The sequence below is a fragment of the Mytilus californianus genome, unplaced genomic scaffold (genome assembly GCF_021869535.1).
Source record: "Mytilus californianus isolate M0D057914Y unplaced genomic scaffold, xbMytCali1.0.p SCAF_40, whole genome shotgun sequence".
In the NCBI taxonomy this organism is placed as follows: domain Eukaryota; kingdom Metazoa; phylum Mollusca; class Bivalvia; order Mytilida; family Mytilidae; genus Mytilus; species Mytilus californianus.
The window spans coordinates 902,542-974,630 of NW_026262691.1; the positions used below are offsets into that span (position 1 = coordinate 902,542).

At 34.3% G+C, this 72,089-nt stretch overlaps 1 protein-coding gene across 1 annotated transcript; it reads right to left on the minus strand.

Moving 5' to 3' along the window:
* Positions 1-36,874: 36,874 nt before the first annotated feature.
* Positions 36,875-53,660, minus strand: LOC127699759 (meteorin-like protein). The gene is made up of 4 exons (XM_052203066.1): positions 53,614-53,660; positions 51,762-52,174; positions 40,050-40,109; positions 36,875-37,406 (listed from the first exon to the last, which is right to left on the minus strand). Exons 1-4 carry the CDS (start codon positions 53,658-53,660, stop codon positions 37,093-37,095), a joined length of 834 nt encoding a protein of 277 aa, XP_052059026.1. The 3' UTR covers positions 36,875-37,092.
* Between the last annotated feature and the right edge of the window lie 18,429 nt (positions 53,661-72,089).

Genomic DNA, 72,089 nt, shown 5'->3' on the forward strand with positions numbered 1-72,089 from the left:
TAATAAATCCTTGCAGCAGTGCAAGTACCCATCCAGCTGGAAAATTGCAAATGTTATAGCCTTATTTAAAAAGGGGGATAGTTCATTACCTTCCAATTATAGACCTATATCACTCATTATAGTTGCATAGGCAAAGTCATACGTCTTTGGAATAATCTTGATGATTCAACTCGTGATGTGGAATCAATAGATAAATTTAAAACTGAACTAAAAAAACTTTACCCTCAGAATAACATATTTGTACCGAAGCAATATGAGTTTGGAATTCGAAAACTGAATATTATTCTAACCCAACTTCGATGTTTTGCATCATCCTTAAACTATGATCTATATAGGGTCAATATTATTTCTGACCCTTCTTGCCGCTGTGGTGTTAATCGTGAAGATTCCTATCATTTCCTTTTTAAATGTATATTATATTCAGACTTACGAAATAAAATGTTTGAAAGTCTGCGCTGGCTTCCAAAAGATTGTAAAATTAACATAGAACTACTAACCTCGGGAAGTTATCTTCTTTCTCTAGAGCAAAACCAAACCATTTTCAAAAATGTCTTCGAGTTTATTAAAAGTTCGGAATGATTTCTAATTGTCTAGATAGCAAACCATGATCGCACACACATCATCATCTAAGTAAAAGTCTTCCTTTTTTTTGTATTTTTGTTTGTTTGTTTAATTTGTATTTTATTTTTTGTTTTTGTCTTCTAAATATTAATTTATTTATTTTATATATTTATTTTTTTGTATTATTGTTTTCTTTCTGTCTTCACTTTTCTGTCTTTTGACATAAATCCATATATATATATATATATATATAATTATATTAAATAGATATACCATTCTATACATGCATGCTCATACATATATTTTGTATTATATTGCTATAAATGTTAAATGGAGAAGACTTCATAAGTCTGTTTGACTTGTATCTTATCCAATTTGTACTTGAACAAATAAAATATGTTTAAACTAAACCTACAGAATGAGACGAGATTAAACATGTTATGGTGCGCCCAAACCCTCAATTATAGCTTGTTCCGTTTGTTGTTTTTTTTTGTTGTTTTTTTTTTTTTTTGAGTGTAATAAGATGTGCTCATTGCATACCATGCACTGTATATACAGCTCATGGACATGAATTATTACGACATTTATGTTTTTACAATACAATATCCGAAACTAAGACAAATTTAGCTTACCTTTAACTCAAACTAGTGAAAGGTGTATTAAATATTGGCATCACTTTGCATTCACATTTCTAGTAAATATTTTTTCTCTGATATGGAATAAACGTATCATGCTAGACGGAGATGGAAATCTTACAAATTACTTTTATATGCGGATCCAGGTTTTTGAAGGGGCAAACTAGGCAACATTTGGAGTGGAACAAATAAAAAGTCTATGCATTAATCATGTATGTAGTTCCATAAGGGAGGGTGCGGTTCACCTTCCCCTAAATCCGCCTCTTGATGTTTTCCGTCAAAAACTGACTTCACCATACAACATAGGCACATGATAAGAGATCGTCCATTAGATTTTAAGAGTGTCATTTTTTTTATAACCGGCAGCATTTATTTGTCTTTGTAAACATAAATTTCTATTTGTACCCGTCAATAATATTATAATTATTTGTAGTTGATATTTTTCACATTTTCTAAGTACACACATTTTTTTATCATATCCAGACCATTTTTCACCAAACTATTAAAACCTCTTTAATCTGAAAAAAAGCAAGACATGGCCAAGGTAGCAATGAACATTTCGTGTAATAAGGCAAAAAAAAAAAAAAAAAGCCACCAAAAGTAACAAAGAAAAAATACTAATTGAGCAACACGAACCCCAACAAAATTATTTTTAATTGTTCGATCCTGCACCAAAAGAAAACTTATTAGATAATACGGTTGGTAGTAAAGTGTGTCCCTCGGACTTTTTCCCTAGGTAAGTTAGTCTATGTTCATTATTTTGCTAGAACATTAATTTTCTGTGGAACCTTTCCTCTGATAATGAGTCCATGGTTAGACGAATATGTCTGGAAATTATTTTCCTTGTTTTTCGTGTGAAATTCTTCATATATCAACGTGATTCGTTTTCTTAAAACACGGAACTTGTCAACCAAGGAGCAAATTCGAATTCCCTGCATGGTTATTATTGTTTGTGAAAAGTAGTAAAAGTCCACCAGAGTATATTAGTACAAAAGGATTCACTTAGTAAATGATAAATTTTACAGTACAAAACTAACTTAATGCAATTTGAATGTTTCTCTAAAAATGCATGAATTATTTGTCACTGCACTGTGTGTCTTTTTTTTATATAGGAATGTATAAATACCCTGCCACGTCTAGTCTGTGTTTTGGTAGATGTTTTTCTGCTTCTGATGAGCTAAGCCCTTTTCAGCTGATTTGGTTAGTTTGTTCTTATTTTTTGCCGTAACACCACTGTCCCAGGTTAGCCGGGAGGCGTGGGGAGGGGTGAGCTTTCACAAACATGTTTAACCCGCCACATTCTTTATATTCCTGCCCTTGTACCCTGGGAACTCATGACAAAAGTCACAATTGAGTGAAGCGTTCCCCAGGGGAACATTGTAATGAAGACTACATATACGGTATAAGAATAATGACTTAGCCTATAGTTATAGATGAGTCATGCAGCGATTTCTATTTTGCAGTATTCTTCCCCAAAATTGGCAAGTCTTAAGTTATTAAATACTTACTACTATGAGGGATATCATCTTGATCACTTAGTCATTTAATGTGGTCTCCAGAGGAACATTTCACTAAATAGTTACTTTTATCAAGTGTTCTCCTGGGAAATATTTTTATGTTTCCAAGAGGAACATTTCACTGAAAGGTAACTTTTGATACGAACCCTTTAGATACACTTAGCTGTGTGTTATTGTTCTTTAGGCAGGATGAGACACATTGCAAAAAAAAAGACAGGATGACAATTTATGTAAAAAAAGTCAGGATAAACTAATAAAAAAAGACAGGACCGAAAGAATAAAAAACAAATAGGTAGGACTCAATACATGACTTTTGATATGTGTCCCTAGACGAATATTAAGCTGTGTGTTCACCAGAGGAATATTTCAGTAAAGTCAACAGGGGGGATTTCACAAAATAGTACAATAGTCATGCAATATTACTTATGCAACTTGAAGGTTCACCCCACTACAAACAAACAGCTGAATTAAAGCCGTCAGAAAAAAATGTTGTTTAAAGACTAAAAAGGTCGGTGATGTGATAATAATATGTTTGGTTTAACTGTTTCTGAAAAGAGGTGGATCATTTGCAAAAATATACAGTAGGAATTTGTAAGCTTCTTGAGAAATTCAAACCAAATTCATGCAAGTTTTAAGCGTTTGACCTCTTGTATAAGTGTATTTATATATAAACATTTATTTATTATATCTACTTGATTGCTTAGTGTCCAGTTGCAAATATATCATATAGAATTACGGAGATTATATATGATTGCCAATGAGATATCTATTCGCCATAGTGTAAAATCAGTGGATGTAAGAAATTATAGGCAACATTACGGCCTTCAAAAATATACATATAGCTACGTTTTTTTAAAACAATATTTTGGGGTAATTTTCTTGTTGAATAATAAGAAAGTTGGTGCCAATAGAAGCAAAGTGTTCACAGGTTTATTTCTTCATACAGTTAAACGTTTTTGTGAAGCTTTTTTATTATCTGATCAGATAAAAAAAACTATAGTATTATTTTTTTTGTACAGAAATAAATATGTTTTTTTGAAAATGTTTTTACATGAAATATATGGCAGAATAATTAGGTGATTAATAATTTTTGTCATGTACTGTCTTCATGCACATGTTTAGCTTCTTAAACATCCTCAGCTTTTAAGCATAATTAACTGTTATTATTTCTGCATTATGAAGGTAAATCCAGAAAAGGTCTGAGGAAGCATAAAATTAATCAAGTGTTAATTAAAATAGACATATGTATGATTTATAATTTGATAGAACTCAATTTTCGTGTTATATTTTTTTTCGTTTTAAACATCTATTCTGGAAGTATTTCATTCCTTTGTAAACTAATGCAACAGGAAGGTGCAACCACAACCAACACAAAGTCATGGATACCGCTGACGGTCAACAAATACAAGTCTTTAGGGGATGACCATTTTAAATTCTGAGGATGGGGGAATGGGGGTAGTAGGATATTGAAAATGAATATAAATACAGGAAATAAGTGTGAATGAAATTAAATTGTACTAGCAAAAAATGAAAAACAAGTTGCTTTAAAAAAAAAAAAAAAGACAATACGTGAACCTTAGAACTTTTTATGCTATTTATTAATTAAACTAAATTAAAAATTATATCTCAGTGCTTTCATGGCCATGTGTGTGGAGGAGGATATTTTCTTTTTAAATTATTGTAAATCATGACAATATGAGAGTGGTGTTAATTATAAAGTGAGATGAAAATAAAAAGGGACACACATGATGCCCCTGCTTGCATATCATATAATGTTTTAAAGGGACATAACTGAAGAACGGTAAAAGTGACACTACCCAAATTTGTAGTTGATCTGACTTTTGTGGTAATAGGTATTGTGTATAAGTTTCATAATATATGGTTGAGGCAAACTTAAGTAAGATGAACGGAAACTTTTATGTTTGTAAAGGGGCATAACTCTAGAACGTTACACAACCAAAATTCTAATTTGTTCTGTGTTTGTGGTAATAAGCATTGTGTATAAGTCTCATACCATTTGGTTGAGGAAAACTAAAGTTAGAGAACGGAAATGAAAAATTCAGCGATTTTCATTTGAAAAGGGGCATAACTCTAGAACGGTTAAAGTGACGCCACCAATTTCAAACTTGATCTGTATTTTGTGGTAATAAGCATTGTGTATAAGTTTCATAACATTTGTTTGAGGCACATTCTGTATGTATGTGCCTGTCCCAAGTCAGGAGCCTGTAATTCAGTGGTTGTCGTTTTTTTATGTGTTACATATTTGTTTTTCGTTCATTTTTAGACATTAATTAGGCCGTTAGTTTTTTTCTCGTTTGAATTGTTTTACATTGTCATTTCGGGGCCTGTTATAGCTGACTGTGCGGTATGGGCTTTGCTCATTGTTGAAGGCCGTACGGTCACCTATAGTTGTTAATTTCTGTGTCATTTGGTCTCTTGTGGAGAGTTGTCTCATTGGCAATCATACCACTTCTTCTTTTTTATATTAAGTTAGAGAACGGACACCAACTCAGTTAAGGGTAAAACGTAATGCCTCCACTGCTACGTAGGGGGCATAAAAAGAAATGGATTCCCAGACGTATACTTTCTTAAAAAATGATAATGAATCAAAACATGGACACATGTACCTTCTTTCAAAAATTCATAAAATAAATCTAGACATCATTAATGAGGCATTGTGAACTGGTCAGATAGTAGCTAGGAAACATTAAATGTTCCTTACCGACCAATTATCAATAAGTGTAACTCTCCCACGAGATGCATTGAGAGATTTCTTGATATTATTATAAAACCATTTTTGAAGAGGCTTAACTTTTACATTAGAGATACAAAAGATTTCATTAATAAAATTGAGTCACACGAGGCCAAAAAAGCATTTATAAACGCATGCCAACAAGAATACCTTGTGAGGTAGTAGTTGGGAGACTTTTGAAAAGGGACCCATGCTTATAAACAATTTTAAGCAAAAAATCCCGAAACACTGATAAAATTCTGAATTATAGGCAACAAACATTTATTTAGTTAGCAAAAACGGTTTAAAGTCTTGAGATTTATTACGTATGTTGGTTGAAGGAACCGCATTTCATAATAATTTTTAATTTTAAAACACAATTTCATAAATTCAGATATATATTTATTAAAAGAATGTTGGTCTCAGTATATTATGTATTTTCAATCTTAATTCTTATATTGATATATAATTGCTTAAACAAATACCCGAACGTAAGATCAAATACACTCTTTTTCTAACTTTCCAATGTTTACAGAATCCATTATATGCTTATTATTCAGTGTAAAAATCTAGAGTTATTTGTTTTGTGTATTTGTATTTTTTTCTTTTTCTTTTGCATAACATATTTTTTAAAGACCTCATGAAAGATTAACATGCAATTGTTAAATCTATTTCCTTTTTAAAAAAAGAATATAATATACTTTTTATTATTAAGAATATGATTATTTCCTGGGAATATTAACAAACAGTCTTTGTTTTATTTGTTTTATTTTCAGTTTTTGAAACGGACATTTTTGTTTATCTGATTTGTCAAATGACATGTGCCTAAAATTTATTGTTACAAATCAACAAATCCCAAAGCCTACTAGAACTCATTATGTAGAAACCACAACACCATTAATATCTGGCACTGATGTTCGATACCATATATATAGGTCGTTAAATCTTGACCATTTAACTTTCACTTGTTTATCAAATGTTGCAACTATCATCTTTGCTCAAGTAAACACTTACGATGCATAAATATAGCTTTAACATACATGTTTGAAAGTGCTCTATAGATAAATATAGTTTATTATCATATATCAGATAAGAGAATAAGCGATTTGTGACAATTTCTTTATTGCAACGTTTTAAATATCTCAAATACCCCCGTATGGAGGTGCTCTTAATTGCAGGAGGCTAATACAGATAAGATGAATAAGTGTTCCGAATGAAGAATTATTTAGCTTCCGAATATTCCTCCATAGACTGTATTTCTAACTAATTAATATGCGTGAACCCTCAGGGGTTCACGCAAAAAGAATATCAATCTGGAAAAATATCTCCCCTCCTCCCTCAGAAGATCAAATGATCGCCCCTATGTATAGTTAACAAAATGGGATTGGTTAGGCACTCATCCATAACCAATAAAGAGGAGCACTCAGTCTGGGTAAAAGGCATGTTCTGAAATCGTTTTGATTTGTGTATGTCTCTGAGTCTGACTATTCAAGAAGCGTTCCAAGACAGGAATGGATATATGTAAAATATTTAAAACCAAATAACAGAACAAACTTGTAGATGCATTTAAAAAAGTTTTGCTAATCTGTCAACTTTAAAGATGTCCACAGAAAGCTTGTGCAAGAATACATGTATAAATATCATGCCGATAAGACAACTGTATGTACAATATTACAATGCTCACTGGTAATTTAATTCGTCAGGACTCCGTTCAACGCATTCTCATTCAAATGGTTCCTTTTTGTTATACCTAATCTATATATGTCTAGAAAATAACCCAGAATTGTTGGCTAAAATGTCTTATTCATTTCTTCCATCAATCTAAGATTTTTATCACTCGCACCAACAGACTAAACTTGTTTTCAAATCTGCATGCAGTGTTTATTGTTCACCCAAAGAATTTGACAAAAAGTCAAGTTCCTGATAAAAGTATATGGTATTTTCACTTTTTGTATGAGTAAAAATAGTAAACAAATAGATATGTAGCTCAAACCACACTCCAAAAAGTTTTCATTTTTGTCGAGCCTGCGACTTTTGTCGCAGAAAGCTCAACATAGGGATAGTGATCCGGTGGCATCGGCGGCGGCGTTAGCTAACTTCTTAAAAGCTTTATATTTTAGAAGGTGGAAGACCTGGATGCTTCATACTTTGTATATAGATGCCTTATGTTATGAAGTTTCCGTCTGTCACATGTCCATTGTCCTTGACCTCATTTTCATGGTTCAGTGACTTCTTGAAAAAAAGTTAAGATTTTTTGTAATGTTAATTTCTCTCTTATTATGAGTAATAGGATAACTATATTTGGTGCATACCTTGCAAGGTCCTCATGCCTGTCAGACAGTTTTTATACGCCCGTCAAATTTTTGACAGGACGTATTATGTTATACAAATGTCCGGCGTCCGTCCGTCTGTCTGTCCGTCTGTCCGTCTGTCTGTCCGTCTGTCCGTCTGTCTGTCCGGCGTAAACATGTCGCACCGTAACTTGAGAATGACTTATCCAAATTTCATGAAACTTAAAATAGTTGTTTCTTATGATATTCAAACGATCTGTATACTTTTTGGTGAAAATGAGATTAAAACTTTTTGAGTTACGGGACTTAGTAACTAAAACAGGTGTGTGTTTTTTTTTCACATGTCGCGCCGTATCTCAAAAACAATTTATGATTATTGCTTAAAACTTTACACACTTCTTAGTTATATTAATCTTAAGATCTGTATACTTTTTGGTGATGATTCAAAATTTTATTTTTGAGTTATTGAGTATTTTGTTAAAAAGGGGGAGGGGTTTTTCACATGTCGCGCCGTATCTCAAAAACAGTTTATGATTATTGCTAAAAACTTTACACACTTCTTAGTTATATTAACCTCAAGATCTGTATACTTTTTGGTGATGACTGTATACTTTTTGGTTTTGATTCAAAATTTTATTTTTGAGATATTGATTTTTTTTTTTTAAAAGGGGTGTTTTCACATGTCGCGCCGTATCTCAAAAACGATTTATGATTATTGCTTATAATTTTACACACTTCTTAGTTATATTAATCTTAAGATCTGTATACTTTTTGGGTTTGATTCAAAATTTTATTTTATAGATATTGAGTTTTTTGTAAAAAAAAGGGGGGGTTTTCGCATGTCACCCCGTATGTCAGAAACTATTTATGCTTATTGCATAAAAATTCACACACAAGACGACGGGCGTATCATGCGCTCATGGCGCAGCTGTTTATTACTTGACCTCGACCTAATTTCATGGATCAGTGAACAAGGTTAAGTTTTGGTGGTCAAGTCCATATCTCAGATACTATAAGCAATAGGTCTAGTATATTCGGTGTATGGAAGGACTGTAAGGTGTACATGTCCATCTGGCAGATGTCATCTGACCTTGACCTCATTTTCATGGTTCAGTGGTTATAGTTACTTAAGTTTTTGTGTTTTGGTCTGTTTTTCTTATACAGTATGCAATAGGTCTACTATATTTGGTGTATGTAATGATTGTAAGGTGTACATGTCTAGCTGGCAGGTGTCATCTGACCTTGACCTCATTTTCATGGTTCAGTGGTCAAAGTTAAGTTTATAAGTTTTGTTCTTTTTTCTAATGCTATATGCAAAAGGTCAACTATATTTGGTGTATGGAAATATTTTATGATGAACATGTCAGTCTCATCGGTTTTATTTGACCTTGACCTCATTTTCACGGTTCATTGCTCAGTGTTAAAGTTTTTGTGTTTTGGTCTGTTTTTCTTAAACTATAAGCAATAGGTCAACTATATTTGTTGTATTGAAGGATTGTAAGCTGTACATGTCTGCCTGGCATGATTCATCTGACCTTGACCTCATTTTCATGTTTCATTGGTCAATGTTAAGTTTTCTTGGTTAAGTATGTTTCTTAGAAACTACCTATAAGCAATAGGTCAACTATATTTATTGTATTGAATGATTGTAAGGTGTACATGTATTTCTTGTTGGGTTTATATGACCTTGACCTCATTTTCTTGGATCATGTTGAGTTTATGTGATAGTAAAGCCTTATATTTAGGACTATCAACATACTTATGTAATATCAATGATGAGTAAAGAAGGTGAGACATTTCAGCGTGTGCACTCTTGTTTCCCTATCAAAGATTTAGATAACTCTGACCAAAATAGTTTTGCCGTTCAGTTGATCCTTTAAATGAGGTTAGAGAGACAAAACTTCTTCAACTTCTGTCTAAAACTAGACTGCGATTAATGCAGGATATTATTGAGAATTTGTCCGATATCGAATGAGAGCAACCACGTAGACGAAGTCCACAAATGTGTATATAGATATCTTGAATAAGCAGTGTGACAGACTGTAGTGTATGTTCAAAAGTGGACACGCTGGTACATGTCATTGAGTAGAACAGTATGTAATATTTGCCACAAGGCACTCAAGAGGTCTGCACTTGTTTGCATGAAAACTGTAGAGGATTTTTTTATTCCAATCAAACGTGTCCCCATTTAAAAATTTCATAAATAATTTTGTCCTGATAATGCATATTTCTTTAAGGCAAAGAATGCGTAATTAGACGATATGTGGTTGTTTTATTTTAAAAATTAAACGTAACATTCAGCACTCCTATCTTTTTTCGTGATGGTCAGTTTTTATTAGTACAAAAAGCAACAGTACCATAAGAAACACCAAGGACTTCAGCAAAAAACAACCTGACTATCCAAGTCAATTAAGATCGGAATCGAACGCACCTTCAAGCAAGATATTTCAGATTTTTATGAAAACTGGTACGCATTTATATAATTCGTAGGAATCATCAGAATATTTTAAAAAATATAAGTATGATTTTTTAAACTTCCAAGGTTTATGAAGATTCAATTACTTGAATAGGATACTAGTATATAAATATATATACTGAACGTAAAAAGCGGCGGAGAATATGCCTTTTCTCACTTTAGATTGAGATTTTCCGAAAATCTGTCAATGGAATTCGATTCAAAAATAATATTCTGTTTTATCGATAGGAAAGTATTAGGGAGTCACCGGATTCGTATTTTGCTGTCTTCATCCTTTATGTATGAGGGATAGAATTTTACGATTTATTTTGTTCTTTTTACCTTGTCCACGCTACAAAAGTGAGAATGATTATTTTCTACTTGGAGAAAGGGAATCCAGTGACCCCCTTATATTTTCACACCATTTTAACGGAAATGTTTATAGGAACAACCCACAAGTTTTGATTATGTAGACAGATTTTTCAGACGACACCAAAAGCAGCTGCATATCTCTTTCAAAAAAAATATTCCTCCGCGTAATATTTCACACATATTCATGATAATATTTCACACATACATGTATTCATGATAATATTTCACACATACATGTATTCATGATAATATTTCACACATATTCATGATAATATTTCACACATATTCATGATAATATTTCACACATATTCATGATATTGTATATCTTAAAAATGTAACTTACATTTGAATAGGAAATTACATAGTTTGTACATTAGTATATGCCATACAAAATTTGCATAAATTCAATATAATTTGATCTTGATTTATCTGTTTATTGAATATAACTGCTGTGTGTTGAATAACGTTTACAGTGGTACAAGGTTTTCCATGGCATTTGTCGACGTTGTAGTAAAATTTAGCAACATAATAAGCGTTACGTTATTTTGGATTTTGAATAATTTTGGCAGCGAAAAGGTTTAATATTGTAGGTGGCACTTTAAATAATGATTAATAAAACATGAACCTCTAGTTTAATTTCAACATTTGCATTATCAAAATTACAAAAAGGCGAGACATATATATCTCTGTGTATTTTTCTAGATGCATCATATCATTAACCTGTGCATCCATGGGACGCGTCCTGGTCCTGCTGAGTCCTAGCATTATCAAGATTATCCTTTAGCTGTTAAATAGTATTTAAAAATATGCTTGTCAATATAATGTCAATATTTTTTTTTACCAGAAACTGACTTCACATATCATGCTTATCAATTGCATGCTTGCAATAATGGTAAATTCCTAGAGAAACACAAAGTGAGGATACAATTAAATCACGTAATCACATGGTAATAGCTCATGCCATCAAACTAGAAGTCTGAAGAAAATTGAAATTTGTTTTCCTTTACACACCTTTAACAGCAGTATACTAAGTTGTCATAGAAGCCGATTAATCATTGAATGATTGCAAACTAAAGTACTTAAATGAAAAATTATGTTGTGCAACTCTTTTTGTAGGTCATTAAAGGAAATAAGTTATTAGCTTGTCAATATGTTTATTCTATTTGTCTAACACCTTCATTTACTTGTCTAGGTCAAACTGACAAACAGTAATATAATATCAAGCCCTATCCATACACCTTTTCTCCTTCCTCCCAAATTTGTGTCATTCTGAAACAGCCCTTAATGTTTAACTATCTGAAGTGTACATGTACATAAAACAGTACTTCACATTATTTGGCTGCATTGGTGATCTCTCATCTTATCCTATATATAAACAGATATGTATATTCTTTAAATTAAATCAATTTAAAGATAATTTTGAAATTGCTCAAACATGTATAAATGTATTAAAATGAAATATTTTTTATACAGGACAAGGAAAAGTGAACGTTCCCAAATCAAAGGCCAGAAAAATGTAAGTTTTAATAAATGAGTCATAACAACAAAGCAGGTGTGTTCAAATAACAAATTTCTACTAAAAGTACTCGACACCAGACTTTTAAAAGTGATTCTAAAAACATGAAAAATGCATAACTTCAAAATAATTTCATTTTTATGTGCACCTTGGGGTACATGTTTTTCGGTCTGTGCATCCATTCCAGGCATAGGGTAATCGTAATCAGCTGTAATGGATTACATTTTGCATTGTAATCCCATGTAATCAGAAATTATGCAATTTCTGATCACAAGTAATCGTAGTGAGATTGAGTTCTTGTGATACATTTAGCATATGTTTTGAGAGCATTTTGTGTTCCTTGATGGAACACTCATATCAACTCCAATTTTAGTTTACACAATATTTTGATATAACTACATGGAAATTCAATAGCATGAAATGGATGAAAGATTTACTGGTTCAGCCTTTGCCTTTTTCGAGCCTGCGAGACATGGCGATCCTACATTCCGTCGGCGGCAGAGGCGTTCACAAAAAATTCACTCTGCAGGTTAAAGTTTTTGAAATTTAAATAACTTTCTAAAACTATCCTTGGTTTCTACCAAACTTGGACAGAAGCTTGTTTATGATCATAAGGTAGTAACCAGAAGTAAATTTTGTCAAATAAAATCCTGTTTATCCGTATTTTACTTATAAATGGACTTAGTTTTTCTGCTAGGTAACATTACATTCAATCTGTAGTTAAAGTTTAAAAATTTTAATAACTTTCTTAAAATATCCTGGATTTCTACCACACCTGAACAGAAGCTTGTTTATGATCATCATAAGATAGTATCCAGAAGAAAATTTTGTAAAAAAAAAATCCCGGTTTATCTGTATTTTACGTATAAATGGACTTTTTTCTCCCAGTTAACATTACATTCACTCTGTGGTTAAAGTTTAAAAATTTTAATATTCTTAAACTATCCTGGATTTGTATCAAACTTGGACAGAAGCTTGTTTATGATCAAAAGCTAGTATCTAAAAGGCAATTTTGTAAACATTTATTTCCTGTTTTTCCGTAGTAAATGGACTTAGTTTTTCTGCCAGTTAAACATTATATACAGTCTGCATTTAAAATTTTTAACCCTTCACTGCCACGTGCACACCAATTTGATACTTTGCCAAAGCAGATTTGGGGTATTCAAAAAACAACTGTACCGCTTATGACTTACGTCCACAATGAGAGAACATCTCGGAGAGGGGCACAGATGGAGGCATGCATGCATGTACTGCACTACAACTATATATATCTTGTTTTTTTTTGACGTTTTGATCCAAAGCACAACAGAAGAAGTGTGAGTCCTACGTATTTTAGGTTTTCTGTAGTAATTTTATGCGATATCTTTTTTGATTTTTTTTTTCAAATTTAACCTAATAAAAGTAATATTAGTTAATAGATATAAGAAGATGTGGTACATGTATGAGTGCCAATGAGACAACTCTCCATCCAAGGCATAATTTATAAAAGTAAACCATTATAGGTCAAAGTACGGTCTTCAACACGGAGCCTTGGCTCACACCGAACAGCAAGCTATAAAGGGCCCCAAAAAATTACTAGTGTAAAACCATTCAAATGGGAAAACCAACGATCTAATTTATATAAAAAACAAGAAACGAGAAACACTTATAAACCACATCAACAAACAACAACTACTGAACATCAGATTAATATGAATATTAAAAATTGAACATTTATGCCTAGTTATCGAGTAATTATTGTCTTATTGAAATTCAAATTATTTAAAATGAATAAGTTTCATTTACATGTATTACTGAACATTTGTAGAAGTTGATTTTGAACATGCATCATGCAACAAGGTCATGTTTTTCTCTGACTGTTTATGACGTCTTTACACTAAATCCATTGGATGTTGGATGTGTACTGATTGATAATTTAGTCTTAGATGCATGATTTTTTTATTAGTTGTTAGTGGCTTTGAACTAGCTGTCAGTAACTGCGAGTACTATCAGATCTGTACTTAGTGTCTTTTTGTTGTTGGGATATACAAGTACCCGGCCACGTCCACTCTCTGTAGTATTTCTTTTTGTATCCATCTGATGAGTTAAGCATTTTCAACTGATTTTTATAGTTCGTTTTTATGTTGTAATGTTACACCACTGTCCCAGGTAAGGTGAAGGGTTGGGATCCCGCTTACATGTTTAACCCCGCCCCATTCTGTATGTATGTGCCTGTCCCAAGTCAGGAGCCTGTAATTCAGTTGTTGTCTTTTGTGGATGTGTTACATATTTGTTTTTCGTTCATTTTTACAGCGGATGGCCGTGAGGGCATTCTGGTGTATTGTTGCGAGAGAGATTTCCAGTACGTAACTTTCGTGTTTGACTGGTAACCAATCTATATTCTATAAATATGCGGACATCATCGAGTGCAAATTAACATCCTTATCGCTCTTAATAAATTTATTTCTTCAATGAATACTCATAAAATATTTTTTTTAGAACATAAATTAATTATATGAAAATGTTTTGTTATATATATATATATATATGTAAGTAAAAAATCATTAATACACGTACAGAAAAATTGTGTTAATGCATGCGGAAGAATATCTCAAGAACGTTTGCAATCTCCCATGCAAAGTTATCGGTCCTTGCTCTCTCTCAAGGATTTGTGTTACAACTATCAGTGTTACAGTTGGTCATCAGATTTACAGTATGAACTTTTTGCAAGTTATATTGACCCGGCAGAAAGTAAAATAAATTATTCTGAATTCACGATATGAACCAAATTTAATTAAACCATATGAGAATAGTTCTATAATGCAGTTAACATGTATCACCATGATTAAAAAGGACTTTCAGGATTTCTCTCCTACTGTCAAAAAATAATTCACCAAATATGTAAAGAGCCATTTAAAAAATTCTTTGAATGAAAAATAAGGGTATTAATGTGTTTGGATGGTGTTCATTTTGAAAATATAAACATTAAGGTAGATCGGATTTCAATCTAATTTTAAAATTAGTTCTTTGCACTTGCTCCTCGTTGTTTATATGTTGCGCGTGGGAGCGAGTGCAGAGAACTAGTTTTAATTAGAATGATCAGATTTCTTCCACCAGCTCGGATTCGTAAAATACTAGAAAACATTATTGATCTACAACTTTAATGAAATATGCTTTTTAAATGAGGAATGCAATTCATTTGTAAGACTTTTCATTTCAATGAAGATAATATGTGTTTTATTTTATTATTCCAATAGTTTTTAAAAAAATTGAAAAACCTGCAGCTTGAAAAAAATCTCCATGACTTCACTTTTTATCATAGTCTTGAAAACAACATGAGTCTTCACTTAAAGTATGAACAAATTCTAACTTTTTTCTTTTAACTTAAACCCTGCTCTACTTGACTTGAATAAACTTTAAAAGACTGTATAATTGTCCTGCTTGCTTCTTTCAAATTTTTCTTGAAACTGACATTATTTTACGATGCTGTCTACAGTTATGACGTCATATTTTAGCATTAAGTCATGGTCATATGACGGCGGCAATAGGAAGTCTGACCATAAGCAAAAAAACGAAATATTCCTGCATTGAAACCCTGTTTCAAGCCTCAATGTAATACCCCTACCTATCTGTGATGTAACGTGTATTGTTACAGAACAGATGAAATAGGCAACCGTTGCCAAGCCTATATAAAAACCGTTGGCATTTGAAAGGAGTATTATTATAGGCTTTACGGCATAGTAAGATCTAACATTTATTAGATTCATAAACTATCCTGGATTTTTACCAAACTTGGGCAGAATCTTCTTACAATCATAAGATAGTATCTAAAGGAATATTTTCAATAATTTTTTCCCCATTTTTGTTCAGCCTGTAACTTTTGATTGCATACTGTATTCATTTTTTACAAGCATACCTTTTTCCGTACATTTCAAATGTTTTATTTCATTAACTGCAAATCTTTTTTGTGCATTCCTCTGTCACACTGAAAACATAGACAACAGCAAAAGTAGGCGAGACACTGGGTTCTGCGGAACCCTTATGAATTTTTAAATCTAGCTAACATGTATTAACCCAATCTTACTTCATAAGTTAGTATATTTACATTTGAGATCAAACAATTTTGATTTCTTTTTTTCTCATTAGGAGTCTAGTGCAATTAAAGAGGCAGAGTTGTATATAAGACAGGGTATTGACAAGGATGGTTTTATTGTCAAAGATATTAACCCTGAGATAGGTGAGTTTTTTTTTAGAATTTTATGTGTTTTCCTCCATTGGTGTCTTTGTAAAAATACAGCCTTCTATTTCAGTTTCTAGGTAAATTCTAACATTTTGGTATCAATGGTACAGTGAATTAGAAATTATTGTAAGGTTTCTATTAATTTGTTAGACCACCAATTCACCCACTTCAACTTGAAAATGCCTGTACCAAGTAAGGAATATGACAAAACTTTGTTATCCATTTGTTTGATGTGTTGAGCTTTTCAGTTCAAGGATAAGTATCAATTGGCAATCCTCCGTAAATCTGTAACCACAGTTAATGTCAGTCCTACATCAGCTTGATAGGCTTTAGGCTGTTACAGGGCACAGAATTATTCAAGTTAGCGAATCAGCTACTCAGGAGATAATTGGATTATAATTGGATTAATTTTATTATAAAAAGATCTAAAGAAGCTGTCTAATTGATCCATTACTTAAAATATTAAACAGCTTGTTATACGTACCAGATGTCTTGTGATTAGGTCTGTTATTATTGAAAACTTTGAGGAATAACTCTTTACTACTAAATTGAATATCTCAGACGAGATATTTTGTGTTGACATTTTGGGTATCCAATTGCCAGTGTCTACCTTAATACCAAAATAATGTCTACAACTGCAAGTTTACATGACAGGTAAAATTTTTAAATCAAACCTCTAGCTTTTGACGCTAAAAAATCCATTGCCTTTGCAATTTGGTATGCAAATGATATTAAGTCTTTTTCTTTCAATGAAATGCAGCACTTTGACCGCAAAAAGTCTCTCAAATTACCATTGGATGCATATTCAACCAAAACATAGAGAGGCCCTAAATTATACAATTTAAAAGACTCAGAGATTATCAATGATGACAAAAATATACTATAACTTTGCCACTGATTTTTGAAACCATCATATAAAAAGTTCTATAATAAGACTATATGTTCTGCTGACAATAAACTGAAATACAAAAGAATATTTGTCTAGTTATTCTTGAGTGGTGTTTTGTAACTGTATCATTAAAACTGACGTGCAATCAAATATTGTACCAGTGTTCTAAAAACAAAAAAAAACCTTTATAATGTAGGATTATTGTCTAGACTGAATTAATATAGATTGCAAAAGTTTCCATTTAGGCAAGATATATTCTATGAGGGATAATATTCATTTATTTTCATGAAACAAACTCTTCTTTTGTAAAGCAAAGCTTGAAAAACCGTAAAAACAAAATTTGTTCACTGATGACCTTACTAATTCAAAGCATTATTAGCACTTATTTATTATATAGTTCAATATTATATGAAATTGCACACAAACTTTTGGTAACCTTTTGTATGAAGTATTTTGTTGCTACAATAATACATATATATATATATTTCTGGATCCTTTTTAACTGAGTGGTTTCAGTAGTTTATCTACTGTAATCACTAGCCAGTCGAGACTGATGTTGTTAGTTTGAATCCCACTTGTGCAGATGGGCTCAACTTAAATCTTAATTGACTGGGATTGTCAGTTTTCAGAGCCTAACAAAGGTCTGTTGCTCTCTCCAGGTACACAGATTTCCTCCACCAATACAAATTTGCCACCATGGCATAGACACAAGTGCTGAAAGTGTCGTTTATATCAGGGCTTCGAACAAATTTGGGCCAGACATTTTTTTTCCAATCCTGTTTTTTGTCTCTTAAATAGAAAATTTGCGATTTTGTACTTATCAGCTAACCAGTCGCAGACGACGATGCAGACGACGACGCAGACGACGACAACATCATACCATTATACGATCCCAAAAAATTTTTTGCGGTCGGTCGGTCGGTCGTAAGAAAATTAACCTTCATATCAAAATGAAATGCTACATTCGTGATGACACATGCTTCCACAAAAAAGTGCACAGGTAAATAAAAGAAAAACTTGATATAACTTTTTTTTCAAGGTCTAATATTAGCATAAAAATGTAATTATATGAAATTAATGCTTATTTTTGTAATTTTATTGGGGTGTAAAAGTGTTGATCTTGCACACATTTTTAGAATGGAGCACTTTCGCACTTCAGGTATAGAACCACTAATCAGGGCCCGGTCGGAAAGAACATACAAGAAAGTAGTACATATTTTAAACATAATAGTTCCTACGCATAGCTGCATCTTTGTCAATAGGTGAATTAAATATTTGGGTAGTGTTGGTATCAAATGAAAGCTTGGGGACTTGGGATCACTGTAGAACCCTAAAAATGCTAAAAGTTTCTTTTGAATAATAAATAAAATCCTCCGCTGGGCGCAGCTTGATACGACCGCAGAGGTAGAACCTGAACAGTTGGGGCAAGTATGGACACAACATTCAAGCTTGATACAGCACTGAATTTGGATTGTGATTAAATATTTGACACAGCACAGGTTTCTGACACAGAATGAATGTGGTCTAAGAACTTACATTTTTTTAATTTACCTATTCAAACCATATCATTATTATTTGCTTTTATATATAAATCAGACATAACCAATTTAAAATGGAAACTTTTAAAGAAAAAAAAATCCCCCCCTCCAAATTTTTGAACCCCCTTATGATTCATCACCCCCAAACTCAATCCCAGCCTTCCCTTTGTGGTATTGTACCTGCATGCAGTACAATTTCAGAGAGATCCATACACTTGAACACAAGTTATTGTCTGGAAACTAGAAAAATGCTTGTTTTTTGGCCCCTTTTTGGCCCAAAATTCCTAAACGTTTAGAGCAATCACCCCCAAACTCAAACCCAGCTTTCCCTTTGTGATATGGAACCTTGTAGTACAATTTCATAAAGATCCATACACTTACACACAAGTTATTGTCCTGAAACTAGAAAAATGCTTATTTTTTGCCCCTTTTTTGGCCCCTAATTCCTAAAATTTCGAAGCAATTACCCCCAAAATCAATCCCAGCCTTCCCTTTGTTGTATGGTACCTTGTAGTACAATTTCAGAGAGATCCATACACTTGAACACAAGTTATTGTCTGGAAACTAGTAAAATGCTTATTTTTGGCCCCTTATTCCTAAACGTTTGGAGCAATTACCCCCAAACTCAATTCCATCTTTCCCTTTGTGATATGGGACCTTGTAGTACAATTTCAGAAAGATCCATACACTTACACACAAGTTATTGTCATGAAACTAGAAAAATTCTTGTTTTTTTGCCCCTTTTTGGCTACTAATTCCTAATATTTTGAGGCAATTACCCCCAAAATCAATCCCAGCATTCCCTGTGTGATATGGAACCTTGTGGTACAATGTCAGAGAGATCCATACACTTACAGACAAGTAATGTCTGGAAGTTACAAAAATGCTTATTTTTGGCCCTTAATTCCTTAACTGTTGGTACCATAACCCCCAAAATCAATCCCTACCTTCTTTGTGGTATTGAACCCTATGGTAAAATTTCATAGAGATCCATTCACTTAAACTAAAGTTAGAGTGCGAAAACCAATGTGTCTTCGGACGACGACAACAACAACGACGACGCCGGACGACGAAAACGACGACGCCAACGTCATACCAATAAACGACCACAAAATTTTTTTGCAGTAGTATAAAAAGTATATAAAATTATGATAGGAGGGCACATTTGCACTGTAGTTCAGATCAGAAGTACCTGGAGAAATAAAATATGTGTAAGAAAAAAAAATTGAACCATAATTTCCTGTAAATATGCACATCTACATAGTATGTCCTTATTATCTACAAAGTTTCATGAAATGATGTTGTGTGGTTTCAGAGGAGTTGCGATGACAAACTGTTGCAGAAGTGCATTGAAGCAAATAAGTTCAAAGGGGAGTAACTCCTTGAAAAAAAAATTGAATCATAATTTCCTGTCGATATGCACATCTACATAGTATGTCCTTATCAACTACAAAGTTTCATGAAATTCTGTTGTGTGGTTTCAGAGGAGTTGTGATGACAAACTGTTGCAGTAGTACATTGAAGCAAATAAGTTCAAAGGGGCGTAACTCCTAGAAAAAAAATTGAACCGTAATTTCCTGTCGATATGCACATCTACATAGTATGTCCTTATTATCTAAAAAGGTTTCATGAAATAATGTTGTGTGGTATCAGAGGTGTTGCGATGACAAACTGTTGCAGTAGTACATTAAAGTAAATAAGTTCAAAGGGGCGTAACTCCTAGAAAAAAAATTTAATCGCAATTTCCTATCGATATGCACAACTACATAGTATGTCCTTATTATCTAAAAAGGTTTCATGAAATAATGTTGTGTGGTATCAGAGGTGTTGCGATGACAAACTGTTGCAGTAGTACATTAAAGTAAATAAGTTCAAAGGGGCGTAACTCCTAGAAAAAAAATTGAATCGCAATTTCCTATCGATATGCACAACTACATAGTATGTCCTTATTATCTAAAAAGGTTTCGTGAAATTCTGTTGTGTGGTTTGAGAGGAGTTGCGATGACAAGAAACAGGACTGATGGACTGACGGACGGACTGACAGACGGACGGGTCAAAATTATTATACCCTCCGCAACCCGTTGCGAGGGGTATAATTACTACCTATCACCTGTCGAAAACAATTACAATAAAAATATGTATAAGAATTCTTAGAATGAATTTTATAATATCACTGAAGTAAAATTAAAGTTCAAATACGATTGAAAGTATGGTTTATTTTATCACCTTGCACTTTCTTTACTTGGCTGTGGTTTTGCAATTAAACAATTAAACCATATAAATAAGAAGATGTGGTATGAGTGCCAATGAGACAACTCTCCATCCAAGTCGCAATGCATTTAAAGTCAGCAATTTAGAAGACACTTTAATAATTATATGTATTTCCAAATTGCAATAGGTTCCCTATGTTAGACTAAGGCCCCTTCTGGCAGCCTTCAAGGATAAGAAATAATCAACAAAGTAACAACACTAATTGGTTCCCACCTCATAAGGAACATTCATGCCATATTTGATTTCATTCCATTCAGTGGTTCATATAAGAAAACATTTTTATGTAATTCATATAACTAGACCACGTCTCCGGTTGGTGCCCATCTTGGATGACAAATCAGTAACAAAGTTACAAAACTTGGTAAGTACCGGGTAAGCACCTCATAAGGAACATTAATACCATGTTTGATTTCAATCCATTCAAAGGTTCTTATAGAAGAAGACATTTGGTTACATATTTCCCCATAGTGATCTATGTTAAACTAAGGTCCTCCTGGTGGCCATCTTGAACAGTTAATCGGCAACAAAGTAGCAACACTTCATCAACACCTCATAAGGAACATTTATGCCATGTTTGGTTTCATTCCATTCAATATTAATGCTCCTCTAGAAGAGGCATGTGTATGTATTTCCTATAGGGTCTTATGTTAAACTAAGTCCCCTACTGGCGGCCATCTTGGATGATGGTTCGGCTACAAAGTAACAACACTTGGTCAGCACCTCATTAGAGAATATTGGTTACACACCATTATTCCGACAGCCCATTAGTCCGACAGCCCATTGGTCAGACAACCCATTAGTCCGACAACCTAATGTTCCGTCAACCCAATATTCCGACAACCCATTGCTCTGACAGCCCAATAATCCGACAACCCATTAGTCCGACACTTATCAGGTATCAGGGTAAAATTTGTCTGTCTATATTATAACATATTCGAATACTTTCTATATACTCAATTCGAAATCTGTATATAGAATAGAACAGAATAGAATATTTCATTTTCCAAATTATAGGGCCTATAAAGAGCATATAAATCAAGAACAACAAGTGAAAGTGCGAGCTACTGCTCACTGATGATACCACCGCCCAAATATTTCGGTAAACAGGAAGTTGTTGAGTGATGAATCTGAAAATGCATCACACGGTATAGCTGACTTATATAAACCCTGAAACCGAATTTCAGAAATCCTTGTAATGTAGTTCCCAAGAAAGATGCGACGAAAATATTCATGGGACGGACGGGCGGACTTGACGGGCTGACGGACGGACTGTCGACAGACAGAGGTAAAACAGTATACCCCCACTTTTTTAAAGCGGGGGTATACTGATTGGGTCAACATTAAGCCATTACCATACTAGTATAATATAATTATCATTATATCACCATAAACCTCAGTCAGAATCGGAGCCAAAACAAAATAGAAATAACAACTAACACATTGATATCAAATAACAGTATCAAGACCTTTTCTACATAAGTCAAAAGAACTACCAATAAAATCATCATTTTTTTTCCATAATAGTAAAGTTTTCTTGTGTTAACATCAAAACAAATTTCGAAGATTTATCATGTTTATCTTAATTTTTAAAGTTCTGACAAGTGCTAGAAATATGCTGAAAGAGTTCATCCCTCAAATTATTATAAAGTGAGCATTCAATTGAAAAATGACGCTCATCCTCAATTTTATCAGCTGTACAATTTAAACAGTAGTGCTCAGATCTTGCAATACGATTTTTTGAATATATGGCATTTTCAATTCTTAATGTAATGGGTGAGCATTGATTCTTAATTTACATATGAACTGCCTTTTCTTAAAATCAATGATATCTAAATAATTTTCTTCTTGAAAACAATCTTTGAATGCAAAATAAGTGTCAAGTTTGCCTTTGTCAGTGTTCATTTTTTGAAACTTTTAATAGATGATTCCAATATTTAAGAAAACTGTTACAAAATTTATTTTTAACCAAAATACATAATGTACTAAGTTTGTTATTAGAATTAGGTAATTGAATCTCTTTTTGTACAAATTCTATACTGGAAAAATATGTATTGACTTTAGAAAAAATGTAACTGTTTATTACACATATAGGCATCATATAATATTCCATCTTTCAAACCTACTAGTCTATCAATATTTTAACACTGATAAGTTAACTGCAAAATAAGGAAATCTACCAAGTTCTGACATCACAGCTATAGATACGTAATTACAATTTGTGTATGGAGTAATAATTTTCGCGCCTTTTCGTATATACAGAAATCCTTTAATATGTATTTTCAGAATTAAGAAAAAACCCAACGGATAAACAAAACTATTTCCGTTTGGATAAACTTTGAATTCCGTAAAAAATAAACGGAATCATGACGTAACAATTATTTGCATACCGAATACGCAAATACACACTATACAGAGTTTTAATTACGTGTATATATGCAGAATTCGAATTACGTTATACAGATTCTCATCAAACTATTTTCAACAAATTCAGGGGGGTCAGCTATAAAATACAAAATCTATTCTGTGTATTGGATATTGTGTGACTCCAATATGGCCAAAATCTGACCACTGTAAGGATTAGGTGGACGACTCTATGCCTCATTTAAAACAACTTACAACTTTTAATTTTTGTTCTTAAATTTTCTAAAAAGCGAGGCAAACTTATTCATTATTTAACACGGCCCTGCATGTATTGTGATGCATTAACTGTTTTCTTCAATATTCGCATTTTAAAATTAGCACACTTTTTAAAATCATTTTCTCCAAAATTAAGAAAAAAAAAAACAACAACAAAACAATCTACTAAGTATACAGTAGAGTTATGCACAGTCAGTTTGCCTCAACAATTACATTGCCTTAACCAATGAATGTTGGACAAACCAAGAGTAAGTCCAGGAGAAGGGAAATCATTTGACAAAGACACACGCGGGACAAGAATGTCACACATTGTCTTATATACATGATTTTCTAATAGTTGTTATTGGCTTTGAACTAGCTGTCAATAACTGTGAATACTCTCAGATTTGTACTTTGTGTTTTTGTTGTTGTGAGGGATGTATAAATATCCTGTCACGTCCGGTATGTATTTGTGTTAATAGTTTGTGTGCTTTGTATCGATCTGATGAGTTAAGCCCTTTTCAACTAATTTTTATAGTTTGTTATTATGTTCTACTGTTACACCATTGTTCCAGGTTTGGGGAGGGTTGATGCCTTCTAACATGTTTAACCCCGCCACATGTGGAGCTCTGTTGTATGCTGAATCTGATGAGTTCAGTTTGTGGGGAACCAGTACTGGTAAGTCAATAATATTTGGTGTGTTGTTGTACATGTATCAGAATTACAACATCTCATGGGGATTAGTTGTCAACCCCCTTAGTCATGGTTGTCATGGTCTATTGACATTAAATCTTGGGCATGTTACAGCTTAAAATTAAAATTTAAAACCTCAGTAAATTACAATAAGACCACCATCTGTATCATCTTAAAAACTACATACATGTGCACATAGGCCGTACCTTGACCTATAATGGTTTACTTTTATAAATTGTAATTTGGATGGAGAGTTGTCTTATTGGCACTCATGCCACATCTTCCTATATCTATTCTATTCAACATTTTTACCGGAAATTTACTTTCGTTTTAATTCATTCATAATTTCATTATCATAAATCCCGAGCAATACCAAAATAATTATGATCACTTACACTAAGTTGATAACCACAGAGAAGACCGTAATCTATTCACATCAGCACATTTACCTTTTTGAGCAAAAGACAATTTCAACTGGGACCCAGATCAACTATTTGATGTAACGCTCTATTTTTAGAACGTACGGACAAGGGTTAAACTTAATGTCCCCTCCACTACGATGGGGGCATAAAAATATATAAAGGGAGGTTATATCAATAGATATAAAGCAGTCAACAAAGTTTAATACTGTTCAAAGCATTTTTGAATTATTATCTGCAAACTGCGAAATCACCCCTTTTTTATGATTAAAATCTGAAACCTAAAACCTTAAATTTATAAAATTGAAATGGAGCTTGCATCAATAGCTATGAACAATTAACCAATTTTAGTTTCATGACAAATAACAACTTCTTAAAGCATTTTTGAGTTCATGTCCTAAAACATGGAAATCCCCCTTTTATGATGAATAAAACCCCATAACTCAATAATGTAAAGTCTAAAATTCCTAAAAATCTAAAGGGAGCTCACATCAATAGATATAATCAATTCACCAGAGTTCCATGCAGGGGGAATGTTCAAGGGAAGCAAATGCTCTTTAATATTATGCGTGTTTCAAAAATTGAGGAAAAAATACAAGTAGAGTTGTCATTTTTCACAGAATTAGTTTACTTACCTTCTAATTCTATAAAAAATTTCACAACTACATGTAACTACTGAACAGCAACATGAATATCGTTGGTACAATGAAACTATGACTTCTGATCTGCAACACCTACTTACAGACACAAAAATATCATCAAATAGTGAAATATAAGATTGATTGCACCTTGTATGGATAATTCCGACACGTGTTACAGGAGTCCGTTTGTTTACAAATAATAATGTCACGTGATCACTCACTGACATAACAAGCACATACACTTACTTATAGTTACTTATAGTTGATTTCCAGTTCAGGATCCCTCAAGGTTCCTCTTCACCAGACTCGTAATTTAATGTTTTTCTATTACTGTTTTGTCCGTGACTTCCGAATATTTCTGCTCTGTAGTCATTATAGTATATCTCTTCGTCTGACCAAAATTTGTCTAATCGGTTTTTAAAGGCATTTATTGATAGTGACTTTGTTATTTTATCTGGTAGTTTGTTCCAGGTTTTAGCAATTCTAACAGAGAAAGAGTTCTTACGGATATTGGATTGGAATCTTTGATGTATGACTTTATTACTGTTGGTCCTGCTACTATATCTTTGTTGAGAATCGTCTGCCGTTCTTAAAAATGAGCTTACTTCTTTGTCGTAGTATCCATTCATTGTTTTGAAGGTTTTAATCATATCCCCTCTTATTCTCCTATAAGATAATGTTGGTAAGCCTAGTTTTTTAAGTCTCTCTGGGTAGCTCTGGTAATTGTTTTGTTACCCTTCTTTTGACACCTTCTATTTTGTCGATATCTTTTTTCTTGTATGGGGACCAGACTGAGCTGGCATAATCTAAGTGGGTTCTAACCATGGTTTTGTATAATGGCATGAATGTCTCAATTCCCAAGTACTTAAATGTTCTTCTAAGAACTGCAAATATTGAGTTGGCCTTGTTCACTTTTTCACTTATGTGGTTTTCAAAGGTGAGTTCTGAGTCAATAAGGACTCCTATATCTTTTCCCTCTTTAACCTGTGCTATTGGATGATTTAGAAGACTATAATTTGATGGATGGTCAGTGCTATTAGATTTCGTACATATTTTCATATATTTACATTTTTCCGGGTGAAATTTGAGTAGCCATTTGTCACTCCAGGATTCCATCTTGTTAAGATCTTCTTGTAGAATTTGTCTGTCATTCTGGGTTTTTATTATTCTAAAGATCTTGGTATCATCCGCAAATAGGTATGCATCAGAATCCACTTGGTCTGGAAGATCGTTTATATATAGAACAAATAGTAACGGTCCTAGTACTGATCCTTGGGGTATCCCACATGTAACGTTAGCCCAGTCTGATTCACCATTCACTATGACCTTTTGTTTCCTATCTTCTAAGAAGCTTGTTATCCACCCTACTATATCTTCATTGACACCTAGATTTTTGATTTTGGCTATTAATCTTTTATGAGGTACCTTATCAAAGGCCTTCATAAAATCAGTATATATGCAGTCTATGTCTAAACCTTGATCTAATGCCTCTGTCCACTTATCAATCACTTCTAATAATTGAAGACCAGTTGACCTCACTGCAATAAATCCGTATTGATTTTTAGAGAATAGGTTGTTCTTTTTCATATGCTCTATAATAAATTCACGCAATATCTTCTCCATTATTTTGCATACTACAGATGTCAAACTGACTGGTCTATAATTTTTGGCTAGTGACTTATTACCCTTTTTAAATATTGCACTTATCATAGCATTTTTCCAATCGTTATGTACTGTCTTACTTTCAAGTGATTGATTATATATAATACATAAAGGATTTGCCAATGATTCAGCGATCTCTTTTAGCAGCCTAGGATGTAGTTTGTCCATACCTGGAGATTTATCTATTTGTAATGCATTTAAGTGTTTCAGCACTACTTCTTCCTTTATTTTCTGATTTGACATTACATTAGTTACTAATACCGGCGTTGGTGATAACACTACTCCGTCAGGTTCCTTGGTGAATACGCTGGAAAAGTATTCTACTAGTAATTTGGCCTTCTTGCTGTTATCCTCCGTTTTATCTGATTTTGTGTCTTCTAGATCCAGGTGTAAATCCCCAATTCCTTCTTTGATTTAGTTTTTGACTTGATATAACTCCAGATAGCTTTAGGGTTTTCTTTAGCTTTTTCAGACAGATTTTTCTCATATTCCCTCTTCAACTTATTTACTCTACTTTTTACTTGATTCCTTATCTTATTGTATTCTTTCCTCACCTCTGGGTCGTTATTATGCGTTATCTTTTTTGAGAGGATGTTTTTCCTTTTAAGTTTATCTATGGTGTTTTTATCCATTGGAAAATTGTTTTTCCCTCTACCGATTTGTTCCCTTTCTTTTGTTGGTATATATATTTTGTCCATATCTTGAATTATACTTAAAACTGATCTCCAGTTTTCGTTTATATCATTTTCTTTCTGTAGTAATTCTGACCATTTAATGTTATCTAATTCTTCTTTTATTTTTATGTAGTTTCCTTTACTGAATAATTTAATTATTTTTGGTTTACTTTTAATATTTGTGTAGCAACTAAAGTCAAATTTCATAGTGCAGTGATCGCTTTTTTCCCAGTGGACTTTAGTATTCTAAATTTGAGATCATATTTTCCTCATTTGTTAAAATCAGGTCTAGGGTATGGGGTGTATTGGTACCCTCCATCTTGTTGGTCTTGTAACATGTTGAAATAAGAAGTTTTCTTGTAGATTCTCTAAACATTTGTATTCATTACTTTCTGTACTTTCACCTGGTGAATTCCAACTGTCCCAGTTTATTTCAGGAAAATTATAATCTCCCATTATTAGGATATGTGAGTAGCCTTTACTACAAGCTTCAGTGGTAAGCGTATTTAATTGTTTAGTGTATTCCTGTGATCTGTTTGATGGTGTTCTATATATTAGGCCTAATAATAGCTGGCCTGACTGGTTTAAATTAATCTTAATAAATACGTTTTCTTGAAATTCTGTATTCATTTGGACCTGTGATGCGTCCAGTTGTTTATCTATGTACAATAAAAGACCTCTGCCTGTGTCGACGTCTAGGTTTTTACCAAACATGGTGTAATCGGATACATCGGCTAAAGAATATTCTGAAATTCCTGGTTTGTACCGATTATTTTTAGGTTTAACCTCTGTAATACCAATTATTTTTGGTTTATCGTCTCTTGTTCTGATGGGGATACACAACCCATTCATCTTGCAGAAACGCAAAGGGTATGTGCACGGTTAACAAAAAATACAAAAATGCTGCATGTACAGTTAAAGAAGAAATTATTCCATCAAATAGATAAGATTTTCATTCTTGACACAAATCGACTGGGTTGCCATAATTATTGTCATCGGGGATAAATGGGATTAAATTGACCGCCAAGAAGGTCTAGAGAACCACCTATGGGGAACATTAACATTAATAAGTAATACTTACCAACATTTCTCTATACTAAACGCTATTTTCTATTGTAAAATTTCAGAAAAGATGCTGATAAACTTATTTGGTGATACAGGTTATTTTCTTGTTTTGGCGCGAAATATTCTTACTCTTAATGCTTGCCGTAACAAAATTTGTATAGAATTATGTTTAACTAAAGCTCAGCGTAATTATGCAGAAGCATGACAATACATTAATGATAAAATGTGTAAATATTTCGGTAAAAGAATATAATTTTACTTTACCAGTATACTTCACTTAGAATTACATTTGAGCGCAAGAAAATCTCTTTGTAAATCGGCTGAATTCTGGGGTCGAACTTCAACATGTCAACGGAAATGTTTGCGTGTGCTTGGCTTACATCGAGGCCACAACTTTTTAACCAATCGGGGAATGTTCACTTGGGGCATACATCTATTTTTACTGCAGGTTTTGACATGTTTAAATCGGGATTATAGAAAAATGGAATGTTGTTGGTAGATACAAAACAGAAAATGATGAACACTTTTAGCAAAAAGATAAATTGGATCGGGGGTCTGTGTATTCACATTATTTGTACAACTCTCCTTACTCTTGGGAAGTGTGTGCTTTACATCGAGGCTTGCGTTGCTTTACATCGACGCCATAGTAGTTCAACCAATCGGGGAATGTTTATTTGGGGCATACATCTATTTTTACTACAGGTTTTCGCATATTTTAATCGAAATTAGAGAAAAATGGAATGAAGTTAGGAGATACAAAACAGAAAATGATAAATATTTTTAGCAAAAGATGAATTGGATCGGGGTTCTGTGTATTCACATTATTTGTACAACTCTCCTTACTGATGGCAAAAAACGGAATTTCCGTGACCTAAATGGTTCGCGAAAATTAATATTTTTATATATAGTTTAGTAATTACCTCAACTTCACAATAGAAAATATCGACGAGCAAAGGATAAGCGAGATTGCCATTGTGATATTTATGGCAGATTAAGATACACCATGGCATAAACGCAGGGCAAAGTTAGAATTATCAACAGTATATAAATGCTGCATTATATATTTTTATCCCGGACTTTTTAAAACTTAACAACAAAAGGTCTAAGTGAAATGGAGTTTATTTAACTTAACCACAGTACAGTGCTGCATTATAGTTTATCGTGACATTTTAAAGCTTAACGAAACAAGGTCTGATTGTAATGAATGAGTGAAATGGAGTTTATTTTGTGTGTACATTGTATTATAATTTGGTATATCATAAAATCGTACGTGATAAACTGCTAAACAAAATTGCAATAGAAAACAGGCGTGATATTATTCAAAATTTGTTAATCTTGCTTAGAATACATGTAGTAGGTATACCCTAACAGTAATGCAAATATTACAATAATCCCGATTTAAACTCATTTGGAAGAAAGTTTGTGCACGGATCGACATCGTCTTTTTCTGAGAATAAAATTGAATCTTAAGGTAAATCAGCAACGCTCATGGTTTAATTCACAAAAAAGTAGTAGTTAGTGGTGCATTTTATTTATAAATAAACGGATATCAGAAACCCTCGATACAAATGAAGCAAACATACTCCTGAATCGTCGGACTATCGAAATGTTGGACCATTGAACCGTCGGAACATCGAACCATCGGGCTATTGAACTGTCGGATTACCACTGCAGTTATTTTTAAAAATCAAGCATATGTACATGTCTATATGCTATGATAATTTATATGTGACTTTCCTTGATCGTTGTTAGCTACTATAAGATAACTATAAAATTTGGTTAAAGTGTTTTAACCTTGCGAACGTAAATTCCGCAAAACAAGCAAATCAATAATTTTGCTATAATTTGTCCCAAAAGTAGTCCACCACACTGTAAAAATATCATTGAGAAAGCGCAGGTGGGATTTTTTTAATTTCCATTTATTGTCTAAAAGAAATGAACTACGAAATAACTGTGTTCTCTGGACTATTAGTTGAAATGACCCGAGGTCAATATATGTGTTAGGTGACCAGAGTTAACCAAATTGAATATGTGTGTAATGTGACCAGGAAATGATTGTAAGGTGACCAGAGGTAAACATAGTCAAGAGATGTCCAAGGTGACCGGAGGTAACCAAAGTACATATAGATGTAAGGTAACCAGGGTTACCAGGGTTACCAATGTCAATATGAGTGTAAGGTGATTAGAGGTAACAAAACAAATACATTTATTAGGAAATCAGAGGTAAACAAAATAAACATATTTGTTGATAAGGTGGCTAGACAAAACCGACGTTTATATCTGTGTAAGGTGACAAGAGGAAATTTTAGTCAATATCTGTGTAAGTTGACCCAAGGTAACTAACATCAATATATGTGTTTGGTGACCAGAAGTAACCAAAGTGAATGATTGTGTTATGCGAGCATTATTGTAAGGTGACCAGAGGTCAACATAGTGAATATATGTACAAGGTGACCAGAGGTAACCAAATTAAATGAGCGTGTAATGTGACCAGAGCATCATTGTAACTGGACCAGAGGTAAACATAGTCAATATGTGTCCAAGGTGACTAGAGGTAACCTAAGTCAATATATGAATATCGGTGTAAGGTGACCAGAGGTAACCATAGTCAATATTGGTCCGGGACCGAGATGTCCAAGGTGACCGGAGGTAACCAAAGTACATATAGAAGTGAGGTGACCAGGGTTACCAACGTCAATATGAGTGTAAGGTGATTAGAGGTAACAAAAATAAATACATGAATTAGGAAATCAGACAGAGGTAAACAAAGTAAACATATTTGTTGATAAGGTGGCTAGACAAAACCGACGTTTATATCTGTGTAAGGTGACCAGAGGAACTTTTAGTCAATATCTGTGTAAGATGACCCAAGGTAACTAACATCAATATATGTGTTTGGTGGCCAGAAGTAACCAAAGTGAATGATTGTGTTATGTGAGCATTATTGTAAGGTGACCAGAGATCAAAATAGTGAATATATGTACAAGGTGACCAGAGGTAACCAAATTAAATGAGTGATGTAATGTGACCAGAGCATCATTGTAACTGGACCAGAGGTAAACATAGTCAATATGTGTCCAAGGTGACCAGAGGTAACCTAAGTCAAAATATTAATAGCGGTGTAAGGTGTCCAGAGGTAACCATAGTCAATATTGGTCCGGGAACACAGTTATCTAGTCCCTAGTGTGGACAGTGTGTTCCTTGCTATTTTTTTTTATACCCTTTCCAAATTTATTTCTTCATGTTTATGCTTCAAATAGCAAGCAGGGGGTGAAACTACACTCTAAAAATATTTGGGTCAAGAATTTTAAAGTAAGGTAGTGATTTGGTCCAACTAAAAAAGGTTAAAAATTAGTATCTCGGATGCTGTCAAAAGAATTCAAACCCCTTTAACATGAAATTGTCCATATTTTGAGTTTTCTATAATTTTGCTATAATTTGTCCCAAAAGTAGTACACCACACTGTAAAAATATTATTGAGAAAGCGCAGTTGGGATCTTTTTTAATTTCCATTTATTGTCTAAAAGAAATGCACTACGAAATAACTGTGTTCTCTGGCCTATTAGTTGAAATGACCCGAGGTTACCAACGTAAATATATGTGTTAGGTGACCAGAGTTAACTCAATTAAATACGTGTGTAATGTGCCCAGGACATGATTGTAAGGTGACCAGAGGTCAACATAGTCAAGAGATGTCCAAGGTGACCGGAGGTAACCAAAGTACATGTTGATGTAAGGTGACCAGGGTTACCAACGTCAATATGAGTGTTAGGTGATTAGAGGTAACAAAAACAAATACATTTATTAGGAAATCAGAGGTAAACAAAATAAACATATTTGTTGATAAGGTGGCTAGACAAAACCGACGTTTATATCTGTGTAAGGTGACCAGAGGAAATTTTAGTCAATATCTGTGTAAGATGACCCAAGGAAACTAACATCAATATATTTGTTTGATGACCAGAAGTAACCAAATGTGAATGATTGTGTTATGTGAGCATTATTGTAAGGTGACCAGAGGTCAACATAGTGAATATGTGTCCAAGGTGACCAGAGGTAACCTAAGTCAATATATGAATAGCGGTGTAAGGTGACCAGAGGTAACCATAGTCAATATTGGTCCGAGAACACAGTTATCTTCCTTTGATTTTCGTTGTCTACGAATATAGTCAATAGTGTCTTAACATCAACTTTGAACCCTAACAATTCCCGAACGGGCTTAATTCCCCCCAAAAAAAACGTTTCAGTGGGTCCTTTCCCAATTTGTTACCTTTCTTTTGAGCCATGTCCAGTGGCAAACTTTTCCGTATGGAGCTAGCGATGCTTACCGAAAGAATGTAGGGTGTACACGTATTTTTTTTAAATAGCAACTTTAAATCCCAACAATTCCCGAAAGGGCCTAACTCCAAAAAAAAACATTTCATTGGGGCCTCCCCCAAGTTATTACCTTTCATTAGAGCCATGTCCAGTGGCAAATTTTTCCGTACAGAGGAGGCGAGGCTTACCGAAAGAATGTAGGGTGTACATGTATTTTTTTTTTACATCAGCTTTGAACCCCAACAATTCCCGAATGGGCCTAATTCCCAAACAAACATTTCAGTGGGGCCTCCCCAAATTATTACCTTTCATTTAAGCTATACCCTGTGGCACATTTCGCCGTACGGAGCTGGCGATGCTTACCGAAAGAATGTAGGGTGTACACGTATTTTTTTTTTTTTAAATAGCAACTTTGAACGCCAAAAATTCCCGAATGGGCCGAACTTTCATAATAACATTTCATTGGGCCTCCCTTAAGTTATTACCTTTCTTTTGAGCCATAACCGGTGGCGAACTTTGCCATATGGAGCTGGCGACGCTTACCGAAAGAATGTAGGGTGTACATGTATTTTTGTTAAAATAGCAACTTTGAACCCCAACAATTCCCGAATGGGCCTAACTCCAAAAAACAAATTCAGTGTGGCCTTCCCAAAAGTTATTACCTTTCATTTGAGCCATACCCGGTTGCGAATTTTGCCGTATAGAGCTAGCGAGGCTTACCGAAAGAATGTAGGGTGTACACGTATTTTTTTTTAAAAATAGCAACTTTGAACCCCAACAATTCCCTAGTGGGCCTAACTCCGAAAAAGACATTTCAGTGGGGCCTCCCCCAAGTTATTATCTTTCATTTGAGCCATGCCCTGTGGCAAACTTTGCCGAACGGAGCTGGCAAGGCTTACCGAAAGAATGTAGGGTGAGCATGTATTTTTTTTTAAAATAGCAACTTTGAACCTCAACAATTCCCGAATGGGCCTAACTCCAAAAAACAAATTCAGTGTGGCCTTCCCAAAAGTTATTACCTTTCATTAGAGCCATGTCCAGTGGCAAGCTTTGCCGTACGGAGCTGGCAAAGCTTACCGAAAGAATGTCGGGTGGACACGTATTTTTTTTTATGTCTACTTAAGGACACTTCAACCGTACCTCAAGTACAGATCAGTTCAATCAACATATACCCAAACTTAATCAACATTAATCTGTATTACCATCAAACCTTTCAGTAGTCTATGTCTAATTGAGGAACACATCAACCGTACCTTTAGTGCAGATCATTTCAATCTACATACACCCAACCTACATCTACATTAATCTGTACTACCATCAAACCTTTCAGTAGTCTATGTCTACTTGAGGAACACGTCAACCGTACCTCAAGTGCAGATCATTTCAATCTACATACACCCAAACTTAATCAACATTAATCTGAATTACAATCAAACTTTTCAGTGGTCTATGTCTAATTAATGAACACATCAACAGTACCTCAAGTGCAGATCAGTTCTCTTTACATAAACTAAAACTTAATCAATATAAATCTGTATTACTATCAAATCTTTAAGTAGTCTACATCTTCTTGAGCCACATATCAACCGTACCTCAAGTGCAGATCACTTCAATCTGCATACACCCAAACGTAATCAACAATTACACCACCGATGTTTGCATAGATATACCATCTTACATCATAGTACTATCTAACTTCTACATAAAAACCAATTATGCCAAGGATGGTTTGAAAGGTAACAATGACACCTTAAACAAGCTAAACAGGTTTTGCCTCACTGCTAGTTGACACACTACACTAATGTAACGAGTAAATTCTTACTCAGCAAACATTTAAATCATTACACTTTCTACAAAATTTTTGCTTGCAATATACTTAGTATGTAAGTTAGATCATTAACAGTGTGGATGTCTTTGTATTGCTGGATGCTGCATGTTATTTAAGTACTTCTTCCTCAATAACATTAACAGCGTATGCAATTACTACTTTATATTACTCCTGTTTGGACATGCCTTTGTAATCTATCTCACAGAAAATATAAATTCGAACAACAAAAACATGAAAACATTTATTGTATCATATTAAAATGATGAAAACAAATTGCAATTAGTACACACATATCTTTCTCATTAAAAGAATTAGTGATATGACATTAATATCAGGCTCAACAACAGACTTATATTTTTTTCTTCCCTTGTTACTTCTTTCTTTAATTGAACTATAAAATGCCCTTTTTTCCTTTAATATAAACACAAAAAGATGTGGTTTGATTGCCAATGAGACAACTCTCCATCTAAGACCGAAAGCAGTGAACATAAACAATTACTAGTATAGGTCACAGTGCGGCCTTTAATGTGGAGCCCTGACTCACACCGCAATGTAAGCTATAAATGGCTCCCAAAAATACTAATGTGAAACAATTCAGACGGGAAAAACTAACGGCAAGATTTATTTTTTCTAGGCAAAGCAAATTTCACAAAATCTTTTTCAAGCTGAAACAGTGTAATTAATGAGTTCAGAAATCCCATTTTGCTGTCTCTACATCTTTTTACATCTGAATCAAACTGTTGTAAATTTTTCAAGGAAAAACCTATAGTAAAATTAGGAATACAGTTTGATAAACATATATCTATATATATTCTATTAAATTACTACTACCGTGTAATTGAACAGATCTATCTACAATTTCTAACAAATATTCACCTTGCTTGATACTAAAACTTCTTTGACCTGGGGCTTGATTGTGATCATATTTGATCCACCATCCTGACCAAAATTAAGTTTAAAAAAATGTTATTCATGATTTAGCTGACAATTCTTTTTCCTTTTTGTATTTCCACTATTGATATGAAAAGCTTCCTCTCAAGAGGACAATGTGACCAGCCCCAAAAGGGAATAAGGAATGTATTATATTGCGTCAAAGATTTTAAACACTGCTTTTACCACTTAGTTTATATAATTTTGAATTTCATGTATTTACAATTTCATGACGTCACACTCAACCTCGGTTGAGTAGGATATCAGATAAGTCGAATACTTTCGCCCGGTCCCTTCGACTTCGACGCAACGAGGTTCGATATTAATTAAAAGATTTTTTAACGTAAACGATTTGCCATTGAAATAACTTTGACTTCTACAAACAAAGCATGTTCATACTATCTTGACATATTGTAGACAACTGTCCATTGCTTAACTTGTACAAAAGAAGAACATGTACACGACATTTATAACAAAACAAACAATAAATAAAAAACGAATGTTACACATAGCAATAAGCGACAACCACTAAAATTGCAGGCTCCTGACTTAGGACAGGTACATATTGTATATATGCAGCGAGGTTATTCTTGACTACCCCCCCCCCCCCCCCCTTTCTCTTCTAACCTGGGACAGTGGTGTTACAGCACAACAGAAGAACAAACATTTAAAACTCATTTAAAGTAGGTTTAACTCATCAGTACTGTGCCATTTAACATGAAGCAAGCAACCAGAGCATATACAGGTATGATGTCACTATTAAACATAGATGATATACATGAAACATATTCATAAAGTATAAGCAAGAACGTAACGTAAATTCTTTTACAATGAAATGGGTCATAAACACTTGCTAAACATGACACAAACAGTTCTTTAACCCCTTTTCAATAAAGCAACTTGCATCCTATAGACACAATAACTACATTCTTTCCCGCCAACTGACGGGTGTGTCATGACCTCATCATGACTAGTAGCTTACAAAAATCATTCAGATTATCACTCTGTCTATGAGAATAATATAAAACTCGCCAAACATTATTTGTTAATTTATTGAAGGAAGCAATTATACACATTCAGAATTAAATGTACTATTATTTTGGTAGCACTTTCTACACATCCAGTACGCAGCCTTTGTAATATCTTTTATGACTGCATTTCGGATTTATTCTATTTTTACGATGGACTATACAATTGTGTGCTAGCTACTTTCGAGGCACAAAACTGTATAAAATATTTGCCTCGAGAGTTGCTAGCATACATTTGTATAGTCTATCTTTCCTTCTAATACTGCTCGTTTCGATACTAAGGTCCAGTCACTATAGTACGGAGAACAAGTCAGTGTGAGTTGCCCTAATCTCCATTTTCCGGTGAATAAAAATAATCCTGATCCATGTTCGACACCACACTGTCTATGTCTTACCATTGTTTCTTCAATATATGGTCCAATTCTTCTTCTATGCCCCTCTATCAAAAGCTGCCTGTTACGGATTACTTTCGAAATCTGAATGTAAATATGTGTTTGATCTTGTACATGCTTAACGTCCGTCATGGAGCCTACAATCACTGTAATAGAAAAAACATTTGGATGTTAATCGTTATTTACATTGATACAGATCACAAAAAAAAACTAGAGGCTCTAAAGAGCATGTGTCGCTCACCTTGATCTATGTGCATATTCAACAACGGACACTCTCCAACATTGTAGACAAGATTATAATTCATGACAAAAATCAGTTTAGATGATCTTGTATTGCTTATAATTTAGCCTGTTTAGTTTCTCTCTAACTTCTTTAGTTTTTGCTCAAAACACAAAAGAGGATAAACAAAATCCTCATTTAAGGGCAATCACTCCTATAAAGAGTCAGTCTACTTAACTATATCGGCAAAATTTGAATTGTTAGTAGATCTTGACTTGCTGATCATTTTGTGATTTAAAGTGTATTTTTATCTATTATAATTTTCTATCATTAATGACAAAACGCAATTTGATCATTTGGCTTATTTGTAGAGCTTACTTTGCTGAACATTTTTGCTGTTTACAGTTTATCTCTATCTATTATAACATTCAAGATAATAACCAAAAACTACAACATTTCCTGAAAATTACCAATTCAGGGGCAGCAACCCAACAACAGGTTGTCTGATGTGTGTGAAAATTTTAGGGCAGATAGATCTTGACCTAATGAACATTTAAACCCATTGTCAGATTTGCTCTAAATGCTTTAGTTTCAGAGATATAAGCCAAACTGCATTTTACCCCATGTTTCATTTTTAGCCATGGCGGCCATCTTGGTTGATAGGCAGGGTCATCGGATACATTTTTTAAACTACATACCCTTAGGATGATTAAAGCCAAATTTGGATTAATTTGGCTTAGCAGTTTCAGAGGAGAAGATTTTTGTAAAAGATTACAAAAAATTACAAAAAATTGTGAATAATTACTTTAAAGGGCAATAACTCCTTATGGGGTCAATTGACAATTTTGGTCATGTTGACTTATTTGTAGCTCTTACTTTCTTGAACAATTTTGCTGTTTACAGTTTTTCTCTATCTATTACAATGTTCAAGATAATAACAAAAAACTGCAACATTTCCTTAAAATTACCAATTCAGGGGCAGCAACCCAACAACGAGTTGTCTGATGCGTCTGAAAATTTCAGGACAGATAGATCTTCACCTGATGAACATTTTTCACCGTCAGATTTGCTCTAAATGCTTTAGTTTCAGAGATATAAGCCAAAAACTGCATTTTACCCCCATATTCTATTTTTAGCCATGGCGGCCATCTTGGTTGATGGGCAGGGTCATCGGATACATTTTTTAAACTAGATACCCTAAGGATGATTTAGGCCAAGACGACGGACGCCAAGTGATGAGAAAAGCTCACTTGGCCCTATTGGGCCAGGTGAGCTAAAAATACTGGACGTTATTTTTTATATCCCCAAAACTAACATGATTTTCAAATGTTTTTATCGAATTCATGGGTTAATTCGAGACGATTTGCTCATCTTCTTACAGACAAACGAGTTATAGAATTTGACTTTACTAAAGGCCTTGCATGTCTAATGTCAGGCAGCAAATATTACAAACATGTTCAGGACGGTAAAAATAACATGTTAAAATGGTTAAATAAAATTGAATTTAGTGAATTGGTCCCAAAGGAAGTCATAATAAAATGCTTCGCGGGCGTAGTTTATTACGACTGCAGAGATCGAACTCACGTAAACTCAAGTTATGTCTGGAATCCAAATGTCTACAAACGACGACGACGACATCGCGACACCATTATACGACCACAATGTGTGTGCAGTCGTATAAATAATGACCTTGTTGTCAATAGTATTGACTAAACAAAGTGGTAGACAGATCACACTGTAAAATCACTTCTTTGCCATCGCCTACACAAGCGACTAGTAGTAGCTAGGTTGTCAAGTGTCGTAAAAATTCGTCTAATTAAAGATTACATACATCAAATTAAGTTCCATATAGCTTCTGATTTATGAACATGAAAACTATACCTTGAGTATCCACGAAGAATGATGCCAAGTTAACGGAATAACACATGGCTAAATTCATTTGCAAACCATAGGAAAATCGTCATATTATTTCTTTATTTTAGTAAGACCAAATCTTTACCTGAAATTTACCATATTTTCATCGAGAGCAAAACTATTACGTGTTCTCAAATCGATCAAATTTGTTGATGGAGCACCGTACAATAGATATCTGTTAAGCCGTTAATGTATGCATCCCTATTATTCTCATTTGAAATAATTTTTATAATCCAGTCCAGAAAATATTTATTTTATATCTCGATTTTTGTTTTTACATTTATTAGCTCAGGATATAACATATTGCCATGTATTCACAAGTTATATATGACATGTGGTTCTATTTGTATACAATTTGATGGGTTTTTTTTTTTATTTCTTTAAACTCAAATAAACTTTAAAAGGCTGAATCTGCAAAAAAATACAAACATACGTCTTATATACTCGATGAAGTGAAATGAAGCCCAATCTGTGTATACACAGACGTTATACTCTCACTGATAAATCTCAAAACTTATGTTACTTTACAGCTATTCAACTTAGTGACGAGTTAGAAAAAAATACATTTCTAAAAGCTAAATATCAAATGAAGGAAACACTAGGGTTTTCTAGAGACAGTTGTTTGAAGTTTTTACTGCTGCTTACTCACACTTACCGACATCTGAATGGGAACAGTATGCTTCTACAAGTTCCTCGTCTGTACATGGTCTACATTCTGAAACAAATATTGATCTTCTTAAATAAAATAATACTGTACATTAATTTAAACATACATGATATGGGTTCAAAATCTGAATCTGAAGCTAAATATTTATAAGGGAATGGTCATTATTTATCAGCTGAGGGGGTCGGTTCAAATTTTTCACACACAAAAAAACCCTATAACCCCCCCCCCCCCCCCATCATTCTCATGAACCTCATAATGACCCCCCTCCACCAATCATTCTCATGAACCTCATAATGACCCCCTCCCCCAACATCCCTACAATTAAACAGTATAGTTGTGAGAGAGTGATGACAGCTACATAATTACAAGCATTTGACTTGACAAACAGCTGTGAATGTATTGTAGACAATAACAGACTTTAGATATATACTTGCAAACCAAGTGATGAATATACATATACGTATGGATATTGACATGGTGTGTTTCTTGGTGATGTCAGTATTAAAGGCATCTAAGTAATACAGGGGTGGTGCATTTCATGTATTAATATAAACACAAAGCAGTGAACATAAACAATTATATATAGGTCACAGTGTGGCCTCCAATGTAGAGCCTTGACACACACCGCAATGTAAGCTATACATGGCCCCCAAAAATACTAATGAGAAACAATTCAGAAGGGACAAACCAACGGCCAGATTTAAATATAAAAACAATAAACGAAAAACGAAAAACAAATAGTATACTCAGTAACAAGCGACAACCACTAAAATTACAGGCTCAGGCCTGACTTAAGACAGGTACATTTAGTTTATATGCAGCGAGGTTAAACGTATTTGCTGGATAATTAATTGAACTCACTGCAATTTCGTTAAGAATTTATATACTTGTCAGAAATAAAAACTTTCATCTTGTGCCCCCAGTAATATAACCTCTTTGAAGACCCCCCCCCCCCTCCCCCTACCCCTTCAGTGGTATGATATTAGTATACATGTATATAATAACGAATTATTATAACATTTTCATCAAATCGCACAAAAATAGAAAAAAAGAATTATTTATATATTTACTTAAAAATAACTGAATAAATCGGTGCATTTGTAACAATTTAACATAAGTGTAACTATTATATACAAGAGTTATCCAAATACATCGCAAAATTACAATGAAAAGTAGAAAACAATATGTAGCATTAATTGATAAAAGCATATCATGTTGATTTCCCTTATATCTATGAACAGTATGGTGCAAATTCGTCTCATGTTCATTTCATTTTGTGTATAAACAAAATTGTTTTTAAATTAATTCATAATTTATCAGAAAGTTATCAGATTATCAATATTTACTACTAGTCCTTTCAATTCGGAATTAGAATCATTTGAATTTGTATTACTATCCATTGTCACAAATCTTTAAAAGGGCCCCTCCTTATAAATATTACAGTACTTAAAAGAATAAGTGTCACCATGCAATGGCTTGGGCTCCTGACGATGGACATGACCATGGTCAATTAGTGATTCTAATTGGTATAAATAGATGTTCAAACACCTTGTGATCTATGGAGTTGGGGTGCTAGGATTTGACAACGATTTATTAAAAAAAATGATAATGACAGATTCTATTTATTAAACTAATTGAACTCACTGCAACGTCGTTCAGAATTTATATACTTGTGACCCCCAGTGCTATGATATTTTTGGTAATGACCCCCCACCCCCCCCCCCCCCCTTTCTGAAATGCACCGACACCCCTCAGATGATAAAAAAGGACTGATCCCTAACAATTAAACAAAAATAAAACAACCTTTTTCGACAATAGTTTTATAATTTCGGTCTGTGCCGGTGGATCACATGACGACGCTTAACTATGGTAACATGAAGGTATACCCAGGTTGTTGGTCACCTCTGTCATATTAATTATGTTTCGGGGGAAACTAGCGGTAGCTCAGATAAAGTCCAAGTCGCTGGAAAGTTTTCATATTTATTTAGCATCCACATAATTCAAACAATAAAACATAACTGCATAACAACATAAAAACAAATCTAAAATACAAATTCAAAAGACTGATTGACATGCGGAATATCAACCAATCAAATATCTTTTCATTAAATAATATTAATTCGCGTTTTGCCGAAAGCGGGGATTACGGATTAAAAACATGCTTCGTATAAGTTTGTCAAGAATGGCTTTCGGCAGTTATCACTTAGTGTCAAATTATCTATGTTCTTTGTTACAGAACCTTTTATCTTAAAGACGGATATAAATCTTTGATAATTAATCTGAATGAAAGGATTATAGTTAAGTGTAAAATACAAGTAACTTTTGAATAGCGTAAAATACAATAAACTAATAAATTATTAAAACGCAATGAGGACTCGGAATAATAATAAAAAGCTAACATTTATAAAAATATACAAAATCCTAAATGTGAACTTTGAACGAACAATTGTCGGGTCATATTACCCCGTCGCTCCTTATCTGATACTCCCGTATCAGCATGTGTAAATTATGAACGAATAATATTTCAAAATGCATAGAGGAGAAATTAAAAAGAGCAAAATTTATTTTCATTATTTACAAGCGCGCTATTACTAACATTTGTCGTCAAATTCTCTCTCTCAAAATTTCTTTAAAGTACATGTAATTAAATCTAAGTGTGTCTAAATACCAACACGAATAAATCACGAATCAATATGTATAAAACGAACAGTCTGTAATATTTGCCACCATGCAAATAACAAATGAACACTGTGTCTCTTTCACAGAAATTCGATACTTGAATCTATATGGGAATATAAAACAAATCAGTAATATGTATATAAACATTGTCATTGCATTAAGTCATTGTTTTGTCAAATAAATCTGTTTTCATCACCAACTCTATTTCTACCTGGAATGAACACTAAGAATATCACGGAGATTCTCTTCAATCTGAACTTTGTTACTACATATTTTAAGTTTCAGGAACATTTGTCCGAACTAGTTCTGTAGCACTATATGCATATGTATGTACACGTCTTTGTACTAATACATCGAACACATCTATGTGAATGTAACCATTTATCAAAATGTCGCTTATACCTGATATCTATTTTAAACAAAAAACGAAAAGTGTAGATCATTTCGATACTTGAAAAGGCATTGTATGGAACATCGCAATACTGATTGTAAAGCTAAAAATATATATTTGCAATTAAATAAAATCTCAACATACTCATCTAAAAATATTATGGTAACTAGGCTACGGATATAAAATGTTGGGAAAAAATAAGGGGGGGGGGGGGTCAAACTGTTGAACTTCAAATTGAGAAAATAAGACATAAGAACGAAATACGTATAAAATTCAAGTGTAAAAATCTTTCTGGTTGTAAACGTGCTGTGTATTTTTTTAAAACAAAACAGGTTCTAATGGAATTTTTAAGATACTATTTTGTCTAAATAAAGCAATTCCTACTTATATTATGATAAATGCAAATGACATTGTGTTGTGGTGTTGTTTAAAAAAAATGCATGTTTTGAAGTAAAATACATGTTTAACAATGGTTTCTTTAAATGCAAAAGCAGTTAAAATGATTTTTCAAGGTTTTGTCGTTTCAGCATAGGATCGTCACTCCTATATTGAAACTCCTTTGAACATGAATTGGGTGACGAGTCCAAGCCATGATCGAAAGGGGTCGAAAGAAATGCCAAACATTTGGTACGACTGTACCCGTTATACCATTGTTAGAACGTGAAAATAACACCAATTTTGTTATTGCTGTTACTTGATGTATGAATTGTCACTGATGTTTGTCTTATAATACGACCATTAACTTGTGTAAAACACGAGTTCCAAACTTACGACAAATATACTATGACAACCCAATATGAGACGGAATATTGTTATACTAACATTACCGTTTAAGAAAAAAAATAAGACTCATTTTGTATATGAAGTAATTGATTATGTTACTATCTATCAAATTGCGATGTAAAAAACACGGGGTTGTACATAGTATGTAAGTTAACTTTTGCTATTTAATTTGAAAAATGATGTGTAATTGTAATGTGTAATTCTACAGAAGAATAAAGGGGGGGGGGGTCATTTCTATCTCTTTGTTTTACGTGCTTTTATACGTTTAGTCTGATCCTTGCGAACTTTATAATCATGTCTTAATTCTTGGGGAATATTTTCTTCCGGTTCCCATGTATTGTCTCTGTGACTAAACCCTAACCATTTTATTTTGTAATGCATTTTTTTGTTTATACGTTTTGCGTGAATTATCCGTTCTACTTGAAACAGATCTGGATCATCGTTAATTCGGATATCATCGGTATTTCGTTGTACTTGGTTCTCTGGCTGTGTATCGGTTTCAACAATTTCGTCGGCATCTTGGGCATTTTCCTCTTCATCCTCTTCATCTTCGGACATTTCATCGTCAGTTGGGATGTCTACATTGTTTGTAGGCCTATCTTGGGGATCGTGATACTGTTTCAACCTGTTTGCGTTGACGGGTCCTTTGATTGGTACATCGTCTGAACAGCGCCGTAATTTGTATGTATTCTTTCCGGTTACCTCAGTTATGTAATATGGACCTTGCCATTTATTACAAAGTTTTCTTGAATATCCAACTGGCATAGTCTTTGTATCCATCCAAACTTTATCTCTAATTTTAAAAATTGCCTCTCTCGCATTTTTATCATGCTGTGCCTTGTATTTCTGCTGTGCTTCCAGTGAATTTTCTTTAGCTATCTCTCTGGCTAATAAGACATTCCTATGTAGTCCATCGATGAACAGTCTTGCGTCTGGTCCAACATTTGTGGGTGCTGTCAAAACTGTATCAATCGGTGTTCTGCATTCTCTACTAAACACCATGTAATACGGGGTATACTGTGTAGATTCTGTACATACGCTTGTGTTCATTGCATGAGCAATACTGGACAATTTATCCGGCCAATCTAATTGGTTTGCGGCGATGTATGTACGAAGTGTCTCGGCTATTGTTTTATTATTCCTCTCGCAAGTACTATTTGTTTGAGGTCTGTAGCTACTGTTCTCATCTTTTTGATCTCGAATATATTGCAAACCTCTTTTAATATATTAGACATGAAATTTTGTCCTTTATCTGTAAGAATTGCATCTGGCGCGGAATAACGGCATATCCATTGGTTGTAAAATATGTTGGCTACATCTTTTGCACCTGTATTCTTCATTGGAAAGATTTCTACATATTTAGAGAACGAGTCTACGACAAGTAAGACATGTGAATATCCATCTGGACTCTTTCTAAATGGTCCTAAAATGTCCATATGAACCCGTCTGAAAACGTCTAGTATTGGAAGTGGCTGTAAAGGTGTCGGGCGTTTGTGCGCATCCGGCTTAGCTCTTTGACACTGTATACACGTCTGTACGTATTGTTGAATGTCACTGTACATACCCGGCCAATAGTACTCATATCTTATGGTATGATAAGTTCTTTCAATGCCACCGTGTCCACCAAGTAAACTGTCATGGTATGACTTCAGGATATCATCTCGTAGTGTTAAGGGTACTGCTAACCGTTTGACTATTCTATCCGCTCTGTGACCTTTTCCTTTCGGGTAGTATAAATGATATAATACGTCATCGTCTATAATATAATCTTGGGATTCAATAACCGTTTTTCGCGCTTGTCTGGTCTTGTCGGGTAGTTCTTTATCTAATATGTACTTGATAACATCTTTGAAATTTTCATCTGTCCGTTGATCATTTACGACTTTTTCTTTTGGACTTGCGGTTATTTCGCAAATGGACGCATATGGGTCTAACTCGATGAAAGTGGCTTCTGTCTGTGTTGACAATTCGACTGTAGCTGTTGTAATAGTAGCTATTTCGGTATCATATGGTCTTCTGCTTAACGCATCAGCGTTACCATTAGCCGTTCCCTTTTTGTGAATTATTTCATAATCATAGCTTTGTAGAAACATAGCCCATCTAGCAAGTCGGCCTGTGATTTTCTCCTTCGTAAGTTTCTGGGTGTGTAGAAGTGCTTCATGATCTGTATATATTGTGAATTTTCGGCTAGCCAAATAAACATGATATTGTTTAACTCCTTCAACCAAAGCTAAATATTCAAGATCCCTGATACAGTAGTTCTTTTCGGCTCCTCGTAATGATCGACCACCATACGCAATGACTTGTTCTCTACCTTTACGGTCCTTTTGTCCAAGTATGTAACCAATAGCGATCTGTGAAGCGTCCGTATAGAGGATAAAATCTTTTGAAAAGTCTGGAAACGCGAGTATTGGAGCTGAGATTAAAAGTTTCTTTATTTCTTCGAATGACTGTTGGCAGCTCTTGTCCCAAATAAATTTAGCTCCTTTTACAAGTTGTCTGTGTAACGGGTTAGCAATTGTAGAAAAACCTTTAACGAACTTTCTATAGTAATTTGCAAGTCCTAAAAATGCTCTGACATCTGTTGTATTTTGGGGAACTGGAAATGTTTTTACTGCATTTGTCTTGGTTGTGTCAACAGCTATTCCATCTTTGGACAAAACGTGGCCTAAAAACTTTACTTCTTTTGCAGCGAAAGTACATTTTGTAGGTTTAAGTTTTAGATTGGTTTCCCGTAGCTTTTGGAATAGAATCGTAAGGTGTTGCAGATGCTCTTCAAATGTTCTTGAAAATACGAGTACATCATCCATGTAGACTAGTGCACTTTTCCAGTTTATACCACGTAAGGCTTCGGACATGACTAATTGAAAAGTGTGCGGACTGTTAGAAAGGCCGAATGGTAGTCGGTTAAATTCGAAGACTCCTTCGTGACATGTGAATGCAGTTTTGTGTTTCGTTTCTGGATGGAGCTTTATTTGATGGAATCCATTGAACATATCGACGGTACTATAGAATTTCGCCTTCGCCTCGCCTAACATATCAACAATATCGTCCATTTGAACAATTGGGTGCACCTTTTTAGTTGTCAAAGAATTCAGGAGTCGAAAATCAACGCAAAACCTATACTGGGGCGTATTGGGTGTTGACGATGCTGACTTTGGACTCTTCTTCAGGACTAAACAAATGGGACTGGCCCATTCACTTTGTGACGGTTCTATAATATTGTATTTTCTCATCTCTTCTATATGTTTGCTGGCTTCTCCTTTAATGGCTGGTGATTGCCTGTAGAACCTTTGTCTTACAGGTGGCGCGTCGCCTGTTTCAATACGGTGGGGATGAAGATCTGTACAACCAAGTTCGGATAAATTTATAGCAAAAACGTCCCTATTTGTACCTAACATCACCATTAGTTTTTGTTTTTGTTCTGTTGTTAAATCAGAGTCAGAAAAATTGAAATTTAAACTTTTAGCTATTTCGATGTACTTTGCTTCATTATTTTTATTTTGTGTACCCTTATCTATTGAATTTATTTCTATTGTGTCATCGGTGATTTCACTTGAAATCGAGTTCTCTATAATTTCACTGAACTTGCCTATTTTTGTATGCTTCGATAACCGTACTTTGGCATTTGTAGGATTAAGAACTTGTAAAAATGTTTTATTGTTTCTTATTTGTACAAGACATGTGGCACCTACAATATTCTGTTTACCAACCAAGGCTGGGTTCGGTTCAATAATACCTAATTTAGATTTTATACTTTTGTCAACAGTTTGAACGGGGATAATGACTTCTGACCTACTGGGAATTACTTCGTCGTTAATTAAAGAAATAAAGCAAATACTATTGTCATTATTATCACCATTAGTAAGGGGTACTTCAGTAATACCAGACTGTAGAACAAGGGTTTTGTCATCAAAATTAAGCCTTGCCTTCTGATTATCTAAAAAATCTAAACCAAGAATAATTGAATGTCTAAAATTTTCAAAAACTTGAAATGTTTGTTCCATAGATAAACGACCTATTTCTATAGTTACATGAATTTGTCCTATTGTTCTTAAAGTTGCTCCACTTGCGCCAGTTGCCAGTAGATATGCTTTTTCAAGTGGTACTGTCTTTTGCAAATTTGCATAATAAAAATCTGCCGAAATTGCGCTAATAGTAGCTCCTGAATCAACCATAGCCATACCAAAATGATTTGCAACCCGAATTTTAATTAAATTTGATGCTTTTGTATTATTTAAACCTGTTGCCGAAATGAATTTTGTTGGTTGCGCCGAAAAATGTTTTTGTTTTGATCTACACATTTTTGCTTTGTGGCCTATGGATTTGCATTTATTACATTTTATTCTAATAAAGCGACATTGAGATGGAATATGGTCACACTCACCGCATCTGTAGCATGGGTTACGTCTGCGTTGTCGTCTTGGCGTTCTGGTACGATGTTGAACTTTGCGATAATCAAGAAGAGGTTCCACCATTGTCGGACTTGCAGTAGGTTGCTGGAGCGCTTTGCTGTTTACGGCACTTATTTGTTGTAGCATCTTCTCCATTTCCGGTTGCAGTTTTGTGACGATATTATCCTGCATTCTCTTCTGGTCTTCCTCTCGTAGACATTTGGATGTCGCTTCGACTGAACGAAGTCGATTTTCTGCTTCCGCCACTGTCTCTGGCCATTTACCGAAGGCCATTTGTCGCATAAGCTCAGGTTTACATTCATTTCGGAGCTTATATAAAATAAATTGTTCTCCATAATTGTGGTTTTCCGATAAAACATGAAGCCGGTTGATATATTCTGACACTGATTCTTCTTCGCGTTGAGATAGGTTTATCAATTCGGTACTTGTTTGAAATTTTTGTCCTGAAGAAAATTCGTATTTCTTTAAAAACTCACACTTTAAATTGTTTCGACATTTTGTAACATCTTCTGACAATCTGTTATACCATATTTGTGCGTTTTCTTCTAGAAATAGTGGAAATGCATTACAAAATTTAGATTCATCGTAATATAAAGAAACGAAGTTTTCGAATAACTTCCACCAACGACTTGGGTTTTCGGTAAAGTCACCTTTGAATTTCGCTAATATTTTCGTAGGGTCCATTTTGAAATTAGTTGTACAGATCTAGATTATATTATTAAAAGTTCAGCATAGTTATGTATGATAAGAATATGTCCAATGTAAAGAATAACACATTTTTCTCTTCTTCCGTCGTTTCATTTCTCTCGCTGTAATTTTTTTCTATAGCACTAATAACAAAAATCTGTTAATAAAAGTACATTTTGTCACTCGCTTGGCTTTTGAGGTACTCTTCTGAGAACACGGGTCGTAATCCACCACATATGACCAGGTTGTTGTTCACCTCTGTCATATTAATTATGTTTCGGGGGAAACTAGCGGTAGCTCAGATAAAGTCCAAGTCGCTGGAAAGTTTTCATATTTATTTAGCATCCACATAATTCAAACAATAAAACATAACTGCATAACAACATAAAAACAAATCTAAAATACAAATTCAAAAGACTGATTGACATGCGGAATATCAACCAATCAAATATCTTTTCATTAAATAATATTAATTCGCGTTTTGCCGAAAGCGGCGATTACGGATTAAAACATGCTTCGTATAAGTTTGTCAAGAATGGCTTTCGGCAGTTATCACTTAGTGTCAAATTATCTATGTTCTTTGTTACAGAACCTTTTATCTTAAAGACGGATATAAATCTTTGATAATTAATCTGAATGAAAGGATTATAGTTAAGTGTAAAATACAAGTAACTTTTGAATAGCGTAAAATACAATAAACTAATAAATTATTAAAACGCAATGAGGACTCGGAATAATAATAAAAAGCTAACATTTATAAAAATATACAAAATCCTAAATGTGAACTTTGAACGAACAATTGTCGGGTCATATTGGCGATGAATGACGATCTATTCTATGATTTGGAACCAAAAAAAAACCGACTTTTAAATATTTCTTGACGTATTTAAGCTGAAATGGGTTTTTTATGCCCCACCTACGATAGTTGATGGGCATTATGCTTTCTGGTCTGTGTGTCCGTTCGTCCGTCCCTCCCGTGTCAGGTTAAAATTCATGTTTTGGTCAAGGTAGTTTATGATGAAGTAGAAGTCACATCAACTTGAAACTAAGCATAAATATTCCTTATGATCTAATTAATTGTAGGTCAAATTAGGGTTTTGACCTCAATTTCCACGGTTCACTGAACTTATAATTGTGATAGTGTAAAAACAATACATTTCCTTGTTAAAGTTTTTGGTCAAGGTAGTTTATGATGAAGCAGAAGTCACATCAACTTGAAACTAAGTACAATTGTTCATTATGATATGCTCTTTCTAGATTGTATGTTAAATCAAGGCTTTAACCCAAATTTCACTGTTCACTGAACTTATAAATGTGAACATTTAAATGTAAAAACAGTACATTTCAAGGTTACAGTTTTTGGTCAAGGTAGTTTTCATGAAGTAGAAATCACATCAACTTGAAATTAAATAAAAATGTTCTTTCTAAATTGTGTGCCAAATTAGGGTTTTGATGTCAATTTCAAGGTATATTGGCTTTGCTCATTGTTAAAGGCCGTAAGGAGACCTGTAGTTGTTAATTTCTGTGTCATTGGGTCTATTGTGGAGAGTTGTCTCATTGGCAATCATACCACATCTTTTTTTTTCATATATATGGTCCTCGTACGGACAGACCTCCACATATACTATTGGAATCGGTATCGGATTCGACCCGGAACTTGTTAATTATTGGTAATATTAGTTATTTGAAAAACAAAAGGGCCTGGAATGAGGTAATGTTTAGTCAACACTGTTGTCTTATATTGGCTATAAATAAAGTTGAATTCTTTGATTCGTCGTTTTAACGTCATGCAGGATAACAAATTGGACCTCGTTAGTTTAGTAGTATAGATATGCCTGCCACGACCTCTTGTATCATAGCCAACTCGAATAATCTCTTAGTATGTCTAGCCTGTAAGAGCTCATTTAAACTATGTGACATAACGGGTCCCAGTCCCACCCACATTTTACGTTCATTTGAGATTTCTTAAACTAAATGCTAATCCAAGAGAACGGACTAGTAATCAATGGGAACGAATTTATAATATATAAGTAATCCTAGGAAAATGCAAAAAACAAGAAATTATTGTTAACGGAATTTAAATGACAAGCAACTGTTCATAATTATTGTTAACGGAATTTAAATGACAACCTACAGTACTGTTCATAAAGTCAAAAAATACAGCCTCGGTGGTGTAATGGTTCGCGTGCTCGCCTAGAGTGCGGGATGTCGTAGGTGCGAACAGCGGCCGGGTCAAACCAAATACTTGAAAAATTTGTATTTGCTGTTTCTCCGCACGTGGCATTCAGGAGTAAGAGCAAACACTGGTCGACCCGGAGTCAGAATAATGTGTCCGTGTAGGGTGACATGCCTTCCTGAGAACTGTCACCTTGTGAGCTAGCACGTTAAAAATCCGACTAGTACAAAGCAAGTTTAATATTCATTTTTTTTATCATGTTCTCTGCCTGAATATGCATTTGACCTGCCATTGGACGTTAAGCGACCATCATCAATCCATCCATCAAGTCAACACTGCTAAAACGCTTAACTTAAATATTAAACAGAAACAAATTTTGCGAAAGTTTTTATATCATTTCTCAAAAGTAAATGTGCAATTAAGAATATTCTAAATTACATAATTTGAAAAGAATAATGTGTACCATGTAAAGAATAAATGAATAAACAAAATTTTAGAGCAGCTCATCTGTAAGTATTTACTATACAAATATGTGAAATATGAAAAACGTGTATTAATATTTGGCTTACCTTCTTTTGTGTTATACACAAGTTCTGCATTGTTTCTTTCCATTATGAATTGTATGTCAACAAAACTAAACCCAGTAGACTCTACAGTTCTTTCCGGTTCTAGAAATAAACGAATGCTTTCATCAGAGGACATTAAACATGTCTCGTTAGTTCTGCCGTCTGCTGCTAGAAGTCGCTTTAAGCCAGCTGGTCGTTCATAGTTAACACTGTATGTAGACTCGTTTGGAAGTTCTTGTGAAATCTGAACTCTTACATTTTCTGCATTCAAAATGAAACACAGCAGAAAATCACCACGGAAAATTGGTTTAAAGTTAATACGGAGAGCTCCTCCGTAAACATTATACCATTTGAAACTACCTTCGTTGCACACTGGTTGCACCTTGCGCACTGCTCGGACGTCTGAATATTCCTCGCTGAAATTTAAAAAAAAAATGTGTTTGATTCTTCTCAACTCTTCATCGTATTAGCTAGCGACGATCTCGCTCAATGGTACAGGCTTACCAAAAAAAAGTTAACGAGATTGTTGATATACGTATAGTTGGAAACCTTTGGTCACCGGAAGATCGTTCAGGGATAGCGCCATTCATGACATTCATTGTCTGTCCGGAACAGGAAGTAATGCAAATAGATCCTTCAATAAGAAAAATAAGTGTTAAATTTTGTATTCTTTAATGAATATATGTTCCGATTTCTGGATTACAAAAGAAAAACCATAATAGTATTTGAAAGCAGGAAATAGAAGGAAAAAAAATGCTCGTCTAGATCTTTTCTCGAATTTTGCCGGAGAATCCACGTCTGATATCCAGTATTATGACGTTATTTTCCGAACCAATCGCATCCGTCATCTAAACTTGGCCGATTCCGGAGAGTAGTAGATTCACCCGTTGGTTGCCGATCCTCCGTTAAGTTCGATATACCCCTCGAGAGCGAATTGACTTACTACAAGTTGAATGCTTCACCTTTCTCATCGCTCGCAACATATAGGTTTTACCTATAATTGACATATTGATTCCAAGCATGTCTGTGATAAGGTAAGGTGAGATGAAACCTGTAAAACTGATATACACATTTCCCGCGTATAGTTTTTTGTGGCACCAAATATTGTTATAGCAAGATCAAAACCCTGTCTAAACCTGCGTCATTGCATATAGTTGTTCAAAATCAATTCTTAAATAAATCAGATTATTCCCGTTCAAAGAACGCATGAAAACGTTGACAGAGAATTTTCCTTACAAGTAAAATAAGTCACGCTTATTTTCAAACTATCGGCAAACAGAAAAGGTAGCACGACATGAATTAAACATGTGTACACACTACAACTCCCTATCCATGCTATGATAAAGCTTCAAACCGAATATAAATTCCCTACCATAAAAGTAAAGAAAACGTTAACGAATAAATTTTATTGCACATAGAGCGCCTTTATGATAATTCATTTCGGTTTGGAAAGAGAAACTTCTTTAAAAATAACTATAAAACGATAAAATAAGAAAAACATTATATAAGATATACATGAAATTTTAAAGAGTTTTCATGTTTTTGGCTAATACAAAATATTTCTGTATATGTATAAATTATACATGGATAAATGAGCAAACTTGTGTAGTATGCATTATTTTCTAAAAACCTTTTTAAGGCCGATAAGGACTAACGGTTGATTAATATTATAACAATCTTCATCAGAACCTTTCGTTTCCTTTGAATTGACAATGGCTAAAACAGATTGTCTGTGTTTGCAATTGAGGTAATATTTTGTCACTAGTTTTCCCACTGCATGCGTGCACAGGGTTATAGTTAGACATGTTAAGGTGAAAATTTTATTATAATTTATAGGTAGATAATATTTACTTACCTGATAGTACAATCACATTTATAGCAAATATTCTGTGATTTGACCATAAAATTACTAATATACAACGGTAAATATGGAAATTTTTGAAATACATTTTTTGACAATTCTAATCATGGAAAGCAATCTATATAGGACACTCTACCACAAAATGAAGGTCATTTTATATTCAGTGAACAGTGTTGACAGAGCCTTTCATTTCTTGACAAAATTTCATGTTTTCCTTAAATAATATTTACTTTTCTTTCATGCATCTCAATTTCTATTCTCAAACTGTGGTTACTCAGTCTAAATTTTGTTAAGGTTCTTCTGCTGTTAATTTTTTTTATATATTAAAGATTGAAAGCAAATTTAGATTTAAAATACGTGCTTAATTTAACAGTATCTTTTGAATAGCTATTTTTATAGACCGCACAATTTATTATGGGTTCGTATAGTGCTATAATGTTGTCGTCGTTTGCATCGTCGTCACCTGAAAACACATTTGGTTTCCGTACAATAACTTAAGTTTAGGTGAATGGATCTCTATAAATTTTTTTAAGAAGGTTCAATACCATAAAAGGAAGATTGGGATTTATTTGGCAGATGACGGTCCCAATCGTTTAGGAATTAGGAGCCCAAAAGGGACCCAAAACAAGCATTTTTCTAGTGTCAGGATAATAACTTGTGTATAAGTATTTCAATTGCTCTGAAATTGTACCACAGCTTAATACCACAAGTACAAGGTTGGGATTCATTTTGGGGGTTATGGTGCCAACAGTTTAGGAAATAAGGGCTAAAAGGGGCCAAAAACAAGCATTTTTGTAGCTTCCAGACAATAGCGTGTGTGTAAGTGTATGGATCTCTCTGACATTGTACGACAAGGTTCCATATCACAAAGGGAAGACTGGGATTGAGTTTGGGGGTAATTGCCCCAAACATGCAGGAATTAAGGGCAAAAAAAGAGCCAAAACAAGCATTTTTAGAGTTTCCAGACAATAACTTATGTTTAAGTAAAATTGAGAATGGAAATGGGGAATATGTCAAAGAGACAACAAACCCGACCAAAGAGCAGACAACAGCCGAAGGCCACCAATGGGTCTTCAATACAGAGAGAAAATCCCGCACCCGGAGGTGGTCCTCAGATGGCCCCTAAATAAAATTGTGTGCTAATTCAGTGAAAATGGACTAAACTCCAAAACATATAAATGAACTAAGATTAAAATAAAATGCTCCGCTGGGCGCAGCTTGATACGACCGCAGAGGTCGAACCCTGAACAGTTGGGGTAAGTATGGACACAACATTCAAGCTTGATACAGCACTGAATTTGGATTGTGATTAAATATTTGACCCAGCATAGGTTTCTGACACAGAATGAATGTGGTCTAAGAACTTAAATTTTTTTAATTTACCTATTTAAACCATATCATTATTATTTGCTTTTATATACAATCAGAAATAACCAATTTAAAATGGAAAATTTTAAAGAAAAAAAAGGGGAAAAAAATCCCCCCCCCCCAAATTTTTTGAACCCCTTATGATTCATCACCCCCAAACTCAATCCCAGCCTTCCCTTTGTGGTATGGTACCTTGCAGTTCAATTTCAGAGAGATCCATACACTTGAACACAAGTTATTGTCTGGAAACTAGAAAAATGCTTGTTTTTTGGCCCCTTTTTGGCCTCAAATTCCTAAACGTTTAAGGCAATTACCCCCAAACTCAAAACCAGCTTTCCCTTTGTGATAAGGAAACTTGTAGTACAATTTCATAAAGATCCATACACTTACACACAAGTTATTGTCTGGAAACTAGAAAAATGCTTGTTTTTTGCCCCTTTTTGGCCCCTAATTCCTAAAATTTTGAGGCAATTACCCCCAAAATCAATCCCAGCCTTCCATTTGTGGTATGGTACCTTGCAGTACAATTTCAGAGATATCCATACACTAACACACAAGTTATTGTCATGAAACTAGAAAAAAATGCTTATTTTTGCCCCTTTTTTGGCCCCTAATTCCTAAAATTTTGAGGCAATTACCCCCAAAATCAATCCCAGTATTCCCTTTGTGATATGGAACCTTATGGTACAATGTCAGAGAGATTCATACACTAACACACAAGTTATGTCTGGTAGTTACAAAAATGCTTATTTTTGGCCCCTTTTTGGCCCCTAATTCCTTAACTGTTGGTACCATAACCCCCAAAATCAATCTTAACCTTCTTTTTGTGGTATTGAACCTTATGGAAAATTTCATAGAGATCCATTCACTTAAACTAAAGTTAGAGTGCGAAAACCAATTTGTCTTTGGGCGACGACGACGACGACGACGACGCCGGACGACGACGACGACGACGACGACGACGCCAACGTCATACCTATATACTACCGCAAATTTCTTGGCGGCAGTATAAAAACATATTAGACTAACAAAGACCAGAGGCTCCTGACTTGGGACAGGCGCAAAAATGCGGCGGGGTTAAACATGTTTTGTGAGATCTCAACCCTCCCCCTGTACCTCTAGCCAATGTAGAATAAAGAAACACATAGCAATGCACAGTAAAACTCAGTTGAAAAGAAGTCCGAGTCCGATGTCAGAATAGGTAACAAAAGAAACTAAGCAAAATGACAATGATGCATACATTAACATAAGTGTATGGATCTCTCTAAAATTGTACTACAAGGTTCCATACTACAAAGGAAAGACTGGGATTGAGTTTGATGGTTAATGTTCCAATGGGGATTAAAAAAGTTTGAAAGGGGGGGGGGGGTTTCAATTTTTTTTAAGCGATTCATATTTTTTTTTCAACATTTTTCAAATTTCAAATTTTTGAAAAGTTTCAAGAAGAAATCTTCAATTGCACAGTAATGCGCATTAGATTTGTAAAATATTTGACTACATTTATTTTGTGTCAGAAACCTATATTATATCAAAAATTTGATCACAATCCAAATTCAGATAGTATCAAGCTTGGATATTGTGTCCAAATTTCAGCCCCAACTGTTCAGGGTTCGACCTCTGCGGTCGAATCAGGCTGCGCTCAGCGAAGCATTTTATTGACTTTAAGATTTATATTTCATTGTTAAACAATCATCATTCATTCGTTTTTTTCTTAATTTGTGTGAATTAACAGTAAATGTCAATTACAGCACTTTCATACCACAACAAAAGTAGCTTACACCGAACATTACTTCGTCATTTCACTTCACCCATATATTTATCTCTCAAACGATGAATTCTTAAAGCTCATAGATCAAAATTAAGTTTGATCAAATAAAAATAATGGAATCTGAAGCGTGATCATATTCTCATTTTTAAGATTAAAACAGGACTTTCAAACACGCCGGAATGTAAAAGGTGTACACGACTTGCTTCTTCTTCTTTTTTAAGCATACTTCTATAACTTATTTCAAGATACTTTTGTCGAAGGTAAAAATTCAGATCACTGATGCATCTTTCAGAATTCTGATAGTAGGCTGTGTCATGTTCCGTAGAATTTTATCAAATTGAAATTATGAGGACGTATCTGCAGGAAAAATATGATTACACTTTACTGAACCAGTTAATTTGTTTTTATCTTGTCTTTAATTATTTTGATGCATGGATTCTAAGTTTCCTTCTCTCCTTTCTCCCGCTCCCTCTCTCCTTTCTCCCACCACTTCTCTCCCTGTCTCCCTTTACCCTGTCCGCCCCCTCTATTATGGTTTTTCTTCTTAAACCAGAAATCGGAACATACATTCATGAAAGAATACAAAATTTAACACTTATTTTTCTTATTGAAAACTCTTTATATTTGCATTAGTTCCTGTTCCGGACAGACAATGAATGGCGCTATCCATGAACGTTCTTCCGGTGACCAAAGGTTTCCAACTATACGTATATCAACAATCTCTCATTTTTTTTTGTTAAGTACTTTCTTCAAGCTTTGTATTATCTAATTTTATGAAATAATCAATTTCCGACTCACTTTTATTATTTTTTTATAAACATTTTTGTCTCCCTTATCTACCCCTCATAGTAGGCTTAATGAAAACGACCTCATAAATACGCCAAGCGTCGTCACTTATTCAATCATTACGATCTCTTATATACGGAGAAAGACTGAAAACTAACAGAATATCAATGATTGTATTCTAAATCCGTGCATTTATAGAAACAAACATGTTACCATCCCTGTTTTTTAGATAAATTGCGTCGAAGTTGACCGATATGCAAAGAATTTGACAGAAAAGGGATGACGCTTCTGCATATCAAATAGCGTTATTTTTACGGAGAGGTATGAAAAAGTAAAATCACAAAAATACTGAACTCCGAGGAAAATTCAAAAAGGAAAGTCCTCAATCAAATGGCAAAATCAAAAGTTCAAACACATCAAACGAATGGATAACAACTGTCATATTCCTGACTTGGTACAGGCATTTTCGTATGTAGAATGGTGGATTGAACCTGGTTTTATAGCTAGCTAAACCTCTCACTTGTATGACAGTCGCATCAAATTCCATTATATTGACAACGATGCGTGAACAAAACAAACAGACACAATAGGTGAAAATGTAAAAAATAGGGGTACAGCAGTCAACATTGTGTTATCATCTTAATCACTATAAAAACAAACAAATGTAACGAAGAAGCAAAAAAAGGCATACATCAAATTTAACGTCCTCATTTTGATTATATTATACGATTTTATTTATCTATGTAAAATCCACCCATAAAGGATGGAAGGTTTTAAGTACTGACGTAAAATCGCGCGTTTGAAATTCGCACAGGTCGACATAAAATAATTTTGTCGTTCAAAGTATGACGGGATACATAAATACAGAGTCGCGTAAAATGGATATCACAAAAACAGTCTTAACAGTAAAAGTAATATTAATAAATAAAATAATTGTGTGGTTCAAAGTATGACGGGATACATAAGTACAGAGTCACGTCAAATGTATATCACAAAAACAGACTTAACAGTAAAAGTAATATTAATAAATAAAATAATTTTGTCGTTCAAAGTATGACGGGATACATAAGTACAGAGTCACGTCAAATGGATATCTCAAAAAACAGACTTAACAGTAAAAGTAATATTAGTAAAGACAAATAAAAGAATACTATAACACGTTATTAAGATGATAAACAACGTCAGTACGCAAAGTCTATACTTCAAGACCATCGTGTATTATTTGTGAAGTTGTGAAAATATGTAACGGGATACAGTGAATGGTGTTTGCTATTTTGTTTTCATTTCCCCTGTCCGGTTACTTACATTTCGTCCTAACCGGGTGCATAATTAGCTTATAAAGAAATTCAAATCTTCAACTTAACCTTACTAGCCAAATTAGACAAGGGAGATGCCACCGCAACTTCCGTGTGTCAAATACTTCATGCATGTTTAGGACGATTCAATACAATTAGAAATAGTTGTGTTTAAAAGACACATTTAATGCAACAATCAAAAAAGGTTAAACATTCTGTTAGTTGTAAAAATGATAGATACAAACAATATCTTGATGAAATACATATTCTTAATCAAGTATACTGTATGGTGTAAACGTGTGATTTTTTTTAATGAGTTTGCTCATTTTAACATTTTGATAATATATTAAGGCACCATACAAATTGTATTCAAAATTTCACTTGAAAAGACAAAGTTCAACATTCTGTCATTCGTGAAAAATTATACAATAAAAGATCCTGAGAATATATATGCACCCTCTTTATAAGTAAAACACTCGGCGCAATATAAGAGTTCAAGCTTGAAATTGTACATGTAGTCGTAGAAGGAGTAAGCAGGGCTATGTATTCTGCGTGCATTTATATATTATCAAAAAGCCAAATTAAGCAACCTGACATTTAAAACAAAAAACAAACAAAAATCCTGACAATATGCGCACTTTTGGTATATATACTAACACCTGGTACATAATTTAAAGTTGAATCTTAAAAACTTAGCAATAAGAAATAAACTGAATAAACCCTCAGTTATATATACCAAGTCAGGGACGGGCGGTCATACGGACACGGGTAAAACAGTATGCTTCCGGGACAAAAATATATATTAAGCGTATATAGTGATGATCTATCTTTTAAGGCATTTTGTGACAAAAAATATTATTGTCTTTGATAGAAAGATGTCTCATAGGCACTACATCTCCTTATTTCATAATGGTTTGAGTTTTCTTCTGAAATACGAGTTGTTTAAAGACTAACAAATTTGTACCTTACGAGATTGACATATGTTTGTATTATAATTAATATGACTAATGTTGTGAACGTGTGATGTTATCATTTGATAGATTTTATACTTACTATAGTAAATATACTTATTAACTTTCAAATTCAAGGGACCAAATTATCTTTTCTAAATCTACAAATTAGCAGTATAAAAATTCTCGTCCATCCTGCATTTTCCCTGTGTTATCTAGATGTCTTCGGTTTTTGTGTGTCGTTAATTGGCCAGTTGCAGTCTTATTGAATCTCACAACACTTTTTTTTTAACATACATACTTGTATATGTACTTGTTATAAAATCTCTTTTAAAGATCGTAAATACCCTCTGACTTTTTCCGACGCTCTAGGAGTCATGTCAGCAATGTGTCCCTCCCCAAAAAGACACCTTTGTTAATCATTTATGAATCGTTTTGACTCACCGTTTTATGAAATGGTGCATTTTTCATCATCTGTTCCTGTACAGCATGTCCAGCTCAAACAAACAAAAAATACAACCATTCCTGTACACCGAAGCGTAAATTAACTTGAACCTATATTAAAATCAATCAGGTCCAGGACCAATCCAGTATATCTTATTATAATCCTTCGTAATTAATTCCATTTTCTATGTGCATATATTTAGAGTAATTTGGAGATGGTATACTCAGCATATGATACATATTTCTTGTGGAATACATTTTTCAGAATTTATTTTCATATTTTTTAAGACATTCACATTTCCATGCTTGTAGTATAATTATTGTGTGTGTGTATTTTTAGAAGAGAAATCCAGATCTGGTCTGTGTTTCTTGTACTAAACGAGGTGTTTCGGTCATGGTCATGTATACGTTGGCCTATCCTCATGAGGTATACTTCCGAAATCATATCGAATTTCTTCTAAACAGTCCAATAACAGATATCCTTTTCTTATTATTTAGCAGCATTTGGATTTCTACTTTAAAAAAAAATCATCGGGAAACGGCGTGCATCAAACTCAGTTGCAAATTCAATGCAAACAGAAAGCTTAACAGTCAGTGAAAATAATATTGAGGTTCTTCAAGCTGAAGAAACAACACTTCTATCTTGTGTTTGCAATTGAGGTAATATTTTGTCACTAGTTTTCCCACTGCATGCGTGCACAGCTAGGGTTATAGTTAGACATGTTAAGGTGAAAATTTTATATAATTTATAGGTAGATAATATTTACTTACCTGATAGTACAATCGCATTTGTAGCAAATATTCTGTGATTTGACCATGGAAATAATAATATACAACGGAATAAACTTCCAGCAGATAGCCATGCAGGCCATGTTTCTTTTGTTGATATTTTACACATATTTTTGAACTTGCGTGAACTGTTGAATCAGCTGTTAGAACTAAAAATGGGAAATCCCTATTAATCTGAACATAGTGATGAAAGTGGTATCCGGATAACAAATTATCATCAATGATCTCAGTGACATTTATGTAATTCCACACATATTCTAAACAGACAATTGACAGATACAGTTTACAAAATACAAAAAAATAAATATAAAGTTATTCTTGCACTCTAAGTTGTTTCAAGATAGATAGATGTAACCACACGTTTTAATTGTAACACTGTTCAAGGGTTCTAATTAATGCCTTAATTTGGAGTTAGATGAGCCTAAATGTTAAAATATATCTTGATGGTTTTACTAATTTAAATACATTTGTAATCACCAGACTCAAGCTAGCGAACAATAAGCCAGCGAACAATAAGAAGCATCAAGCAAGCGAACAATAAGCCAGCGAACAATAAGAAAACGAAATGCTCCAACATGATCATGCCTAAAACCGAAGACTTGCAATAACATGAAACGTCCTTTTAAATCTGATGACAATAATTTCCAGTAGGAAGACGAAATGCAATTCCATTTTAACACAGACAAAGTTGATTATTTATTCGTGTATTTAATACAAATTTTGTTTAAGCCGAACATCTTATATTCCTTTTAGCTAATCCTTTCTCTTTTTAGTGTTCTCTGATAAAAGATGGGTTTGTTGTCTTTATAATAATGAAACAATTAATAACAATAGTTCATACTAAACTAGTGTAACGATACAATTAAATCTTCTGCCTTATATATGCGTTTGAAAAGAAAAGAAAAAAACCGACTGATAATGGAACGTCAAGTATTTTTTGTTAGTTTTCTGTAAAAAATAAAAGCTTATAACTATTATATGCAATTTTCTTCTTTTGTCAAAGAACTAGTACATTTTGTTCTTTATTCAAAAGTATGTCGTTACACTGGTAATTCATTTATTATATTTCGAGAGGAAGAACGATGAGTGTAAGAGTGACACACAAATAGAACAAAAAACGAATTGACAAAAAGATTTTAGTTAATATACACGACAATTTTTTTTAAATCCAAGACGATGTGAAATCTGGACCCAAACCCCTCCAAACTATAATCTGTAAAAACTTTCCAACGGCAAAGCTTTTGTCCACACTAGGTACATTTGATAGGCAATTGCCTAAGCTTGCCTGGACCCAAAGATCCAGGTGGGTAAAGTTACGGAATTTTTTTAATTGAGGTCCAAAGTTGGGATGTGGTGACCCAACCCCCTTCCTTCTTTAATTCATAAAAAAGTCCCTACGGCAAAGCTTTTGTCCACACTAGATACATTTGATAGGAAATTGCCTAATGTTGCCTGGACCCAAAGACCCAGGTGGGTAAAGTTACGGAATTTTTTTAATTGAGGTCCAAAGTTGGAGTATGGTGACCCAACCCCCTTCCTTCTTTAATTCATAGAATAGTCCCTACGGCAAAGCTTTTGTCCACACTAGGAGCATTTGATAGGCAATTGCCTAAGCTTGCCTGGACCCAAAGACCCAGGTGGGTAAAGTTACGGATTTTTTTTAATCGAGGTCCAAAGATGGGATATGATGACCCAACCCCCTTCCTTCTTTAATTCATAAAAAAAGTCCCTACGGCAAAGCTCTTGTCCACACTAGGTACATTTGATAGGCAATTGCCTAAGCTTGTCTGGACCAAAAGACCCAGGTGGGTAAAGTTACGGAATTTTTTTAATTGAGGTCCAAAGTTGGGGTATGGTGACCCAACCCCCTTCCTTCTTTAATTCATAAAATAGTCCCTACGGCAAAGCTTTTGTCCACACTAGGTACATTTGATAGGCAATTGCCTAAGCTTGCCTGGACCCAAAGATCCAGGTGGGTAAAGTTACGGAATTTTTTTAATTGAGGTCCAAAGTTGGGATGTGGTGACCCAACCCCCTTCCTTCTTTAATTCATAAAAAAGTCCCTACGGCAAAGCTTTTGTCCACACTAGATACATTTGATAGGAAATTGCCTAATGTTGCCTGGACCCAAAGACCCAGGTGGGTAAAGTTACGGAATTTTTTTAATTGAGGTCCAAAGTTGGAGTATGGTGACCCAACCCCCTTCCTTCTTTAATTCATAGAATAGTCCCTACGGCAAAGCTTTTGTCCACACTAGGAGCATTTGATAGGCAATTGCCTAAGCTTGCCTGGACCCAAAGACCCAGGTGGGTAAAGTTACGGATTTTTTTTAATCGAGGTCCAAAGATGGGATATGATGACCCAACCCCCTTCCTTCTTTAATTCATAAAAAAAGTCCCTACGGCAAAGCTCTTGTCCACACTAGGTACATTTGATAGGCAATTGCCTAAGCTTGTCTGGACCAAAAGACCCAGGTGGGTAAAGTTACGGAATTTTTTTAATTGAGGTCCAAAGTTGGGGTATGGTGACCCAACCCCCTTCCTTCTTTAATTCATAAAATAGTCCCTACGGCAAAGCTTTTGTCCACACTAGGTACATTTGATAGGCAATTGCCTAAGCTTGCCTGGACCCAAAGACCCAGGTGGGTAAAGTTACGGAATTTTTTTAATCGAGGTCCAAAGTTGGGATATGATGACCCAACCCCCTTCCATCTTTAATTCATAAAAAAAGTCCCTACGGCAAAGCTCTTGTCCACACTAGGTACATTTGATAGGCAATTGCCTAAGCTTGTCTGGACCAAAAGACCCAGGTGGGTAAAGTTACGGAATTTTTTTAATTGAGGTCCAAAGTTGGGGTATGGTGACCCAACCCCCTTCCTTCTTTAATTCATTAAATAGTCCCTACGGCAAAGCTTTTGTCCACACTAGGTACATTTGATAGGCAATTGCCTAAGCTTGCCTGGACCCAAAGACCCAGGTGGGTAAAGTTACGGAATTTTTTTAATTGAGGTCCAAAGTTGGGATATGGTGACCCAACCCCCTTCCTTCTTTAATTCATAAAAAAGTCCCTACCGCAAAGCTTTTGTCCACACTAGGTACATTTGATAGGCAATTGCCTAAGCTTGCCTGGACCCAAAGACCCAGGTGGGTAAAGTCACGGATTTTTTTTAATTGAGGTCCAAAGTTGGAGTATGGTGACCCAACCCCCTTCCTTCTTTAATTCATAAAATAGTCCCTACTGCAAAGCTTTTGTCCACACTAGGTACATTTGATAGGCAATTGTCTAAGCTTGTCCGGACCAAAAGACCCAGGTGGGTAAAGTTACGGAATTTTTTTAATTGAGGTCCAAAGTTGGGAAAGGGCGACCCAACCCCCTTCCTTCTTTAATTCATAAAAAAGTCCCTACGGCAAAGCTTTTGTCCACACTAGGTACATTTGATAGGCAATTGCCTAAGCTTGCCTGGACCCAAAGACCCAGGTGGGTAAAGTCACGGATTTTTTTTAATTGAGGTCCAAAGTTGGGGTATGGTGACCCAACCCCCTTCCTTCTTTAATTCATAGAAAAGTCCGTACGGCAAAGCTTTTGTCCACACTAGGTACATTTGATAGGCAATTGCCTAAGCTTGCCTGGACCCAGAGACCCAGGTGAATAAAGTTACGGAATTTTTTTAATTGAGGTCCAAAGTTGGGATATGGTGACCCAACCCCTTCCTTCTTTAATTCATAAAAAAGTCCCTACGGCAAAGCTTTTGTCCACACTAGGAACATTTGATAGACAATTGCCTAAGCTTGCCTGGACCCAAAGACCCAGGTGGGTAAAGTTACGGAATTTTTTTCATTGAGGTCCAAAGTTGGGATATGGTGACCCAACCCCCTTCCTTCTTTAATTCATTAAAAAGATGCGCACCATACATTGATACATAATAATTATAGTTGGCTAGCTTTTAACAAAAAGAAAAAAGAAATCTGCTTTTTCAAAAAGAAATTTATTCACACAAACACATTTGTCTTGAAGGGTAATCATTTGAATAATGATTACATTGTCTATTACGTTATTTTACAAAAAAAATATTTTAGGAACTATTTGACGGATGCCGTAAGTACGGAAAGCCATTTCACACAACACATAATTCCTACTTGAAAAGTAACTGTTGATAAAATAACAGGGAATGCTGTTTACACTCAAGATTTAACAAAACATAGAAATTTCTCTGCACAAACCAACAAAACAAAACGACAATATCAAATAAGTAGATCTTTATAATGAGGAAAATCTTTTATAAAAGTAAACGGATGATGACGGCGGACGACTACGTACTGCAAACGACAGACGTTAAATATTCTAAAAAGCCGACACTGACCCTTTAGGCCAGGTTAGATATAATAGTTAATGCGTGTTCAATATTACACAATATTTTAAGTTAAAACTAGAACTGTCTATTAAGCTGGACTTATAACCGAGCGTCTTGGTTTGACTAAGTAATCTAGTTACTGAAAAACATGTTGCTAAAGAAGCTGATAATAATAATTTGGTCTTTTTTCTAGTATGGTACTGTAGATAGATTCGTGTGATATATTTTTTTATCGTGGAAAAATATGAACAACAAAAACAAAGCAGTAGGGGCATCGATGCCCGGTTTAAAGGATTAAAATTAAGAGGGTAGAGGTCTCCTTACCATAATTTTGCAAGTCAGTTGAAGAAATTCGGTGAATTTACCGTCCTCTGCTATCTGGTCCGAGCTACTTCAAGGCCTTACCTATCATGATCTTCGTCGTAGGAAATTTTCTAACAATTAAAGTTTGGACGGAAGGATCTCCTTACCCCGACTTTGAACCTCAGTTGCAGTAGTTCTGTGAATTAAACTCACCTTGGTCACCTTATCCAGGCAATTTTATACCATTCAGTTTCATCTGTACCTGGTGTGGTCATTCTTTGCCGCGTAGAGAATTTGTTTTTACGAATAAACGTTTTGAGGGGAAAAGGTCTCTATATCCCAACTTTGGACTTCAGTTGCAAACGTTCCGAGAATTTATCCAACCGGACCATCTGTTCCAGGCAACATATAGGGAATTACCGATCATTTGTTCCTAGTGTAGAAAAAAGCTTAGCCGTTATGATTTTTTGACAAAATAAAAATAGGGATGTGATAGGGTGTGCAAACCCCAAATATAAAAACAGTGGCATTTATAGGAGTTCCGTAACTTTACCCACCTGGGTCCTTTAGTCGTCCAGGCAACATTATGCAATTGCCTATCATTTATACTTAGATTGGACCAAAGCTTTGCCGTAGGGACTTTTTTACGAATTAAAGTAGGATAGGGGTAGGGTTACCACACCCCAAATTTTGACTTGAGTTGTGGAAATTCCGTAATTCTACCTACCTGGGTCTTTAAGTCCAGGCAACCTTTAGTAGTTGCTTATCATTTGCACCTAGTGTGGATAGAAGCTTTGCCGTAGGGAATATTTATGAATTAAAGAAGGGAGGTGGTAGGGTCACCCTACCCCAACTTTGGACCTCAATGAAAAAAGTCCCGTAACTTTACCATCCGAGGTGTTTAGGTCCAGGCAAGCTTAGGTAATTACCTATCATGTGTACCTAGTGTGCACAAAAGCTTTGCCGTAGGGACTTTTTTATGAATTAAAGTTGGGAGGTGGTAGGGTAACCCTACCCCAACTTTGGACCTCAATTAAAAAAGTTACGTAACTTTACCCCCTCCCCCCCTAGGTCTTTTAGTCCAAACAAACACTATCAGTTGTACCTAGTGTTGACAAAAGCTTTGCCGTAGAAATGTTTTGACGAATTACAAGTAGGAGGGGGTTGGGTCACCCATCTTTTGACTTCAGTTGTGGAAATTCCGTAACTATACCCATCTATGTCTTTAAGTCCAGGCATACTAAGGCAATCGCCTATCATTTGTACCTAGTGAGGACAGAAGCTTTGCCGTAGGGAATCAGTTTTATGAATTAAAGAAGGGAGGTGCTATTTGTCACCTTACCCCAACTTTGGACCTCAATTAAAAATGTTCTTTAACTTTACCTACCTAGATCTTTAGGTCAAGACAAGCTTAGGTAATTGCCAATCGTTTGTATCTAGTGTGGACAGAAGCTTTGCCGTAGGGATTTTTTTATGAATTAAAGAAGGAAGGTGGTAGGGTCGGGTCACCCTACCCCAACTTTGGACCTCAATTAAAAAAGTTCCGTAACTTTACCCACCTGGGTCTTTGGGTCCAATCAACCTTAGGTAATTGCCTATCATTTGTACCTAGTGTGGACAAAAGTTTTGCCGTAGGATCTTTATTACGAATTAAAGAAAGGAGGTGGTAGGGTCACCCTACCCCAACTTTGGACCTCAATTAAAAAAGTTCCATAACTTTACCCACCTGCCTGGGTATTTAGGTCCAGGCAAGCTTAGGTAATTGCCTATCATTTGTACCTAGAGTGTACACAAAAGCTTTGCCGTAGGGACTTTTTTATGAATTAAAGTTGGGAGTTGGCAGGGTCACCCTACCACAACTTTGGACCTCAATTAGAAAAATTCCGTACCTTTACCTACCTTGGTCTTTGGGTCCAGACAACCTTGTGCAATTGTCTATCATTTGTACCTAGTGGGGACAAAAGCTTTGCCGTAGGGACAGTTTAGTTTTTATGAATTAGAGTTGGGAGGTGGTAGGGTCACCCTACCCCAACTTTGGACCTCAACTTAAAAAATTCCGTAACTTTACCCAACTGTGTCTTTAGGTCCAGGCAAGCTTAGGCAATTGTCTATCATTTGTACCTAGTGGGGACAAAAGCTTTGCCGTATGGACTTTTTTATGAATTAAAGTTGAGAGGTGGTAGGGGTACCCTACCCCAACTTTGGACCTCAATTTAAAAAAATTCCGTAACTTTACCCCCCTGGGTCTTTAGGTCCAGGAAACCTTGGGCAATTGCCTATCATTTGTACTTAGTGGGGAAAAAAGCTTTGCCGTAGGGAAGTTTTTACGGATTGTAGTTTTTTTACATAGGCTTGGATTCAAATAAATTGTCGTTTAGATTAACCAAAATCTTTATGTCAACTCGTTTTTCGTTCTATTTGCGTGTTACTCTTACACTGATCACTCTTCTTATTGAAATATAATAAATAAATGACCAGAGTGACTTTCACTTTTAAATAATTAGAAAAAAATGAACTAGCTAGTTCTTTGACGATGGTTATCAGCTTTTATTTCTACAGAAAATCTAACATTTTTTTTTCTTTTCTTTTCAATCGTATATTTAAGCTTGAAGATTTAATTGTATCGCTACACTAGTTGAGTGTGAACTGTTGTTATTAATTGTTTCACTATTATAAAGACAACAAACCCATCTCTATTCAGAAAGAAAAGAGAAAGGATTATACCTAAAAGGAATTTTAGGCTTTAAAATAAAGTTGTATTAAATACACGAATAACTAATTAACTTTGTCTGTGTTAAATGGAATTGCATTTCATCTTCCTACAGGAAATTATTATCATCAGATTTATATGTACGTTTCGTGTTATTGCAAGTCTTCGGTTTTTAGGCATGATCATGTTGGCGCGTTTTCTTATTGTTCGCTGGCTTATTGTTCGCTAGCTTGATGCATCTTATTGTTCGCTGGCTTATTGTTCGCTAGCTTGAGTCTGGTTTAGTAATCAATAGAGAAAAAAATGACAATAAATTGCTATACAGCATGGATATGTATTTCGATATTAAATGATATTCAGTGGATTTTACCCAAAGTAACTAAAGTTGTTACTAAGTTCCGAAGTTTAGAAAATCTAAAACCCTATTGATTTTTAAGATCAAAGGTCAAATATGAAAGTCACAGTAACTTGTAAATCTTTACACCCTTATGAACACTCTAGAAGCAACATCCTTCAATGGATTTTGAGCAAACTTGGTAAATACTTAGACCTTAAAAAAGATCTAAAATCCTGTTGATTTTCAATATTATAGGTCAAAGGTTATGGTCAATGTGGAACTTTCAAATTCTTTACATCCTTGTAAGTACTCTAGATAAAAGAAAATATGTTAACGTATACAAATTTCAGACGGTTCAAAATGTTTTCATATATATAACCCGAAAAATGCCAGTCGTTATATTTCCACCGATCATCTATTGATTCATTGTAACGACTAGCATTATTCGGGTTAAGATATGATACATTTTAACCTATTTTAACGGGTAAAAACAGAATTTATCAAGTCTTACTAGAACATGTGATGAAATCTGAACGTAATGGTTGCTTTACTAATTTACACTTGCATGATAGTATTGACGAAATATACATTAACATGTTTACACATTGATAATATAATAAATCATTACTTTAATCATGGATGTATTATATAGATATAATACTTCCATGCTTTGATCGAAAAAAAAATAAAAAATGACTTGCTGACACTTCTTTAATCCAGGTCAGTAGATAGATACAAGAAGATGTGGTATGAGTGCCAATGGAAAACTCTCCATCCAAGTCAAAATTTATGAAAGTAAACCATTATAGGTCAAAGTACGGTCTTCAACACGGAGCCTTGGCTCACACCGAACAGCAAGCTATAAAGGGCCCCAAAAATTACTAGTGTAAAACCATTCAAACGGGAAAACCCACGGTCTAATCTATATAAAAAATGACGAACGAGAAACACTTATGAACCACATCAAGGCATGTATAAACGCTGCGTACTTTTTTTTTTTTATCAAAATCTGGTAACAAAAATGTTTTCATAGTAAAAAAGAACAAATACGGTCTCTTTCATTCATCCATACAATTTCAGATACATCTGGAACGCTGAACTAAGCGCAAATAGTGTATTAGACAGTCAGAAAATGTTTTGTTACAAGAACTTGGAGTTTCTCTCCACTGTATGACAAGTAGCATGGTACGTCCGTACGTCCTGTCAGTACGTCCCAAAATTGGTTTCAGTTCTCCAACTTTAGTTTGCCTCAACCAAATGTTATGAAACTTATACACAGTGCTGGTTATCACAAAACACAGATCAAGTTTGAATTTTGGTGGCGGCACTTTTACGGTTCTAGAGTTATGCCCCTTTACAAATGGAAAAAATGCTGAAATTTATTTCCGTTCTCTTACTTTATAGTTTGCCTCAACTAAATGTAATGAAAATTATACACAATGCTTATTACCACAAAACACAGATCTAGTTTGAAGTTCGGTGACGTCGCTTTTACTGTCCTAGAGTTATGCCCCTTTACAAATGGAAACATTGCTGAATTTTTCGTTTTCGTTCTGTAACTTTAGTTTGCCTCAACTAAATGTATTGAAACTTATACACAATACTTATTACCACAAAACACAGACCAAGTTCGAATTTTGGTGGCGTATTTTTTTTACAGTTCTAGAGTTATGCCCCTTTACAAATAGAAAAATTGCTGAAATATTCATTTCTGTTCTCTAACTTTAGTTTGCCTCAACCAAATGTTATGAAACTTATGCACAATGCTAATTACCACAAAACACAGATCAAGTTCGAATTTTGGTGGCGTCACTTTTACTGTTCTAGAGTTCTGCCATATACACAACGTTTATTACCACAAAACTCAGTATCAAGTACAAATTTGCGTAGCTTCACTTATACAGTTATTGAGTTATGTACCATTTTAACGTTATTTGCAAGCGGGAACATCCTCTGTGCCCCAAGGACACATTCCCCATTTATTTTTAAAAGTTATGGCCCTTGGAAATATTGAATTTTATGGAAAAAGGAGGCGCTCTCACGGGTACAATTCTTGCCAGATTTTTATAAAAAATTATACTATAGGTTAATATTAGCAATATATATCTCAAACAAGTTCTATAATGGTTGACGATCGACTTTTTATACGCCCGTTTACGGGACGTACTATGGTATACCGTTGACCGTCTGTCCATCCGTCTGTCCGTCCGTCCGCCCGTCTGTCCGTCCGTCCGTCGTCAACATGTCGGACATTAATTCAAAAAGGCTTTAACCAATATGCATGAAACTTTGGTGAATTGTTTATATCTATTGACGTGAGCTCCCTTTCGTTTTTTATAAATTTCAGATTTACCGTTTCCGAGTTTTGGGGTTTTATTCATTCAAAAAGGGGGGATTTTACAGTTTTCTGACAATAACCCAAAAACAATTTCACCAATTTGCATGAAACTTTTGTGAATTGTTCATATCTATTGACGTGAGCTCCCTTCCGTTTTTTTAAATTTCGGATTTACTGTTTCCGAGTTTTGGGATTTTATTTATTAAAAAAGGGGGGATTTTCCAGTTTTCGGACAATAACTCAAAAAAAATTTCACCAATTTGCATGAAACATTTGTGAATTGTTCATATCTATTGACGTGAGCTTCCTTTCGCTTTTTATAAATTTCGGATTTACCATTTCCGAGTTTTGGGGTTTTATTCATTAAAAATGGGGGATTTTCCAGTGTTCAGACAATAACTCAAAAACTATTTCATTAATTTGCAAGAAACTTTGGTGAATTGTTTTTTTTTCTATCGACATGAGCTCCCTTTTGATTTTTATAAATTTCAGACTATACGTGTCCGATTTATGGGGTTTTATTCATTTCAAAAATAGGACTTTGGTAAATTGTTTATATCTATTTTTGTAAGCTACCTTTTGATTTTTATAAATTTTTGATTTTACGTTTCCGAGTTATAAGATGAAGAAATACTATGACCATACGCACATAAAGCAATCTAGAACCTTGCAAGTTTTGGTTCATTCATACACGGTGTGTTCTTTGGGAAAATACACTCGGCAGCCTAAAAAGAAAATGTATAGAACAGTCCCCAGTAGTGCAGTCTCACTTCGATTACGTAGTTAAGTATCAGAAACTGTCACTTAAAGTTGTCGAGTTGAAAATATAATTGAAAATTAGTGAATTTAAAAGTTTGTTCGGTTCTTCGATAGTGAGATTAATCAATCAATGATAATTGGTTCTATATATGCAGACTTTATTGGTGTTGAAACTTCGATTAAAACGGAAGAAATTTGCCGTAAGCATGAACTTGTATTAAAATTACTTGAAACATTTGCCACTGGACATTAATAAAATTAATCAATCTGGA

Coding starts and splice junctions, on each gene's coding strand:
- LOC127699759 (XM_052203066.1), bottom strand. CDS start 53,660: ATGGTCAAATCACAGAATATTTGCTATAAATGTGATTGTACTATCAG. Junction 40,110..51,761: donor TGTGTATAACACAAAAGAAG/GTAAGCCAAATA, acceptor TATTTGTTTCAG/AATGTAGACCATGTACAGAC. Junction 37,407..40,049: donor CTGTTCCCATTCAGATGTCG/GTAAGTGTGAGT, acceptor TTTCTATTACAG/TGATTGTAGGCTCCATGACG.